This window comes from Mytilus galloprovincialis, chromosome 13 (assembly GCF_965363235.1).
Source record: "Mytilus galloprovincialis chromosome 13, xbMytGall1.hap1.1, whole genome shotgun sequence".
Taxonomy (NCBI): domain Eukaryota; kingdom Metazoa; phylum Mollusca; class Bivalvia; order Mytilida; family Mytilidae; genus Mytilus; species Mytilus galloprovincialis.
In genome coordinates this window covers 18544850-18605797 of record NC_134850.1, presented here as the reverse complement: position 1 = coordinate 18605797, position 60948 = coordinate 18544850, and the positions used below count along the sequence as shown (strand labels likewise).

At 31.7% G+C, this 60948-nt stretch overlaps 2 protein-coding genes across 2 annotated transcripts; one reads left to right on the top strand and one right to left on the bottom strand.

The window, feature by feature from the left end:
* Window positions 1-525: 525 nt before the first annotated feature.
* LOC143057307 (cationic amino acid transporter 2-like) lies at window positions 526-36205 on the bottom strand. Its single transcript, XM_076230605.1, has 15 exons — window positions 35940-36205; window positions 32632-32755; window positions 31229-31348; window positions 30371-30499; window positions 28538-28693; window positions 27450-27589; window positions 18027-18147; window positions 15079-15301; window positions 13722-13861; window positions 12509-12611; window positions 11610-11672; window positions 8670-8830; window positions 7843-8009; window positions 6937-7045; window positions 526-3753 (listed from the first exon to the last, which is right to left on the bottom strand). The coding sequence occupies exons 2-15, from the start codon at window positions 32738-32740 to the stop codon at window positions 3653-3655; spliced, it is 1842 nt and encodes a 613-aa protein (XP_076086720.1). The 5' UTR covers window positions 32741-32755; window positions 35940-36205; the 3' UTR covers window positions 526-3652.
* Window positions 36206-54392: 18187 nt separating this feature from the next.
* LOC143055913 (transmembrane emp24 domain-containing protein 6-like) lies at window positions 54393-58720 on the top strand. Its single transcript, XM_076228964.1, has 4 exons — window positions 54393-54648; window positions 55332-55449; window positions 57449-57600; window positions 58275-58720. The coding sequence occupies exons 1-4, from the start codon at window positions 54433-54435 to the stop codon at window positions 58506-58508; spliced, it is 720 nt and encodes a 239-aa protein (XP_076085079.1). The 5' UTR covers window positions 54393-54432; the 3' UTR covers window positions 58509-58720.
* The last annotated feature ends 2228 nt before the right edge of the window (window positions 58721-60948 follow it).

The window sequence follows — 60948 nt, the reverse complement described above, 5'->3', positions numbered from 1 at the left end:
GTACTGTTTGTTTAATTTTTTTAATTTTTTGCCATTTTTTGACATTTTCAAATGTCCCTTTGTTATCTTTCACCTCTTTTGTGTGATTTAATTCAAATTGTTTCATGTGAATCTATCACCATATTCTAATAATTTAATTTTGGATGTAACGCATCTTCTGATTGACTGGCGTTATTTTGTTATGAGCCCATAGACATAATTTAGTCGTGTGACTGTGAAGTCATCAACGTTTTTCATGGTTTTTTACGGTTTAAAATGGAATTTAGAATTAATTTTAAGAAATGACTGTAATATTTTTTCTGTCTATTCGAAATAACATAAAAAATGTGGTGCACACTGTTAAATAACCTGCTACGCGCATTATTCAATGTGCACCAAATTTTTAATGTTATTTCTTCATAGACAAAAAAAATATTACAGTCATTCCTTAATTGCTTTTTCATTTTTTTTTTTTATTAAACCTGATATATCTTGAATGCATGTTTATTCAATTGCATTCTCTCAATAAAATAATGAAGAACTAAATAGCAATTTAAAAAGATTTATTTAACAATGTTCTCATCACAGATATTCTTAAATAAATAATATATTTAAAATAGACTTTAAAAGGAAGCTTCTCTCTGGTGCACTATTGGTCTTGTATACATGCATTCTTAAAATTCATAAAATTAACCTTAAATCTTACATGTTTCTAAAAAAGTCTATTTGCATATTCAATTACTGATTTGGTTCTACTACATACTTTTAGCACAAGTTGTTTCCCTTTTCAAATTGTTGACTGGTTTTACACTTCAGGATGTACTTAGGTGAGGTTTTGGAATTTGTGTTGGATGTTCAGACTCATTGGTGTTTTTCCATTCGAAACGAGGTAAAATATTTTGCCCCATAACACGCATTTTTCTTTTCATATAAGACATAATAGCTCATGTAAGGTAATTTGCCAAAATTTAAGCAGATTCTTGATTTTTTTCTTTTGATTTGAGACCCAAATAATACCAATGCAAATATAAATTTAAGGTAAAAATCAGAGTTAGCCTTTTCCCGCCATATTTTAAAAATCAAATATCTCGAAAATGAGTTCCATGACCTATCAAAATATTTAGCTTATTTTTTTCCTTAACTTATGCTCTTCTCGTTTATAGTATCAATTTTAATTTCTTGATTTTATTAATTTCACCTAATTACATCCTTAACATAATGTGCTGCTGCCCATACAAAGCATGATAAGTTCAAAGTGATAGATAAGGTTTAAATTAATTTTCAAGAAGATTCGTAAAACTAAGATTATGCACAGATAAATTTTGGCATTTCCAGTAGCTCACCATTGTCAACAAAAATGTATGTCCCTCCTTAGGGAAGCATCTCTTTAAAAAATAAATTTCTTATTATACGGTCAATTACGGAACTGTTAAAAAGACTATTAATGTAAAGGTTTGGTCACCGTGTTTTATTTAGATTTATTTTTGTATCTCAAGTTTGTTATTTGTATGTATTAAAGACCACATGGACGCCAAAAGAGCACCTTCCTTTTAAATCAGTTTGTTTTCTATCTTAACAAAAGTATGAATAACAAGACTTCCATCATTGCATCTTGCCTTACATAATAAATAATACAATTTAATATCTGAAAAATTAACAAAGAAAAAATAACAGTATCATGATTTACTGTAAATTCAGAAGCTTTTGCATGAAATGATTATCATGATCACTGTGATTGCTGAATAACTGACAAAAATGAAAATTTTGCGAAATGCTTTCAAAATTTTAAATGAGATATCGAGTTCTTATTTTTGCGAAGAATATGCTGCTTAAAATTAAAAAAGATTGCAAAAGTTTCTGAATTTACAGTAAGAGCACCCAGTTCAATATTACATATAACTTGATAAGTTTAGTTTAAAATTATGAAGTTTTACAATAAAAATTAATTTACAAAATGATTAAGATTCATAATGACATGATTTTGTTGTTTCTTTATCCTAAAAATTAATATAACTAACTGGTTTTCAGATTCTCCATTTAAAATGTAAATAAGAGTAACAGGAGCATTTTTTAGGCTAAAATTAAATATCTGTAAATGAATAACTTTCTAATATCATCTTCATTTGAATAATAGTGTAATAAAATAAATTATATGTTCCCTCATTAGGGAAACAAATTCTACCATTTTATCCAGTAGATTATAATAGCTATCAATTTATCCTTCAGCTTGGACTGACATATTTGTCTATTAAACAGATTTGTATAACATATATATTGATAAACATGTAGACCCTGAAAGTTTTAAGAAGGCACTAAATCATCAGTCATATAAAAAATAAAATTTTGTGAAAATACAATTTGACAATCATCAGTGTTGTCCCTATAGTCTTTAATGTGATGCTGAATACAGGATTTCATGGTTTTGTTAGCATACAAGCTAGTATATATTTGTTGAGGGGCCAGCTAAAGGACGCCCCTGGGTGCGGGAATTTCTCGCTACATTGAAGACCTGTTGGTGACCTTCTGCTGTTGTTTTTTCTATGATCGGGTTGTTGTCTCTTTGACACATTCCCCATTTCCATTCTCAATTTTATTATAGGAAATTTTTTATTCTGTGAAAATTTATTTCGTGGTTAACCTTTACCAATGAATGCATGAAAATTGGTACTCCATGATTGATAATGAATCCATAGTATATTTGTTGGTTGGGGGCACTGATAGTTAACTCATTACTGATTATGATAATAGTAAATGTGCATGCATCCCTTTATCAGAAATACTTTATGCAAATGAAGGAATATATGTCCTTAAACAATAATATAACATCTGATATGCAAGATAAAGGAAATCATATGTGTTATGAATTCTTGTGCAAATATATGAATTATTAATTTAACAGATATGGAATTAAGTAGAGTCTACTATTAAAGCTCTTAAAAGTATTAAACAACATCATAGAACATTATAATTTATGACTATAGTTGCTGTCAGCTGAAATTCGTAGCGGTTATCAGTAAAAATAATCTAAACTATCAATCGTGTTCAGTCGAGATATAGTTTTTCACATTCCATTCATAAATCGCAAAAAGAAAAAACACTACTGACCTACCTATTAAGTGATTGCACTGTAATAATCCTGAACTTCACATTATTAGATGATTTTTACCGATAACCGCTACGAATTTCAGCTGACAGCGACTATATATACACTAAGAAATTTCTAGAACACAACTAACATGAAATAAAATGAAGAAATTGTGTACATTTATTTTTTGTGAATACTTGACTACATGAAATACTGCATTGAATTGCACAAACTAATTTACGAGCAAATTTAGATTTGTGGCTGTAAAATTTATGATTGATGTTGGCAAGTATTATTCAAAAACCTTTCATATTATTCTCCTCTATTGCAGGTCCAAATTTTGTCAAATCAAAACAGACATAAAAACAAATTAAATGTATGAGAAACAATAACAAAACATGATTAAATAAAATCTACAATAAAATTTGGCAGCATTATTGCATTATGTTCGCAATATTAATAACAGTCTTTTTTTAAATTATCAAATCTTATATTCAAAGAGATGATCATGATGCTATAAAAAAATACAATTTTAAAATCTGTATAAAAAATATACAATTTTGGCACAACCTTTATATTGTAAATGATTTAATCCTCATGATCAGATGTTTCTTCTAACAATGGAACACTCTGCCCACTTTTGCCTTCTGAACTGTTTCGTATTCCATATCCAAAATATATAGCAAAACCTATAAAAAGGGAAAAGAAAATAGGCATAAAAGATAATATCAATTAAATAGAGGAGGGTTGGGCACTCACAAACATTTTTAACTCTGTATGTGCCTATCCAAGTTAAGAGCCTGTAATTCAGTCTTTTTGGGTTCATTTCTGCCATATTTTTTGTGTGCATGTTTTTGCAGTTAATCTGCATTATGCGAGCACCCTAGATTTTTGGTCTACCCAATAAATGCTGAAATACTTGCCATTGTTATTATCTAGCTGGCTACTATGTTATATATAACTAATTGAACACTTTTTTAATACTTTTAATTCTGGATTACAAAAAACATGACTAGAAAAACCTTAAATGATCGTCGAATCACCCAAAACTTTTGAAGTTGCACATAGGAAGTAGTGCTCATTAGGAATTCTTATGTAGTTTATTATCGCCTGTGCTTTTGGCTAAGATGTCAAAAAACAATTGTATGAAATATTTAATCGCCGAAATTTTTTTAAGACAAGAAGTTTAGATTTCCCAAATGGCAAAAGTCGTAGGAATATTGTTTGTCGTCAATACGTAGTACAATTACGTCAGTAGTCTATTATATAATAAGTTCAACTGTTCATGCTGTTGGCGGCAATTTCAAATTAGAAGTCGAAATACGTATCTTTTCAATTTGGAGGCAGGGGTTCAAATTAGCGGTGGTCCGAGGTCCGCGACCTTCCACTTTTGACTTGGTTACTAGCCACGCCCGACGGGCCTTCCACTCTGAGACAACTATATCACAGTTATAGTAGTCTCAGTTCCACTTGAAAGAAAATAAAAAAATAGCTTTACAAACCTTTTCGCCAAAGTCTCAAAATAAACGATCTCAAAACTTATTTTAATCATTATTATTCATGACAGCGATGTCAATGTTGTTCAATCGCTAGCTATATACAGAAAACCGCCGACAAAAAATGTGTAAAGACGAGTAAAATCGTATCTGACTGACAAAAACAACATTATAACACAATGACCATGGCTGCCGTGAAAAGACAATTACAATTTTGGATCCGATTCCGGAAGCGGATAAGGGTAATTCCGGGTTTTTGGCGAATCCAGGCAGGTGACAAAATACATCTATGCATGGTAAATGAATATAAACACTAGAATTGAAAACCAAAAGATATATGTAAAAGAAAGAAAAAGCAGAAAATATTTTAAACAGAAACTCAAAATTACTTTTGACAAATTTTAATGTCAAAATCCAATACAATGTGACAGCTGGGAACAGTATATCTAAACAATATATATGTTTCTGGTCACAGTATAAATTTTCTTTATCAGTGATAAATGTTGATAATGCATGTAAGATGCTTTTAAAGTGTAAACATATTACTGCAATTTTGAAGGGGTATTTTTTTTCTCAATTTTGAAGGGTCAGTTAAAGTAGCTGAAAGATTCTCACTTTATTTTCACAAATAACTACCTGAATGTAAGCAAATCATATGATATATAGGTGGCGTCCTTTGGGCCACTCTACACCCTCCTGTTTGATAACTTTGAAACGGATGAGATCCCCACCTCTCAACCATATACATTCATGTATGGGACTATATATATAACTAATCAAATGAAATATAAGGGGAGTCCACGGGGTGACCCACCCCCTCCTGTTTGGGATTTTACGAAACGGTCGAGATCCCCACCCCTAAACAATAAATGGGTCAATATAACTAATTAAATGAAATATAGGGGGAGTCCCCCTACCCCCTTCTGTTTGAGAACTTGGAAACCGATGAGATCCCCACCCCTAAACCATATATATTCATGTATGGGACAATATAACAAATCATTTACATTTACTATGGGCAGGTCAGTCATACCTCACCTTTGATCCTTGTAGTAGTGAACATTTGTCTGATTTGTGTTGCATAACTATTGTACTAAAGAACACATACTCAGTTTTCTTTACAGGCAAACCAGTCCATTCATACTATTACATGTTCGTACTAAGTCAACACATACTACTAACAGTCAACTAAAACCAAAGTTAACTACCAACTAGAACAACTACAATCATTGCAAACTTGTACCACTGCAGACTCACCATAAAAATATACATTTATATATTCATTGCTATTGAAACCTTGATAACATATAAATTATTTGCCTTAATAATTAATTCATTAGATAAACATAAATGTACAATATATGAATGTTTAATGCCACATCAGAGGCGGATTTAGAGGAATTTTCAGTGCCCCCCCCCCCCCTTTCCATTTTTGAGAAAAAATTTGGTTGATTATATAGGGAATCACTGAAGCATGACTGGAGCAGGTCCCCTGTTAGGCAGGCAGTGGGCCCCCACTTATGAAAATTTCTGCGTTTGCCTGGTTTTTGGTTAACTGCCTCAGCGCTTACAGCGCTTTGATTTAACATTTAATTTTGATTGGGTTTTTTGTAACAGACTATACAGTATAGGTTTCGCTCATTTTAGAAGGCTGTATATTTGATTTCACACTTTTGTTTATAAAGTCTGTAAACTAAGCCTTCAATTTTTATTTGAATTTGTTACACATTTGAATTTGTGGTTCATCTGTACTAAAAAATCCCACAAAAATTGGTATCCAACAAATAATATTGAATCTACAGTATATATACTTTTTTTTCAACCTCTACTTTTTTTACAAACCCAGTATATATGGCAAATATGATCCTTTTAGTCAATTGATATGGATATGAAGTCCCCAATTATGGTAGAAAAATCAATAAAATTTTTTTTTTTTAAATCGGGAAAATTTCCCGAATTTTTCATTCTACTAATGAACTCAAAATGGTTAACTTTTTTTCAGATCTACTTCCTGTTCCGGTTTCCCCCCATTTGCACAGAAATTTACTTTCTTTTCCAGTCTTGTTTGCATGAGACTTTGTATAAAATATATATTTATCAGTCTAGTAAAATATAAGATTGGAACCCAATACAAATTCATTTTTAACAATTGTTTGATATGAAAAAAACATTACCTGTTGAAAGCGTTTCTTTTGTATACATTGAATATGACGTCATGACTTAAAAAACGTCACAGCTAAATTCCTAACAATAGAACCAAAATTGGGAACGCAATGGTGTTTCCGTTTCTTTTATTAACATGTTTGAATTAAAAAAAAAAATACATACAGACTTCGTCCCCATTCACAGGTTATGCCTGCCTCATATTAAACTCACCTACTGCCATCCATACGGCAAATCTTATCCATGTAGCTGTTGATAATTTCATCATCAAGTAGATGTTTATAAAAATACTAATCACAGGTAAAAATGGCAACAATGGAACCTGCACAAAAAAGGAATTTATTTTTAGATTGCAACTAGAAAGTACAAAGAATACCACATTGATACAACTGAATTTTTACTCAATTTGTATTTTCAGGAAGCTAAATTCCATGAATTGAAGAACCCACGAACATGTTACTTTTGTTGACAAACCATGAAAACTCATACCCATAAACAAAGTACTCACAGTATTTGACACATAAAATTATATAATTGTATGCAGTTTTTCATGAAATTGCAATACATCACTGTTTTTGTCCAGTCTTTTTTTTTTGTGCCTGTCCCAACTCAGGACCCTCTGTCCTTTTTAGTCTTGTAATTAATTTTGGAGTTTAGTATGACATCCATTTTCTTTGAACTAGTATTCATTATTGTTAAAGGGCCACCTGACACCTGCCTCTGTGTTCAAAGTTTTTTTTTCTGTGTTGAAGACCAATTGGTGGCCTTTGGCTGTTTCCTACTCCTCAGTTTGGATGTTGTTTCTAACACATTTCCCATTACCATTCTCAATTTTATTTAAAAATCCAAATAATCCATGAACACATCAATTTCTGAATTTACAGTTTTCTGTGGATTCAGTTATTTTCATGTAAGTATACCCATTTTAGTGCTTTTAGGAAAACTTGCATATTCATGGATATTTAATTTCTTGGTTTTGGCTAAGTCTGCATACATTCCTTTAGAAAATTTGCAATTCGTTTAATTTTCAAATTTGTGGTTCCCTTGTACCCACAAAATCCACGATAATTGGTATCCAACAAATATCAATGAATCCACAATTTTTGACAATTAATTTACCTTAAAATGTATAGGATCTTGGTTTTCTGGCTGGACCCATATAGAATACACCATTACAAATATAGCAATGGCAAATATTAAAGCTAAAACAATAGCCCATGGTTTACTGTCTGATATACTCTCCTCTGCTACCACCAAAATGAGACTTAAAATTACTATTAATAAAACTGAAAAAAAAAAATTAAATGAGAATAAATGGGGCTTAAAATTTCTTAATATATATTTGATTTGTTTTGGACTCCACATACCAGTACAATTTTTGTTTTCTGTTATTTCTCAGGCTATTGTTTTTCTATGAGGTATGGCTTCAAAGTTTATTATTTTGCTTTTATCAAATGTTTATAGCTTACTATACAATATGGGTGTTTAGATGCTCAACACTTAGGTCTTCGGTACATAGTTTTCTCATTGGAAATCTTGTTGTCTTTATATAAAAGCGTTTGATTTATAAATAATCAATCACTTAAGAATGTTCAAAGCATGTCTTTATACAAGAGTTCTCTAAATTAATAAGGAGCCTTGTAAATTCAGAAATTTGTGCATAATTTTTTTTTGGCAATTTTAAAATGACACAACTGCAAGATTTATTATAAGGATTTCAAGAAATGCTGCACAGAGAAATTGAAATAACAATTTTAACGTCAAGTTTTTTAATTTGACAATACTGCCACAGTTTTAGAAAAAAGTTGCAAAAGCTATTGCGTATTCCATGCATGACCTTATACAAGTGATTTGTAAGGGGATGGGACATGTTTCTATTGGATTTTTTATGTGTTTTATTTGAATAATTTCCAACAAACCTTTAACATTGCAATATATATATTTACCTATAATTGCTATATTATACTCTGTGATTTTTTCTGTTTCTATCGTTGGAGTCTTCTGATTTGCATCTCTTAGAAACATCTTTTTAATATAACTGCTAGTATTTTCTTTTTTCTTACTTGTGTTCCCTAATAAATGGCTTTTGGAGGAAGTATCATGTTGACTGAAATTATATCTCAAAATGTACAAATGTAAAAAATATGTGGACACAAAAAATTATCTTGCCATTTTATCTTTCCAGAAACAGAATATAAACAGTGTAAAGGTTTCTATTAATTTGACCATTTTAGTCTTAAATCAAAAGATACAGGGATGAATATATATTAAGTTGACTCTAATTGACATGTTTTGACCAACCTGGAAATTGATGTTTGAAGAATACATGTATGTCCAGTGTTTTAACTAATTGTTATTGCTACATGTCACCACCTGGTCTGCACGTAAATATGTTATATGTAACGTAGCGGTCAATTGAACAACCTTTTACAAGGTCATGATTTTCTTAATAGATATTCCCCTGTATTTATTTTATTCAATTAAATGGTGTCTTCCCGATTGTCCCACTTTTTGAAATTACAGGTAAAAAAGTAATGAAATTTTGTGGGACAATCGGGAATAAGTTTGTGGGACAATTGGGAAATTTAAATGTTGGACAATCGGGAATTGTTTTGATAGTGATTATTTTGTTTTTATAGTATGTAGCAGTTTGTTACAGGTTACTAATCAATGTAACTTGTAAAAAATATTGAGAAAGAAAAAAATGAACAAATAATATTTATATATTTTTTAAACGCATAGTTTAAAAATAGTTATTATTGACTTTGAACTAGCTGTCAGTATAATTGCGAGTACTCTTAGATCTGTACTTGCCTGTCCTAAGTCAGATGCCTGTAATTCAGTGGTTGTAGTTTGTTGCTGTGTTACATATTTGTTTTTCGTTCATTATTTGGTACATGAGTTAGGTCGTTAGCTTTTCTCGTTTAAATTGTTTTACATTTTTCATATTACTGCCTTTTAAAGCTTACAGTGGGGTATGGGCTTTGCTAATTATTGAAGGCCGTATAGCGACCTATAATTGTTTATTTCTGTGTCATTTGGTCTTCAGTGGAGAGTTGTCTCATTGGCAATCATACAACATCATTATGGAAAAGACAATAGGAATATTGGTAAAACAATCTCTAATAGTGATTATTTGAAAGGCAAATCTAGTAAAAATCTGGACAACAGCTTCGTTATCCATAACGAAAGTTGTTGATTCAGGTGAATCTAACATTGGATATTAGCAGTCTTCAAAAGCTCAGAGAATGTTGTAAAAATGTCCTCTGACTTCCCTAGTAAAATCGCAAAGGTACTAGTGGAAACATTTCTCAATCAACAATTTCGAACAGAGGCGGGAACATTTATATTGACTGTTAGATATACTGTTCCCAGATTGACGGTAGAATGTAAATGAGTAAGTTTATACCCGTTTAAATTGCATGAATTATTTCTGTATCTATTTTTAAAAAACTTCACAGAGAAAATATTATTAAAATTACGGTATTGTAATTACATTTGTTTTATAAATAACGTAACATTGTAGAAATCAGAGATATAATATTGGTTTTAAATTAAAAGTGTTTTTATCTAATGATTTAAAAAAACATATTTTTTTTTATACTTTTATAAATTAATATTTAGTTTATACTTCTATAACATTTAATATTTTGTACTTTTATATGTTCTATGGTCGGGTTGTTGTCTCTTTGACACATTCCCCATTTTCATTCTCAATCTTATACTTTTATAAAAGTAATATTTTATACTTTTATAAAAGAAATATTTAATGTGCAATAATAAATTCTTGTTTACTTAGCAAAACAAACAACAGTAACCTTGTTTATCTAAGAACATTTTACTTTATAAAATAATGTGGGACAATCAGAACTTTTCATGTGGGACAATCAGAACTCTAAAATTTAAAAAGTGGGACAATCGGGAATAAACCAATTAAATAAACATTTTGAGAATATATGATCATAAATATAAATATAAATAATATAGTTTAAGCCCATCACATTGTCACAGACATAAATGTCAAACTCAAAAGTAACATTTAAGATATACTGAACTTTCTGTCACAGTTGCATAGTTAAATTATAATGTCAATTTTTAAAATGTTAGATCTGATGTAAAATATTTATTTATCACTTAAAACAGATGGCTCATTTCAAAGCATAGACATTTTCACATATGAGGTTGAATTTTCAGAGTAAAATATGAGATTAAATTTTCTGTTTTTATGTAAACCCCCAAAAAGTCATTTATAATATAGCTTCTCAGCATGAAAAGTCAAATATTTGTTCCCAATGAAACTCAAATCATTGCACTAGAAAAACAATAGGTATGGTGTATCCAACCATGACACAATAGTGTATGTGCAGCTAAAAACACAACAAAAAGCAAAGGAACAGCACTTTTATTGCTGTTCCTCATCTCAAAGTCACAGTGAGGCATTCAAAATGGAGCCAAAAAACTCTTGCTTAATTAACTGCAAGTTCAAGACTGCCAGTAGCACCAGCTTAAGGAGGTAGACCTAGGTTAAGGGAAACAACTCTTAAAATCATCAGTACGTTTGTGTCAACCATTTTTAAAAATTTATTCTAAGCTTCTAGGTTACATAGATTATTTTCAATCTGTTTCAGGTAAATGCTTAAAATACATTGATGAACTTGACTTTTACAAACGTACTGATGATTTAAAGAGTTATCTCCCTGAACCAAGGTCTACCACCTTAATGGGAATTATTTGCAAAAAAAATAATTTGGATAGACTTTGTAAGATGAAACACCACCAAATAGGCCTGTAATATGTTGATGTTTTAATTTTACAAAGATTGCAAAAAAAATATAGCCCTTTCTAAAACGACCTCCTTTATACATTATGCATTAAATATGACTTACTCATCTCCATCTTCAATATAAACTTCAACTTTATGTTTGAATGAAAAACACTTTACTTTATATCTGAAACATATAAAAAACAAAATGATAAATATAAAGATTATCATAAATGAGTGAAATATATATCTTTAACATATTCTACTACATTTCCCGAAAAAGGTCTATCTTTAGTTTATTGTATTCATGTTTGTGTTTTTGATTCATTCATATTTGTTTGCCTATCTGAATGTACATATAATTTTGTAATCTTGAAAATGAATTTATATAAGAATATGTCTCTTTAAGATTCTTATCCCGTTTTTGCATTACCTTTTTCTTGTAGTTTTGCATAATTTTTTTTTTTTTTAATAAATATACTCTTTCTAAATTTCATGCAAATTACTGATGCAGTATGATTTGTCTCCCCTATTCAAAAAACCATTCATTAGAGATTTATTTCCAGTAAACAATTTATCAATAAAATGAGTAGAGAAATGAGACAAACATTTGTGGTATAGCTACAAACAAGGCTACTTATTAACATATATAAAAAGATTTGACAGTTAATTTTTATTTCAAATATTCATATTAAACATGTTGAAAAGCATATACCATAACTGACAATTTTTTAACAGCTAGTACAATTTATTTTGTTAAACATGTTAAACTGAGCTTGTAGTATTTCTAAATGATATAAACAATCTTTCATGTTTCCTATCCATGTTTAAAGTATTACATACTCTATAATGGTTTCATTTGATTTAAATTCTGCCCTATTTGTAATAATAAAGAGGAGATAATCAACCAATAAGAAATAAACAACATTTTATTCAAGAGATTATCTTTATATATCTCATTATTGAATAAAATGTGAATTGATTCTTAAACAATAAAAAAACATTAAACAGACCAGGTCATACCTTAAAATTAACACACAAACAGCTACTAGTGTATAAGCCAGTAGAGTTCCTATAGACATCATATCTACCAGTTCTTGTAAGTCAAATAACATTGCCATAACACCTGAAAATTAATTTGCAAAATAGATGAGCCATCACAATTTTTGAACAAGTCAATACAAAGTAAGGCATCAAAACAAAAAAATATTAAGATTCTATATGTATAACACAATTGCACAAGTTAAAGAGAGCTGTGGTGTAGTGGTTACTGCATCGGACTACTAACACAAAGGTTCCTGGTTCGATTCCCGTTTGGGATGAAAATTTCAGGAACTCAATTTTTGGCTCTCCCTTGACACCATCTGCGAGTATGGTCTTGAGGAAACAATGATAGTCCGTCGGAAGGGGACGATAAATTGCTGACCCATGTTAAGAGAGAGCCATATCTCTTGCACATTAAAGACACCCTTGTAGATTTCAAAAAAGAGTAGGCTAATGCCGCTACAAGGCAGCACTCGCATTCGCAAAGTGGAAAGGGATTAATATAAGTTGCAAAACTTGTTTCCAAATCCACTATAAATAAATATGTTTAAACTAAAAGCTAAAACACAGTTTTACATCTACAGGCATAACAATGAAATTAAAGTAGAAATAGGGAATGTGTCAAAGAAACAAAAACCCTAACAAAGAGCATACAACAGCCAAAAGCCACTAATGAAATCTTCAATGAGGGTTGATGGCTATGAAAATTTTAGTACATGTAGCATTTTATTGAATGAATTTTCAGGCCTAGACCATATTAATATGACAGAAATAGACCAAAATACTGAGCTTGATTTACAACATGCTATTTCCTGGCCATTCATAGGAAGACATTATAATCCCTCTACTCAGACAGGCAAGCAGCAAATACCAATTTTAAAGGTTTGACCCCGTCTGGGTTTGAATGCATAACTTGCATAAATATTTATTCATTTAATCACCTTTCGATGAGACCACTAAGATGGAATTTATAATGTCATATAATATCAAACAGAATTAACCCCACCACATTATGTATGTGCCTGTCCTAAATCAAGAACCTATAATTCAGAGGTTGTCCTTTGTTACTGTGTTACATATTTGGTTTTCATTCATTTTTTGTAAATAAATTAGGCCATAAGTTTTCTAGTTTGAATTGTTTTACATTCGACATTTCAGGGTTTTCATATCTTCATTTTATATTAAATCGTACCTGCCAGTAACCCTGAGATGAACGTGGCTATTAATGGAGTCTGAAATCTCTTGCTGACAGTAGATAAGAATCTGAATACTAATCCATCTGATGCCATGGCATATATCACTCTTGGTAATGGAAACATGGCTCCAAGTAAACTACAAAATAGATCTAAAGCTTAACAATGTTTGTTTAAAGGCATATGAAACTTCAAATTACGATATGTTTTCTGTATGCCGTGAACTCTGCGTGACCTTTCTCGTAAAAATCCTGTGATTGCAATAGGCATGGATGTTATACATGTACTCAATATCAATGCTTCTTTGTTGATTGTTTACTAAGGTGCCAATTGGTAAGCTACGGCTTCAAAACACGACAATTAATTAGCTGCCATATTTTCAAATCATAACAGACAAAGATAAAAAAAAAATTACGATTATATGATATGGATGTGTAAAAAATGATAAAATCATGCACAGAAAACAAGTTTATGATATTGTAAATTCAGAAATTATTGCATGCATTTATTATTGCAATTTTGTCATTTAAAACTTAAATGCAATTTAAATTTTTACGATTTTGAGAAAAGTCCTGCTTAATTCAGATAAAATATTACAAAATGCGAGTTTTAATTATTGCGTTTATAATTCTGTCGCATTATTCGCAAAAATAAAAACCTCGCAATAATTTCTGAACTTACAGTATATACATGCATTGGTTCAAGAATTGGATAACTATTATTTTTCACCATTCACTCCATTCATATGACTCTAATTGGACATGAGTATACAATTTGATGATATGATTTAAAATTGATATCATAAAAAAATTGTAAGTTTTCCTTGTAAATAGGCCAACTGAAATAACCCAGCCACAGTCTGTATGTGCCTGTCCCAAGTCAGAAGCCTGTATTCAGTGGTTGTCATTTATAATTTATTTTTTTCATTATTGTTTCGTACATAAATCAGATTTAGTTTCTCATTTAAATTGTTTTACATCTGTCATATGGAGCCTTTTATAGCTTTCTATGCAGTATGAGTTTTTCTCATTGTTGACAACCATACGTTGACCTATAGTTGTTAACTTATAATATTTTGTCTCTGATGGAGAGTTGTTTAACTGCATGGTAATCATACCACATCTCCTTAGGGCTGTTCCAGAAAATACTATATGTCTCCCCCAAGGGAAGGCAACTTTTTTTACAATTTTATATGGGTGGTTGTAATTGAAATACCAAAATGCAATAGGGATGTTGTTTTAATTTATTTTGTTTAGGTGGGGGGAGGGGTTAAAAAAACATCCATCCCTTGGGGGAAATACTATTTTCTGGAACAGCCCTTATTAGTATATTGTCTTCTGATAACTTTACACTTACCTTGTGGAAAGACCACAAACAGCACCAACAGCAATAACATATTTAGCCACATCCCATCCTACATCATGGAACACCTCCGGTAATGGTGCATCACTGTCAAGATCATAATAAGGCCACATCAAGGTCAATATTATAGACATTCCAGTATATGCCAGGAAAATAGTAAATAATGACACAACAATACTGATTGGTATAGCTTTTTGTGGATTCTTCGCTTCTTCTCCTGTAATTAGGAAAAAATGGGGAATGTGTCAATTGGAAAAAGATGATGCCCATACATGCATAAGTGTATACAGAGATATATATAACAGAAAACAAGAGTGCACACACTGAAATGTCTCGCCTTCTTTACTAATCATTGATATTATGTTGATAGTCCTAAGTATAAAGCTTTATTACAACTGTCACATAAACTTAACATTAACCAAGTAGCTAAACAAAGACCAATGAACCATGAAAATGAGGTCAAGGTCAGATGAACCATGCCAGGCAGACATGTACAGCTAACAAAGCTTCCATACAACAAATATAGTTGACCTATTACTTATTATAGTTTAAGAAAAATAGACCAAAACACAAAAACTTAACACTGTGCAATGAACCGTGCAATTGAGGTCATGGTCAAATAAATCTGCGGGACTGACATATAGATCATAATATATTTCCATACACCAAATATAGCTGACCTTTGGCATATAAAATTACATAAAAAGACCAAAACTTAAAAACTTAATTTTGACCACTGAACCATGAAAATGAGGTCAAGGTCAGATGACATCTGCCCGCTAGACATGTACACCTTACAATCATTCCATACAACAAATATAGTAGACCTATTGCATAAAGTATGAGAAAAACAGACCAAAACACAAAAACTTAACTATAACCACTGAACCATGAAAATGAGGTCAAGGTCAGATGACACCTGCCAGTTGGACATGTACACCTTCCAGTCCTTCTATACACCAAATATACTAGCCCTATTGCTTATAGTATCTGAGATATGGACTTGACCACCAAAACTTAACCTTGTTCACTGATCCATGAAATGAGGTCGAGGTCAAGTGAAAACTGTCTGACGGGCATGAGGACCTTGCAAGGTACGCACACACCAAATATAGTTATCCTATTACTTATAATAAGAGAGAATTCAACATTACAAAAATTCTGAACTTTTTTTTCAAGTGGTCACTGAACCATGAAAATGAGGTCAAGGACATTGGACATGTGACTGACGGAAACTTCGTAACATGAGGCATCTATATACAAAGTATGAAGCATCCAGGTCTTTCACCTTCTAAAATATAAACCTTTTAAGAAGTTAGCTAACGCCGCCGCCGTAGCCGCCGCCGTAGCCGCCGCCGGATCACTATCCCTATGTCGAGCTTTCTGCAACAAAAGTTGCAGGCTCGACAAAAATGACACTTCCCAAATTGGTATTGTATCTATGTTTTGTGGTAATAAGCATAATGTGTATAAGATTCATTACATTTGGTTGAGGCAAATTAATGTAAGTAAGAGAGTGGAAACCAAATAATTCAGCAATATTTCCATTCATGAAGGGGCATAACCCATGAAAGGTAAAAATGACACAGCCCAAATTCAAACCTGATTTGTTTTTTGGTAATAAGCATTGATTTTAAGTTACATAATAACATTTTGTTAAGGCAAACTATGTTAGAGAACAGAAACCAATTTTGGGACGTATGGACACACAAGGGTAACTGAATGCACCCCTTTGCTACAGCAGGGGCATAAAAACTCTGAGTCTCAATATAAAATAAGGAAATGTGGTATGATAAAAATGTCAAATCGGCTTTATTGTTGATGCCACTAGAAACAAATTATCTGCTTTCTCTTCCAAAGCACCATATCATACCCCTGGGGTATTTAGTTTTCAGTTTTGTCTTTAATATCAAAGGCTGACATTATTTTTTTTAATTTTTACCAAGGCTTATGGTATTGTTTTACTTTGAATTCTGGTTTAAAATAAATTTTCTGAAGTTCTGAACCCAGTCAAATTTTGTAATTAAACTAACAGTAAAATATATTGCAAACACAATATCAGGCTTTTCAAAAGTATACTGTGAAAGTACTTTTACTCGTCAGATACCAATTTTCGTTGTTTTCGTGGATAGCTTTATCAACGAATTAAAGTGTCCGACGAAATAAAACAACATTGTCCAAATTAAGACATCGAAAAATCTCCATAGGTAGGTTGTTTGACTACTGATATGATCTAGAGAATACATTAAACAATGTCAAATCTGAGAATACTTTAATAGCAGTCACTGAACTACAACCACATGCAGGATTATACCCATTTAATCTTGCATAACCTAGACTCTACAACGTTTGATCTTTTAATTCTCATAAAAATATTTTTGATAGATGAAAGTCAGATATCCGGTATTTATATGCTAGTATGATAAAGTGTTCATTTTATATCCTCATAGTTCTCGTACATATGGGAAATATTTATTGCATGCTGGGCTTGATTTTGATGAGAATTATTTGACAATTCAAGATACGTTTAAAGCATTTATTTAGGTTACTATTTTCTTAAGGTGACATGTTTATGGCCTAATTAACACCTTTGATGGTCTTTAATCTGTTGATCACTTTATCATGGGTTAATTAGTGTTATCACTACAATTTACACAGGGCAATGTTTACTTTGAAATTTCCTACAATCCAGACTATTTGTAACCTAGCTAGCTTTAACTTTAAATTTTTTTTTTTTAGAAAAGTAAAATCCACAAATTTAAAAACCCACGAATATGTAGATATTGCTCAAACCACGAAAATTGATACTGACGAATTAAAGTACTTTCACAGTACTTAACTTCCATATCAAATTAACTGGGAACAGCCTATACTTAACCTTGAGATTTTAAATGTCTTGTTGTGTAGATGTCAAATCGCAAAATTCATCCTTTTAAACTAACCTGTCGTTGCTATACAATCAAACCCAACAAAGGCATAAAAACAGGTAGCTGCCCCTGCCATCATTCCAGAGAACCCATAAGGCATAAATCCTCCTTTCCCATAAACTGTAGTGTTACCAATCTGCAAATATAGAGCAAAAACAGAGATATATATATGTAGGACTCATATCTATGGTGGGTTCCAGATCTATGGCAGATTCCTAATCTATGGTTAATATGACGCCATGTCATCCCAAATCTATGGCGGATTTTCTAGATTTCTAATCTATGGCAGATTTTTTAGATTCCTAATCTATGGCTGATTTTTTGTTAGAACTCTAATTTATGGCAACTTTTTAATTTCCCAATCTCTGGCAATTATTTTAGTTTTCTAATTATGGCGGGTTTTCTGCACAGGTCTAACAATTCAGTACATATCTGACTAATGATTTCGATGTTAAAATGTCCGTCCAAAGAAAGCAAAAGAGCTGCTTTAAAGTTTGTATATCTATTTGAGCGTTAGATGATATAAATATTTTGTAAATGATGACAATTTAAGTCCTGTAATGAACATTGACTCGCTTCAAACACGTGACTTTCAAAAAACAAATCCATAGTTCTCCAACAGTAAACAGACTCATTCGACATATTGATAGCCAAAAATAAAATTAATATCTATTAGAAATCTATGACATATTTATTTTTTCCGTATCTGAAAAAAGATTATTTGCCACAATAGTACTGGTAGTCCCTGTTACATAGCTGACAATATACTTTTCGTTATGTTACATATAAAATAAAATAGAAGAGAGATACAAAAAAATAACATGAAAACAGCAAAAAGCAAACCAAAATGCACAGTAACAACTTGTATAATTAAGGGTGAAGACAACATAAGGAACACCAGAAGAGAAAACATTAGGCCTGAAACAAACACAATTCTCAAATATTATTTGTTTATGGATAAGGGCCATTGCAAACTTGCTTAAATTCCATCTTTTTCTTTTCTATCTGTATTATGCATTGTATAACAAAACCGTCCCCCTTAGCGGCAGCTTCAACCCTACATGACGTTATTTAATTGTGACGGAAAATTGCGTAATTTCAAAATCTGCCATAGATTTGGAGAAAACAAAAACCTGCCATAGATTTGTTATTTGTTCGGCGTTTGTGACATCATATTTACCATAGATTAGGAATTTGCCATAGATCTGGAACCCGCCATAGATTTGAGTCCTACATATATAATAGTATTTCTAAAATGCCATTTAAGAGAATCCAAAAAGCTTTAAACATTCTCCTTTCCCATAAACTGTTGAGTTACCAATCTGCAAAGATAGGGCAAAACAGGGATATATTATAATAACTTATTTTAAGTTCAGCAACATGAACCCCACCAAAAACCCAATGTTATAAAATTAAGGGCTCAGTACAAAATTAATTACCTTATTTCTCCCTAATAAATCCTTTCTTCTAAATTAATCAATTATCCCCCCTTTAAATTTTTGCTACACTTTCTACTTTTTAAAAGTAAAAAATTTCTTTCAGACTTTCAATACGCTGATTACTTAGGTTCTAGCAAATACAGTTGTATTTTTAATTTTAAAATACAGCAAATCAAAATCCAGGTAAGTTGTTTGGTTTCTGGAACATAAGCTGCATATAACGTATAACTTTTATAATAAACATGCATCTGCAGTAGTTACTAGTAGGTCCAGACAGGACATAGAGTTGCAGATACTTAAAACTAAAATTCCTTGATGTATTCGGGTTTGTATTGTACTCAGAGTAGTCTCATTTTATGATGTAAACATGGCTAATAATACTTTTTAATTCCTTTTGATGAACAGTATTAAAAAGAAACAGACCAGTTAAACTTAAACATTTAGTTGACCCAAGGATTTGTACAGTGTCACTATAAAAATCCTTGGTTTACCTAAATGATCCTAAATGCTTCCTAAATTGGTTTTTTTTTTTTGCTTTTTTTTTGGTAGTTTTGTAATCATTCGGCTAAGAGTTATGACATTGCATGTTTAGTAATATGTAATAGCAATCATCAAAATGTATTAAAGGTAGATTTAAAAGGTTTAAGCCCCTAATGCAGCTTTATTTATGATATAAAATGCAGTACAATTTCGTCACATAAGGAATTATCTCCCCTGAATTTGTGTCATATTGTAATTTTTTTTTAAAAACAATGCTGTATTTTTCTGATAAAAAACATATTTTACAGAGTAAGAAAACATGTTTTAACATCTATGTTGACAGTTTGATATATATTTTTATAATAGATTATACTGCTTTTGTAAGTGATTTTATATAATTAAACCAGGGTGCATTATGCACTACAAGGTTTTAAGTCTACATTGAACATCCAATTAAATTAGATTGACCAAAAATCGCGCGGATTTACCAAATAGAAACATTTTTGACCTGTCAATAAAAAGACAGTACAGTTGAAAGTAAATAAAAGTAATTGACAACTAATGAGCTTGATGCTTTTTATTTTCTGAAACTTTGGTTTTAGTAAATGTGTCATTTGTGGTTTAGGGGCATCGTCACTTCCATTCAAATGTTGTCGAGTGAGTGGTAGGAAAACTATGGAAAACTATAATGTAGGTCTTTATTCTTTATTCAGCAAATTGAATTATCATAATTGACAATCAGCACTGCTGTCATTAGTAAATTGTGATTATATAAGTACCTACAGAACAACCATTATTTCTAGTTGATCTTGCACAATGACGATCACTAAGACGCTTAATGAACATTAATAGTGCAGGGGAACAGGCGATCCCCTCTATCTGGTAAAGGCATGCATAATTGACGAGATTTTTCCGGTGAAGGACAAACTCGAAAGTGGTCATTTGGAAACTTAAGATATTTTTAGCTGCACTGTACATGCAAAATCAGATGACTTTAAAAAAAGAGCCAAAATGGCAAATTTTCTTCTTTTCTTTTTATACATATTTTGATTTTATATTGTGACATGTCAAAATCAAATATGTTTAATTTTAAAACTTATCAAACTGAATCACTTGAGGATTTATTTCCATAAAAAGGAGTAGGTCCGGTAAGGGCCGATTTTGGCCTCAAATTTCAAGTTCATCTAACGAAAGATGTTGGACACTTTTTAAACACTAAAGTGTCTATTTCAATTGATTCAATTAGTTTATGTGAAAGATTTTAACTGATTTAGTCATTAAAAACGCTCCAATTCAAGCTTAAATATGAAAAATATATCAAATATGCCAAAAAAACGTCACTTTTCAGATGTTTTTTGTCAAAAATGAAAGTGGCCGCATCCGTGTTCATCCTCAACCTTTATATATGTAATGTATAATCATAAAATACAACTTACATTTCAATATTATGCATGAACACGAATGCGGCCACTTTCATTTAAGATGGAAACCGTCTAAAATTTAACTAAAATGCTTAAATTATGAAGATTTTAGCAATTTAGCATGACTTTGTGATGCTAGTATCCAATATATGTGCATTTTATTGTAAAAAACAGCCCATATTTATGTAGCAGAATCATTCTACTTTCCAGTAAATAGCTTAAAGATTACCTTTTCACAATTTTGTAAAACTGCTATATTTTGGGGCCAAAAAGGGGTCTTACTGAACCTACTCCTTTATAATAATTGTTAAATTATTTGTATTGAATAATGTTATTTCACAAAAAGCTTTGAAAATCAGGTAATACCATTTCTCTAACTTTTGCACTATTTTCACATTTCTTGATCAGTGTGAGAAAAATATTTCTCCTCACTTGTGAAAAATATGTTTTCGGCAAATGATTGGTCGACATTTTATTGTGACGTTAAATTTTCTTGGTTTCTTCTGAATTTTCCTGTTGTGAGGTCATGAAAAAAGGCGACCATGCCTGATGACGCCACATAAAAAGTACACAGCTTTGTTTAAATCTTTGGAAAAGAAGGATAAAAATCATTAGAAAAACAGATTCCACCACTATAACTCGTGTATTACGATATTTCTCCACTCTCAACAGTTAAATAATTTCTGATTAATTTCTGAAGTTGTCAGAAGAAAATTGAAAATAGAAAATTGCAGTATTATACAAAATCGACATTTCCTTATTTGTTTTATCATATTCCAGTGATATATTAATAGATTATTATTGGTCATCTCAATGAGATGGATTTTCTCGCTTGAGCTGGTACAGCAAAAGTGAGAAAAGCAATTGAGTCAAGATGGTAAATAATCTATTAATACATGTATATCATTCACTATATGTTACCTTGATAATATGACAACATTTTCAATTTCATTGACAATGGCATGTGCGCTCTTAGTTCTAGTGACAATTTTTCATATGGCTTGATCTTGTGTGCTGAGAAAGGAATTAAATTATCAGTCAGTAATTAAAAATTTTGAAGAATAGTGATAATAACTTTTATTGTGATCTCTGGTTTATTTAAATTTCGGGTGACAATTTTTTGCTATGAAATCAGGACAGAAAAATGCATTAGGAAATTCCTTATAAGTTTTTGTCTGTTCAGCTTCTCATTATAATGCATTTACTGCTGTGTGACATTAGTCATGATTTAAATAAACAGGCATTCTTAAAAACTTTAAATGGCCAGCTATTGTAAAGGATGTCGTTTCTCAACAAGTTTGACCAGACTTGATTAGTTTGACAAGAATAAACTACAAAGATATTTTTATGAAATAAAATCTTCATGAATATAGATTAAGGAGAATTAGATGTGAAATTTTGAACATGTATTTGCAAATCACAAACGAATTCCAGTGTGGTCACTATTTCAATCCATTAATATGGTGTTTTTTTCTAAAATTTATGATAAAATGGTAAGTTTTGAAGAGTTAAGACCTTAATCAATATCTGTGTCTCTCACCTGCATAATATCTACTCATTTTGTTTGATATATATATACTGTCTATACAAGACAGGCCAAAGATTTTTCTAGAAAAACCAAAGGGCTAAATAGCCCGCTTATTGTTGACTGTTTCATGGTTTTGAGAATTTAAGATCTATTGGTACAAAAACTCACAGGCTGGTTAAATTTTATAAAGCTATTTACAAAAGCAGTGTAATATTTTTCTGGAACATATCAAACTGTCCAAAATAGCTGTTAAAAGATGTTCTTTAATTCTATAACATTTACCTTTAATTTTTTAAAATATACAATTGCATTTATTTATAAATTATAAAAATACACCAATTCAGGGAAGATAACTCATTTTGCAAATTATTTCAATAAAAGATACAGATGAATGAATATGAAAGTCTTTATATATAGGAGGTTTATTGATTGGTCAGTATTATTATATTAGTCTATAGTAATCCTGTTACTGACAGTGTGAGATCCTCAAGGTCATTTAAAAAAAAACCTAGTAGTATAAATATTTGATCAATTTTTGTTTAGGGAATTATATTATAGAGGGTACCTTTATGACGAAAATTGGTGAATATTCTTGCCAAATAACTTTTACAGTAATTTTTGGTGCATGATGATAAAATGTACACTAATTTCTTTTAGAGGATGAAAGGTCCACTGATTCTGGACAAATTACATCATTTTTTTCCAAAAATAACGGTAGTGATAATTATTAGAGTCCTCAGATGAATCACGATAAGGATATTTACAAATCACGTTAAAATTTTTAACCAATTTTATGCTTACTGTAGCTGAATATAACTGTTTGACACCTGACGGTCAACAGCATGAAGGAAGCAATGTTTTAAGTAATCTATTCTAATGATAGATCCGTGTTTTACTCGCTTGGATACTAATAATTCAAAATAACTATATTTTTGTAATTATTTTCTATTCTCAAAACTACATCTATACATTTATACTACAAATCTACAACTCTCAGTTTAGGCTACACGTGCTGATCTTATCTATAAAGCCATGAATATTTATTAGCTATGTAGGCGTGTCAAAATCGTAGCATACGCGATAATGACCAGCCAGTATACACTGTAATGATTTCATTAACCAGTATTAAAAAGATAAACATAACACTAATTGGTGTTTTATATTTTACAGAAATATTTAATTCCAAAAAAAACCCATGTATCCATATATAAGAAGGGGAAGGAGAGGTAGTCAATCAAATATAAGATTTTAAGAAAATGAATAAAACAAGAGGCTCTCAAGAGCCTGAATCGCTCACCTGAATTTTTTTTGGTTTAATCTCTCATCAATGATTATTTTGGCTTTTCAATTTATTTAAATGTTCTTTGAATCGTCCTATTTTCTTCAAAAGCAAAAAAAAATCATTTTCTCCTATGTTCTATTTTAGCCATAGGAGCTATGTTTCTTGACATACAAGGAAATGAAATATAAAATTTATACTAGATACTCTGAAACTCTGAAACTCATTTAGCCTAAGTTTGGCTGAAATTGATACAGCAGTTTCATAAGAGAAGATTTTTTAAAGTAAGTCAACATGATGAACAAATTGTGAAAAAAGTCTTTAAAGGGCAATAACTCCTAAAGAGGTCAATTGACAATTTTGGTCAAATTGACTTATTTGTAGATCTTACTTTGCTGATCATATTTGCTGTTTACAGTTTATCTTTATCTATAATAATATTCAAGATAATGACCAAAAACTGCAAAATTTCCTTAAAATTACCAATTAAGTGGCAGCAACCCAACAATTGGATGTTTGATTCATCTGAAAATTTCAGGGCTGATAGATATTGACCTAATGAACATTTTTACTCCATGTCAGATTTGCTCTTAATGCTTTCGTTTTTGAGATATAAGCCAAAAACTGCATTTGACCCCTATGTTCTATTTTAAGTAACAGCGGCCATGTTTTTTGACGGATCAAAAATCAAAGCACACACTTTGTGCAGGATAATCTAAGGAACAACCATGCTAAGTTTTAACCAAATCCATTCAGTAGTTTCAGAGGAGAAGATTTTTTAAAGTTAGCAAATATGATGAACAAATTGTGAAAAATTGTCATTAAAGGACAATAACCCCTTAAGGGGTCAATTGACAATTTTGGTCATATTAACTTATTTGTAGATCTTACTTTGCTGATCTTTTTTGCTGTTTACAGTTTATCTTTATCTATAATAATATTCAAGATAATGACCAAAAACTGCAAAATTTCCTTAAAATTACCAATTAAGTGGCAGCAACCCAACAATTGGATGTTTGATTCATCTGAAAATTTCAGGGCTGATAGATATTGACCTAATGAACATTTTTACTCCATGTTAGATTTGCTCTTAATGCTTTCCTTTTTGAGATATAAGCCAAAAACTGCATTTGACCCCTATGTTCTATTTTAAGTAACGGCGGCCATGTTTTTTGACGGATCAAAAATCAAAGCACACACTTTGTGCAGGATAATCTAAGGAACAACCATGCTAAGTTTTAACCAAATCCATTCAGTAGTTTCAGAGGAGAAGATTTTTTAAAGTTAGCAAATATGATGAACAAATTGTGAAAAATTGTCATTAAAGGACAATAACCCCTTAAGGGGTCAATTGACAATTTTGGTCATATTAACTTATTTGTAGATCTTACTTTGATGATCTTTTTTGCTGTTTACAGTTTATCTTTATCTATAATAATATTCAAGATAATGACCAAAAACTGCAAAATTTCCTTAAAATTACCAATTAAGTGGCAGCAACCCAACAATGGTTTGTTTGATTCATCTGAAAATTTCAGGGCTGATAGATCTTGACCTAATGAACATTTTACCCCATGTCAGATTTGCTCTAAATGCTTTCGTTTTTGAGATATAAGCCAAAAACTGCATTTGACCCCTATGTTCTATTTTAAGTAACGGCGGCCATGTTTTTTGACGGATCAAAAATCGAAGCGCAATTTTGTGCAGGATATACTAAGGAACAATCATGTTAAGTTTCATTCAAATCCATTCAGTAGTTTCAGAGGAGAAGATGTTTGAAAAATTGTTAACGACGACAGACGACGACGACGACGACGACGACGTCGACGACGACGGACGCCAAGTGATGAGAAAAGCTCACATGGCCTTTTAGGCCAGGTGAGCTAATAATTTAGTTTTTATTAATTTTAGCACTGAATAAACAATGCATCTAAGAGGGCAGTTAGTCATGCCTGCCTTCACAGTCTCACTAGGCCTATGTCCAGCCTTCAGCTGGCCCCTTAAAAAATATGTATACTAGTACAGTGATAATGGACGTCATACTAAACTCCGAAATTATACACAAGAAACTAAAATTAAAAATCATACAAGATTAACAAAGGCCAGAGGCTCCTGACTTGGGACAGGCGCAAAATTGCGGCGGGGTTAAACATGTTTATGAGATCTCAACCCTCCCCCTATACCTCTAGCCAATGTAGAAAAGTAAATGCATAACAATACGCACATTAAAATTCAGTTCAAGAGAAGCATTACGCACATTAAAATTCAGTTCAAGAGAAGTCCGAGTCCGATGTCAGAAGATGTAACAAAAGAAAATAAATAAAATGACAATAATACATAAATAACAATAGACTACTAGCAGTTAACTGACATGCCAGCTCCAGACCTCAATTAAACTGATTGAAAGATTATGTCTTCATCATATGAATATCAGGCACAATCCCTCCCTTTAGGGGTTTAGTATCATACTATCATAAAATTCATGAGAAGAACATAACCCGTGTCATGCCAACAACTGTTTTTCAAATAAATGTGTTAACTCTATAAGCCTGCTAAAGAGTGGGGTTTTTTTTGGTTTTATTTTTTCGATTTTTTTTAAATTTGGATACTTTCACACTGGTTAAACATTGAATTAAATTTGGTCATTTTCAGTCATAACTGCCAACTTCTGAAAATCTCTACAAGAGCATGAGAAGCAAATGTCATAAGTGTCTGAATATCATATAGTTTAGATATATATTGTGCTGAAATGCAATTTAAACCCTCTTAACTTTCTGATTTTAAGTATTTAGTTAACTAAAGGAGGATTTCAAAATTCATTGAGCACATCTCATGGCTGAAATCCTAATAAATATTCGTATTGTGAGAAATTTAATTTTGTACCTAATTTGAATTTTAATGGTATTCTCATGTCTATTCGATATTGTTGTGAAACAAAATCCTGCATACAAGCAAAATAAAAAAATGGGCTCCCCATTGCAAATTTAGATACAGGGTTCACCTGTCAGCCTGTACCCTACAAATCCACGAAAATTGGTGCCCTCTTTAGTAAGGGCTGTTCCAAAAAAAATGTATTGGGGGGTTGGAAGACACTTTTTATTTGACTCCACCATGCATATATTTTTAATTAGACATTTCCTTTGAATGTTCAAGCAAGATAACCACCGCCCATAAAATTTTAATAAAATTGCCTTCCATTGTAATACCCCAACCCACCGCCATACAATTAATTTTAATTATGGAAAAGCCCTAAAAATGAATCCACAGTAAAATCAATAAATAAGACATTACCTCATTTCTGGTAAGACTCCAGTTATGTGTATCAGCCTTAAATGCTCCACAAACAATGACATAGATAACAACTAATAAATTTACTCCAGTAAATATGTTGTTGAATGTAGATGATTCTTTCACACCAATTGCTAAAATACCTGAAAAACATAACAAAACAAAATGCCTAAATTTATTGAGTTTTTTTCATCAATATACTTGATAAGATTTAAATCAGGAATACACCTTGTCCCTACATGTCCACCATGACTGGACATCACAAAAGTTCCCGTAAAATTTTGACGTCATAATAATAAATATCTGACACCATAAAGGAAAAGTGATTGTTGTATGACGTCAAAAGTTCAAGCGGGACAGATTTCCACCAAAGGTGTATAGATCCAGGATCTAAGAAGATGGTTTATCATTTTTATGTTTTCCTCCGTATCACCGTTTATTCATATTCTTAACAATTTATTTGGATTTTATCTAGATCTTCGGAAATTTAGATCTTAATGTCTCATGGTCTGAAACATGTCTATTGTTGAAGGTTAAATTTTGAATGGCTATTGTATTGTAGGGTTGTCTCATTATTGTTTCCTCATATATTCTTTCATTCATTCAGAAAATTTTTAAGCATGAAAGTTTTAGTCTTTTCAGGCATTAGAAATTCAAGATGGTCGCTATCAAAAATTGGAAGCTTCGATGTGATTATCAAATGATTTCTTTTTGAAACCTAGGGAAAGCATACAATTATAATTGTAATTAAAAATAATGTAATTAAACATTGTGTTCCTCATCAATAATGTCTAGATGTAGAAACCAATTGTTAGTACCAATCTTATATATCAAAATACTACCAAATTCCTTATTTTCAAAGTTAGCTTAAAACTTATAATGCTTAATGCATCATACTTACAGAAATGTTATGCCAAAAAATGCAGAAATGTGGATAGAAATGGAATTCAAAACTACATGGATACTAACAGAAATAAAATACCTATAGGCTGCACTCGCACCCGCAAAGTGGAAAGGGATTAATATAAGTTGCAAAACTTGTTTCCCAATCCACTATAAATAAATATGTTTAAACTAAATAAAATACCTACATGTTAGCAGTAAAGTAATACCAAAAGCAAAGAAATCAGGATAAGGTGACAGTCCTCCAACATTCATTGGCATGTTGTCCTCGAAGAAATGCTGTATGGTTTTGTTGATTAGGGAATCAAAGTAAGAACTCCATGCTCTGGCAACACTGGCTGTACCTATAAAAACATATTTGTTGGAAAAATGGAAAAACTAAACATTGAACAAACTCTATTGGTAGAATATGCATAGAAATACAATGTACTATGAAAAGAGGAATAGGGAGTCAAATGGATACTTCGTAGCAATCATAATTGACAAATGATTGAGTTTTACATCATAATATTTTAAAAAAAAATAATTTATAGCAAGAATATGGATCAATAGGACACCTGTTAGCATGGTCTTTTTTGCACTATAACATTTTGCCTTTCAGTGAACCTTGAAATCTAGGTCAAATCCATTATTTGGCATATATATTTTTTGTAACAGATTACTTAAGCTTCATAATGAACATTCCTGCTTAGGTTCAAGTTGGTGTGACCATTACTTTATCTAACCAATGGTTTGTTCTTTTAACATGATTGGTGAACTGTGAAATCAAGGTCAATACTAGGCTTATTTTGGATATATATTCATGTACATGTACATTTAAAAGTGTATCTATACTATTAAACGAGAAGACCTCATTTTGTGTGTCGCTTCTCTTCTTTCCACAATAAATTAATCAACACGCCTCTGTGTCCTATAGGTACAGTGCATAGTCGCATTTGTCATCCATTCATATGATTATTCAGATTGAGTTATTTTGGGAGAAAAACAAGAAAAAAGGCATCCGGATATTGTCCCGTCATTGGACAAAATTTTAAGTCAGATTAGACTTCCGGTTTGCGTTTTTCTGTATAATTTGAACATACATATACCACGAATAAGGAGTATTTTCAGAATTCTATATCTGTTATCATTTTCAAGTTTACTATCCACGGTGGTCACAGAGTTTATTAAATAGAGAGGGGTGTATACTATATCAATGACCACCATGGATCGATTAAAAAACTTAGAATTGAAAGTAAATACACTTATTTATATAGTAATGAATGTTCATAATATACAGATAAGCGCTAAAATTATTCATGTGAACTTTTGATACCTTTTCTGAAGTTCTCTAATCATTAAATCTTTTACAAAATTCATTGATTACCAAAAAAAAGAAGATGTGGTATGATTGCCATATTGACAACTCTCAACAAGAGACCAACATGACACAGAAATTAACAACTATAGGTCAACGTACGGCCTTCAACAACGAGCAAAGCCCATACCGCACATTCAGCTTTAATTTAAAAGGCCCCAAAATGAATGTAAAATAATTCAAACGAGAAAACTAGCGGCCTTATTTATGTACAAAAAATGAACGAAAAAACAAATATGTTACGTAACACATATATAAACAAACGACAACCACCGAATTACAGGCTCCTTACTTAAATGTTCATAACATACTAAATGTATGTTCATATTGAAATTGATAGAAAATCAAAAATTGGGAATTTTGAAAATAAAGGAGGAGGGATTAAAAAAAACATTTTCCTGTCCCCAATAACATACTTATACTTTTGCTGAAATTCTCAAGTCATTCAATATTTTACAAATTATTCAAACAACACTGTACATACTTTAAACTACGCTCTGAATGCCCGCGATTTCGCGGGTGTGTTCTAGTATATATAAAAATAAATATATTTTCTTAGTTTCAAGTTGATGTGACCACAATTCCATGAACAAGCATGAAAATAATTCTCTTTACCTTAGGATGTTAGGTATGATTAAAAATAATAAAATAAGCAATGGCATACCTATGACATATTCTAGTATAAGATTCCATCCAATGATAAAAGCAATGAACTCTCCAACTGTAACATAACTATATACATAGGCAGATCCTGTTTTAGGTACTCTTGCACCAAACTCAGCATAGCAAAGCCCTGAAAAGGAAAAATAAGGTACATATTTACTAGGGCTTTTAATATCATGGTTTAAACAATGTTAAATTACGTCCTTTTCTTGATTGTGATGCTGTGGATTCACATTGAGGGTGATGGTGTGGATTCACATTGAGGGTGGTGCTGTGGATTCACACTGAGGGTGATGCTGTGGATTCACATTGAGGGTGGTGCTGTGGATTCACATTGAGGGTGATGCTGTGGATTCACATTGAGGGTGATGCTGTGGATTCACATTGAGGGTGATGCTGTGGATTCACATTGAGGGTGGTGCTGTGGATTCACATTGAGGGTGATGCTGTGGATTTACATTGGGGATTCAGTCACATTGAGGGTGATGCTGTGGATTCACATTGAGGGTGATGCTAGCTAGCATTGCCTGCATGCAAGAGACACACAAGTAAGTTTTATCTAGAGCAAAAACCTTTCTTGTTTTGTTAGCCTCTTCTGACTTATCTAGCCAGTCATCATAAATTTTTTTCTTTTTTTTGTTTGATCAAATTTGAAATTTTGGGAAATCTGACCTACTTACTTCTTTTTTCCAAATTCTTCCGTTCAATATTCTACTATTTACAGTATCACTGGTCTAATTTGCATCATCAAAATTATATTACTTTTATTCATACTGCTACTTTCACTTGACTGGACATAAAAGGGACAGTCTCCCCTCGGACATAAAGCTTTCTTGAAAATAAATTTGTTCTCACTCACCTGCCAAAACTGATGCCACAGCAGCTATGAAAAATGACAAGACAACAGCAGGTCCTGCTTTCTCCTTGGCAACCTGTCCAGCAACAACATATATACCAGCTCCTAAGGTACTACCAATACCTATGTTAAGTAAAAATAAAAATACAATTTTAATCATACTTTTTCTTTCACATGTTATTTGATATATTATTATAATAATAATAAGTTCAGTTCATATTTTGTAAGATCTTGTATCATATCTAGCTTTATAGTAAACACTATTTTAAGATAATATTTTTTTTTTTTTCAATCAAACATTGGTCAGTTTCAGTTTCAAAATCCGGTGAAGGAGCAAAGGATTATGGGTTAGACATAATTTGACACTAAAACGAGAGTAACACAGTCCTAAAAAAAAATTTCAACAAATTTTGATTTTGTGTTGAAAATTCCTGTTGAAAAAATGGTAGTCACCTAGGACATTAATCATTGCTTGATATTATTTTCTTATGATTGGAAAAATGAGCAGAATTTAAATCACCACTAATATTCGAAACTCAGATCTTCCCTCAAATAAATATTTCAAGAAAATGAAAATCCTGAAAACGAATCACTGCAAAGATTGCTAGAAAGAAGTTAGTGTTAGTTTTGTACTTTTGTAGTGAAATCAGAAAATGGTCCAGAAAGAATCACATAATTATCTATTATATAAATTGCAACAACATTAGAGTGTAATAAAGTGTGTGTGAAAATAAGTTAGTTTACAGTATACAAATTAAGGGAACTATATATGAATAAAATGAGTTGCAGCTAAGCTTAGAACACAAACAATAAACGGTATATTACCAAAAGAAAAAGACAAACACTCTGTTGAAGTCCAGGTAACATGAAACAAAAAACACAAACAACAAAAGCTTAAATTCAGCATTAGAGTGGATTCCATTGAGTGTGTAGCAAAAGGTAATATCTTTGGTTAGCTTGCTTGTTAGCTGAACCGTGAAGTCATTATTAGGTCAGGTATACTACCCGCCTTTCGAAGTAGCATAGTCCAACATACAGATTAATAGGTTTTCTGTCGGACTAGTCTATTCTTAAAGTAGGGTAGTTTACCTAACTTAACAATGACTTCACAGTTCAGCTAACCAAAGATATTACCTTTTGCTACACACTCAATGGAATCTGCTGTAAATAACCTGGTCTATTAAAGACAATAAGTAAAATCAAGGACTCCAGTCATAAAACTTAACTTAGTACTGTTCAAAATCCTATATCCAGCATTTCAATTGATTGAAATCAGAGTCAAAATTTTTAAAACCACAAGTTCAGGTGCTGAAGAGAATTTAGCATCCACTGTTCTGTAATAGTGGTATGTATTGATAAACTACTCTTTACTGCATGTCATGCTTCATAGATTTCAGGATACTTACCTAAAGCTGTTAAATCAAATGTATTTAGAACTCTGTTTAACTTAGTATCTGTCACGTTTGATATGTCTATGTACTTCTTTCGTACCAGTTTCCCAATGAATCCACTCATGTTTCTTTATGAAAGCTGAAAAAAAATACAGATAACTCTTATATCTATCAAAATTAATAAAAAATCTTCATATAATTAATTTGTTGTTTAATGTGTACCAGTATTATTGCAGTCTTTGTGCTTGTTCACCAGGGCACTAACCCAGGCTTCAGGTTCATGTTTTTCTCTGACCGTTTATGGTGTTTTTAACATTTTCAAACTAAATCCATTGGATGTGAACTGATTGATTTTTAAGTCTTAATTAAAATACATAATTTCTTTTTATTGGTTTTGATCTCACTTTCAGTACCTACAAGTTCTCTGAGATTAGTACTTTGTTTTCCACTTCCTGTTCTATTTGTGTCTGTAGTATTAAATATTTTTGTTGTTTGGTTTGGGTTTTTTTTGTTGTTGTTTTCATTGTAAAATTAAACCTGGCCTGTACAAATTTGTACCACATGCCAATAAAAGCTACGATACATTGATTTAATTCCCCTTAGACTATACAAGATGAGAACTAATTAAACAGAGACCATCAAACATTCTCAAAAACAGAAATATAAAGATATAATTGGCACAAGAAAATAATTCACAAATAACCATACTAACATGACAGGTACATCATGTACATTGTACATTAACAAACCTTAATTTATTCTTTGATCTTCACAAAGATGCATCACATATATATAGTTTTAACCCAAAAATATTATAAAATATGTTCATAGTACCTGAATATATCCATAAATCAATAATTTGTGTCTCTCAAATGAAGTATATAGGCAATTAATTATAGTACGTACTCAATTAAAAGCAAGGTTTGTAGTTTGCTGATATAAGACGATCATAAACTAATTATGATAAGGTAATAAAATGTTACATACATACATAAATGCAACTTCTTATCTAGCCATATACATTTTTGTACTTTTTTAATCTTCATTATGAACAAAAACAGATACACGTAAGTAAAAGATCAGTAAAGTTCAAGTGATTTCCTTAGGTATGAAATATAAAAATTGCAGGCCCATAGTCAAGATGTTTCTAAATGGGTCGTATGAAGTTCCGACTACTTCAATATAGACATGTCTAACATCCCCCCCCCCCTTCCCCCTACATGTACAAACCAATGTGAATATGCATAAAAGTAGTACTACGCTGAGTTATTATCAATAGCCAGCTACCATTTTTCCATTTTACTTGACTTAAAATACGGTAATAAATAATGCAATGAGATCATCCAAACTGAAATTAAAAGGTTTATCAACAACAACAAAATTAAAAGAGAACCCTTCAGAATTTAATCAAATAAATAAAAAATATTTTCACTCTTTCAACATGTTCAACCTTTGTTTAATACGTACCACCATTGTTAGTTCAAATATATGTGAGTGTTTTTAAGTCTAGTGAGTTCCATGATATAATAGTCACACAGCAATTGGATTGTCAACCTCATGCATCCCCTACCTGAACTACATACAAGAATATATACCAAGTTCAAAACATTTTGTGACAAATATTCAAAATGGGTTCCTTTAAACAAAATTAAGCATCTCTGACTCTTGAATCTTCAGAGTTGTATGCAATGTATAAATTAAAAACTCTGACTCTACATCAATTCTAGTGTTATGGTAATATGTCCTACAGACATTATTTGTAGACATATTTCAGTCTTTTGACATCACTTTTACAAACATCATGAACATACATTTCTAATCCCCCATTTGAAATCAAGAGCACTTTTTCTCTTTTGGCTGTTAACCGCTTTGTTGTCTGTTTTTGTTAAACCAGTTAAACAGGTTTGATAAAGAATATGGTTAAATGAGAAAAATATGTTCTGGACTTAAAAATTGTAAATATTTATGGATTATAACTACTAGTGTAACCTGTCACATCATAACTTCTATCATGTCTATAGGGATGTTGTTTATAATATCTGTGACATGATTTTATAATTCTCATATTATTAAGTTAGTTTTTAAAATTACAAGTTGATATGTTACTGTATAATATGCTTTGATAATTTAATGATTGGTCAATCAATACATGATATATCAGTGAGTTGTTTAAAAGTGTGTCTTTTTAGGTACTTAAAAAAAAGTACATGATTTTGTCATTAGTCATGTTAGTTGTCATTATATTGGCTTTGAACTAGCTGTCAGGAACTGTGAATATGAAAAAGAAGATGTGGTATAATTGCCAATGAGACAACTCTCCACAAGAGATCAAAACGACACAGAAATTAACAGCTATAGGTCACCATACGGCCTTCAACAATGAGTAAAGCCCATACTGCATAGACAGCTTCATGTATGTATAATAGTAAAAAAATAACAATGTAAAACAATTCATTTTTCTACCTAATTTATAAACAAACAAGAAGGTGTACCAAGAACATGGATGCCCCATCCACACTATCATTTTCTATGTTCAGTGGATGGTGAAAGTGGGATAAAATCTAATTTGTCATTAAAATTAGAAAGATCATATCATAGAGAACCTGTTTAATAAGTTTAGAGTTGATTGGACTTCAACTTCATCAAAAACTACCTCGACCAAAAACTTTAACTTGAAGCAGGACAGACAGACAAACAGACAGACAAACAGACCGACATACCGACGAACACACAGACCATAAAACATAATGCCCATAAGTGGGGCATAAAAATTAATTTATAAACAAATATGTAACACATAATTTGACATAAACGAATGACAAATGAATGACAACCACTGAATTACAGGCTCAGTGAGAATACTCTCACTCTCTGTCAGACTATTGGTGTATTGGCATGAAACCAGATTAACTTTTGGCCAGATTGGTTTGGGACTGGAATAGCTGTGGAACCGTAACTCTTATAGTCTTTTTTATTTATTTTTTATTTTGCGGACTTCTGCAAATAGTCAAAAAATAACATAAGGACCTTATAAGAGCTACAGTTACGCAGCTAGGGCTGGAACAACCTGATATCCCTAGCTAGTACTCAAACAGTACATAGAGAATATTAGTAAGTTTATCTGTTTACAGCCGGTTTTAACAATGATTTACCCACCCTGGAACAGTATATGTCAATATACAGTGTATATGTTCCTGACCAACCTGAGAGGATTCTATATCCTGCCGATCGTGGATCAAGTGGGTTGTTATAGTATAATGACAAAGCATACAATATTTAACTAATAAAATGTAGTATGATAATCACAATCAGTTGTGTTTTACCTTGTTCTTGCAACTACTTTTTCTTGGAAGTGTTGTTTGTGTACTAACATCCGTGTTACTGAGTTGACAGATGGAGTTATACTTGTCAACACTCGTTAAACCTAGAAAAAGATTAGACGAAGAAACTTAAAAAAATAATTTCTGTTTATCTATCTTGATAGTAAATTGTGTTGTCATCTATCTAAAGCACGTGAATAAAGTAAAATCACACAACAATATTGCACTTTGGACGAGTTGGGAAGAAAAATCACGACAACAACCTTACTTCCGGTTGTTTTTGTTTATTAAACAGACGTACGCCAGTTCCTCCGTTCGATACCCATTTTGAGGAAGGTATTTATATTTGAGGAAACTATTATGATAGAACAGTTTTATTTTAACAATTTAACACCAAATTCGTAAATTAAAACATTATAAAAACCTATATCTGCTATAATTTTTTCAGAGGCGGATTTAGGGGAGACCAAAAGGTAGTACAGCGACAACTAAAAAGCCCCCCCTTTTGTTGAAAATTTTTGGTTGGTTATATAGGGAATCACTAAAGCGTGACGGGAGAGGGCCCCCTCTTAGGCAACCAGTGGGCCCCCACTTATGAAAATTTCTGGATCCGCCACTGTATTTAAAAGAAAAAATCTATATATACTTTTCTCCTTTACTTAATTCATGATGTACAGTTTATGGCTTTTAAATTTGACCCTGGTAAGATGAACAATTTTCTTTGTAAGAGTTATCTCCCTAATATTCACTGTTTATCAAATGTGTACATCTCCTTCATTACAAAAAAGTTATCAACAAAAGTCTTTTAACAAATTGTTCGATACATTCTCAGGAATTTTTGACTAACTTTGATTGAAGCGATTCGATGAAATTTTATATGAGCTATCTACCCTTACCAAATAAATTTGTTGTTATGTTTTTTTCAAATCATAAACCGTTAAACGTGTAACCCTGGGATCTTCTTATTTGAGGTCCCTAGGTCCTAACTTAATGAGGTCAAGGTCAAAAGTCAAGGTCAGGTTCTTAATTGTGACTTTTGTTTGTTTTTGCATTTTCTCCAACACTTTGAAACATACATATAAAAGAACAAATGCAAAATGTTTGCTTTATTGTTAGGGAGCTTCCATTTGATTTTTATGGGGGGCTAGGATGAAAAATTTTGTCCTGCATTTTTTTTAGCTGTAATCTCTGTCCTGCCTTTTTATTTTTCACTCTTTTCGGTCCTGCCTTTTTTTTTTTAGTTTATCCTAACTCTTTTTTACTTAATTGTCGTCCTGACTTTTTTTTTTTTGCAAGTGTCACATCCTGCCTTTATTTTTACTCAAAACTCCTGTCCTGCCTATTTTTTTCAAATTTCATCCTAGCCCCCCCATAAAAATCAAATGGTAGCTCCCTTATGAGGATATTTTACATTTAGTCTGATACAATTAATGGCATCTTATAGGAGTTAATGCCCCTGAAATGTTTTTATATAAGGTTATTTGAATATAACTTCAACTTGGTTCATTAAAAAGCCATATGACCTTTCACAAAAGGTAAGGTGACATATGACCTTGAAAATGACAACGGAAACGGAAGTACCCACTATTGCACTTTATTCATATAAATATTAAAGTACTCAGAATCCATATATATTTTGTAATATCATGAGATACATAAACTTATCACTTAAGACTAGAAATGACTTTCGATAAACCAGAAGTGGCAAATTATCTCCCGTTCTACACACAAAAGTATATAGAAACTATATATTTTTGAAATAAGTGTGAAAGAAGCTATCATATCTCCCTTATTTCATTCAAAATATATAGAAACCATTTACTATCCTATCAGTATAAGGAAACTTATGATTGAATGCCAATTTTAACATTGAGTAAACTGGAACTAGATTCTTTTCAATAGCTTTGATGTGGAAAGACCTTCAATTGTTCTCTGAACAATTGGTTTTTAATTTTATTTGCATGTCTTTAATCGCTTACATGAATTGTATACGCCTTATTATTTTTTCATTGGTAAAAGGCTATACATATATACAGAGCTTGTATTATAGGTTTATAATGTATCGAATTTTATTTTTCTCAACCTTTTGATGTTTTATAATCTCATGCACTTAATATAGTACTTATTGGTCATCCATAATGGCCGACTTGTTTTGTATTTCTATGAAGCAGAATTCCTACAAAACTTTTCAAAGATAAAAAAAACACATCTTGCCAAGAACTTTAATTACATGTTCATGACAATATATGTAATTGAACTTTTGGCTAAGTTTTCATTCATATCATTGAAAAGGGACATACCCAGCAGATTTGCGCTGCCACTGTCTCGGCCTTTTTTTTTAAAGCGTTTAATCTACAAAAATGATAAATCTACACTTTTCATGATACATGACTTGTGTGATCCATACTTTTGATTTGATAGTTTCTTTTTTCTTATCACGTTTGCTGGCATTTAAAAAAAAAAAGAAACAGGAAGGACAAGTTGTAAGAAATATATTTTTTTTTAAAGTATCGATTCTGAATTGTACTTTATTTTGAAATGACTGATATGTTGCCGTTTAGCTCAAAAACCCACATTTCAGGTAGAGCTTGCGTCTGACCAGAAGTTTTCATTTAATTTCACAGTCATGAAAAGGATGTCCGTCCACTAGATATTTCATCATCTTAATATTATGTCTTTGATCTGGTATACTGCAGTGAACTCGTTGAAGTTGACACTAAAAATACTACTGAAACTAGAAGCCTTAGGTATGTCTTTAAGTTTCATATATTCATTCTTCCCATTGTCATTTTCCAAGTTCTCGCAACCAGTATCGCTACGTTTGAAGTTCATTCAATCCCTACGTTTTTTACACTAAGTCTATATATTCAAAATGGAATAGCAAGACTTTAATATCTGTAAACAACTTCTGTCTTTTATTTTCATCTGAACAACAGTAATTTACAAATCTTTTTAAACATAATTGGACCACACGTTGATTGTTTTAAAACCACCATCAATGAATCTGCTGGTTTTGTGTGTGTGAGTTTTGAGACGCTCAGTCCTTATAGTTTTCTATGTTGTGAATTGAGGACTAATGTTTGTCTTTTCGTGGTCGTCGTCGTCGTCTTTGTTATGCCTTTTGTCCCCTTTTGTTACATGGTCTGTATGTCGTTGACACATATCTTTTATTGTCACTTTCCTATCTTATGTCTGTTTTTTTACAGCTGGCTATACCTAAGCTTGTTCATTCATAAATACACCGTATCGATTAATATAAATCTATTATACCAGAGAGGTTCGGGTGTAAATGTAAATAAAATCAATTTTGAAATATAAATAATATTTGGAATTCAACAAAAAAGGTAAGAATACAGGTATTTCCTCTGTCAAAATGTTTTTCTTTAAATTTTATTCGCTAAAATTAGCTATACAGCTGTCCAATTTACGTTGTTTTTTTTTTTTTTTTATTAAAAACGTTTTTTTTATTATTAAAAATCAAATGGAAACTTATTGCATAGCTCTGAAAAGCTTGTAAATAAAGCAAGGAAAGTGATGTTTGCCATTAAAACTTATACTGGTTCCTTAAATAATCTGCCAGTTAAAGTAGCTTGCAGTCTTTTTGATTCTATAGTTAAAACAATAGCCACTAATATAATTCAGAAATAACTTATATGGATACTTATGTTACAAAATTTAGAGCAGAAAAAAACGTGCAAATATTTCCAAAACAAATATAGACCCCCTTAATTTTACTGATAAAATTACATTTGTCTTTCTGTAAATATATCCTCGGAACAAGAAAATCGTCATCAAACATAGCTGTGAGAACAGAGCTAGGGAGATACCCACTAGAGATGCATATAAAAACTCAAAGTATACTTTACTTATCAAGATTACTAAATTCTGAAATTAATCCATTATTATACGAATCCTTTTTACTTTCTAAAAGTTTAGATAATTCAGGTTGCTATACCTGGTTTACACATGTAAAAAATATTTTGAAAGAGGTAAACATGGACGCATCCATTCTTGAGGCAAACAAAAGAAAAAATTACTCAAAGTTGTTAAAAAAAACCCTTAAAACATCAATTCTTAAATTTCTACACAAATATATATGAACAAAAATTTGAAAAAATAGATAAAAAAGTAAATTGTATTTATATAAAAGTTTAAAGCAAAATTTAGAAATGGAAAACTACTTAAACTGTAAATCTTTTGAAAAGAGAAGTAACATAACAAAAATGAGAATTAGCGATCATAATTTAATGATAGAAAAAGGAAGACATTTAAAAATACCTAGAGAAAAAAGACTATGCACATCCTGTAATACAATGGAGGATGAAGCCCATTTTATTTTATACTGCAAAAAAATTGCTAAACTAAGAGATAACTTTATAGGAAATGTAATTAAACATATGCCAGATTTTATGTCCTGGCAAGAAAATGAAAAAATTAAATATCTTCTTTGTCCATCAACCTCAAAAGAAGTAGAAAGCTTAGGGTCCTATTTTAAACAGGCATTAGAACTGAGGACAGGGGACTCTTGATTTATTTATAAAATATATTTATATATCATATAGATAGATTGTTTTGCTTTTTTGCTTTTTTTTTGTTTTCATGGTTTTGTTTGTTAAATGTATTTTGTGTATGTTTATATTATTAGTCACAAACTTATTGTTCAGAGTTTATTATGACAATAAATATTTGAATTGAATTGAATTAAAGATGACCATATTGAACGAGTTTTCTGCTCATCATTCAGCCCCGTCCTATACCTGTTGTTTGTTTACATTCTCCCTTTTGATTTCAATGATGGATGGTTGTCTTATTGGCAACCAAACGATTAGGGTGGGTTTTAACGACCTTGACTTCCTTTGAGGGTATTGGCAACCATATACCGCACATATTTATTAATATACATATATTGAATCTTACTTATATGAAAACTAAGTCATAGATTATGCAGGAACTTGGAAAAATTAATGAAAATCAACTTTTTACTTTCCACACATATATCTGCAATAATTTCCTGTTTCCTCTTCTTCTTCCGTGTATACGAAAAAAATCAGCATGTTGATAATTTGTCGGCGCATGCTTGATCACCGTGTTAATTCGTAACAAGTTTTTTTTAGGTTAGATTTTTAGATATTTACAGTTTATCTATAATTATATAATTTGTTAGATTATTCTGTAGACGTTCATTTCTGTTATCAGTATTGTATATAGATTACCTTTATGTTCTTATTATATATACTTTTGCACCAAATTATTCTCTATTCTTAAGGTTTTTTAAAACTTTAAGTAGGCTCTTTTTGTCATAATTCTCAGTTCTGAAAACCCAAATCCAAAAAAGTTGTGGCGCAAAACTGACGTTCTATATTATAACAAAACTATTTACGAAAAACAAATATAAAGACATAAACCAACGACTACCACTAAACTAAAAACAACTAACAACCGATATTACAAAATGAATTACAATGAAACCTGTGTAAACCGTTCCTCTTCGGGACAACTAATGTTTTTCGCTTTTGGCAGATGTTCGGTTTTATCATGTTCACAAAGAAACAAACAAATAAACAAAAAGTTTAATTGAAGTCTAGAGCTGGCATGTCAGTTAACTGCTAGTAGTCTGTTGTTATTTATGTATTATTTTCTTTGGTTACATCTTCTGACATCAGACTCGGACTTCTCTTGAACTGAATTTTAATGTGCGTATTGTTATGCGTTTGCTTTTCTACATTGGCTAGAGGTATAGGGGGAGGGTTGATATCTCACAAACATGTTTAACCCCGCCGCATTTTTGCGCCTGTCCCAAGTCAGGAGCCTCTGACCTTTGTTAGTCTTGTATTATTTTAATTTTAGTTTCTTGTGTACAATTTGGAAATTAGTATGGCGTTCATTATCACTGAACTAGTATATATTTGTTTAGGGGCCAGCTGAAGGACGCCTCCGGGTGCGAGAATTTTTCGCTACATTGAAGACCTGTTGGTGACCTTTTGCTGTTGTTTTTTTTCTATGGTCGGGTTGTTGTCTCTTTGGCACATTCCCCATTTCCATTCTCAATTTTAGATATCACAACAACAACAAAATTGATATGATTAATAACATGTTTGGTTTTCACAGGTTTCGGTTTATGCAGGATTCTGTTTAGCCAGATATTACTGTATTATCAATCTTATTTCAATGGTTTAGCATGCATACATGATCTTGTACCTTTCACTTTTACTACCATTTATACTATAAACTAGTGCATGTACTAAATGGACGACGTGGTGGGATTCAATCTTTTATTTCAAGTTTAATGAACCATACTTTGTGACCTATACTTGTTTAAATTTCTGTGTCATTTGTGCTCTAGTGGAGAGTTGTCTCATTGGCGATCATACCATATCTTCTTTTTTTTTTATTGGTATTATTTTTTTTACGTTTAAAGCACTTTTTTATGTTTATTCAATATTTTTTATTCACATTTGATAAAGAAAAGTTATAAATTTTGTCTACGCTGTGCATAAATATGAATAAAGGCTGGAATTGCGCAAACATTTATATTCAATATGAATATTCACGTTTTGTCTATTATGAGACATCGACTTGGTCAATAAAGGCAACAGTTGTATTTATACCGCTGTTCGAAGATCAAATATCGATGGACACAAAAAAAACAAATCCGGGTTACAGACTAAAACCGGAGAAACAAATCAACTTTAAGACGAAAATAACAAAACACTGAAGTGAACAAAAAACAAGCGACAAGGAAACACAGACAAATGTTCTCGATAGTCTCCTACTGGTTTCACTGTTTCATAGATATTTATGGATAAAGGTTGCCATACCAAGCTAAAATATCGCATCACATGACACCATTTTATCAAAAGGGATAAATAACTAAATCTTTTTACAAGATGAAATATCTGCAGTACCTCAGTTTGTTAACAGTCAATTAACAAAAAATACTCTCCTCTAAATAATGTTTTGCTTAGAGAAAATAATGTTGTTTTGAATTTGACTTATATTTTTTTTTTCGTATGGAACCTCTCTTTTATTTTATGAACTGTAGTTTAACAGTACATACGGTTAAAATTTCCATGTTTTGTGTTGAGCCACAAGTCGGAAACCAAAAACTGTTGAATTTTAATTTTGTTGTTGTAACTTCCATGGTTTTTGATTCCTTGTAACTTGACAATGAGCAACTATAGGTATAAACACCACCACATTGTGAAGGTGTTTGTCCCAAGTCAGGGTCCTGTATTTCAGTGGTTGTAGTTTGTTGCTGTATATCATGTTTGTTCATAAACGAGGTCTTTTGCTTTCTCGTTAAAATTGATTTACATTTGTCATTTCGGGGTCTTTATTGCTTGCTATATATATATGCGATATGAGGTTTGGTCATTGTTGAAGACCGTATGGTAGCTAGACCGAATAATCTTGTGTGGGTACATTTGTCATTTCATATTTTCTTTTCATAATTTGGCTATTTATTTATTTATTTTTTGTGTCCACACAAAAAAAATTAATAAGACACAAAAAAAAAAAAAAATAATAATAAATAGCAAAATGATGAAAAGAAAAAATGAAATGACAAATGTACCCACACAAGAGACAGATTATTCGGTCTAGCCTTATATGTGCTAACGTCTACGTCATTTTGTCTTTGGGGGAAAGTTGTCCTATTGCCAATTGTTCTACTTATTTCTATATTAGGTATATATGCCAATAAATAACAAACAATGTATGATTTTTCACGGATTTGTATGTTTTGATTAGACCACACTTGCGAAATGAAATACTCATGTCGATACGTTTCAAAATTAGTTTGCATAGTTTATTTACACGTGTATACACACATTTGCCATTTATTAACTCAAACTAGTACACACAGTCCTAATAGCTTTTGCTACTTGATCCTCGTTTCCTTTCAGCACCTCTCGAAATCGGCCTATATCGTATATTTCTATTATCACGGCGTCCATTATGTTTGACGTCATATTCGCCATCACGGCTATCTAATCTCCTCGGACTTTCTTTCTTATACTTCTCGTTTCCACCGGTACCATTATAGCCATTGTTCAGATAACTATCATAAGTATCGTACCCTGTAGCTTGAAACCGGATATTTTCACTGTCCCTGTTAAAACTGTTTTTGCTGTATTTACCATAACTGCTTTGGATCTGATTATCAATACTGCGCATGTCATAAATAGCATAACTGTTTAGTCCGAAATCCAAATTATCGTTTTTTCCAGACGTACCATAATTGTTTTGATTTTTACCTGTGTAACTGTCTTTGACAATGCTATATTCGTCATGTCTTTTTTTTATTTGAGCTGTCATATCCTTGACTGAAGCTTATATATCCCTTATTGTTGGAACCATCATCTCCCTGCCTGTAGCTGTCATAATCGACCTGACTAGAGCCCTTATAGCTCGGGTTATAGGTATCATATACTTGTGAACTGGGCCTTATATATTCGAGGCCGTAACTTTCGTATCCTTTATTAGGGGAATCATCATTTCCCTTAGGTTTGCTTTCATACACTTTTTGATTGTAACTGTTGTATTCGTTATTGCTAGTACTTTTGTATCCTTGATTGACTGGATCATATCCTTTCTTACTGGAAACTTCGTATCTTGATGGTTTGTTTTTGCTAGAGCTGACATATCCCTTTTTACTTGAAACTTCGTATCCTGTTGGTTTGTTTTTGCTAGAGCTGACATATCCTTTTTTACTTGAAACTTCATATCCTGTTGGTTCGTTTTTGCTAGAGCTGACATATCCTTTTTTACCGGAAACTTTGTATTCTGATGGTTTGGTTTTGCTAGAGCTGACGTATCCTTTGCTGGATTTATCAATCCCTTTCTTACTTGATACAGCATATCCCTGTTTGTTGCTTCCAAATGGTTTTTGGCTAGAGTCATATCGGACAAATTCGTCATCATATCCCTGCGTATTGCTTCCATATGCGTTATTGCTAGATGCGTCATAGCCCTGGTTGTTTTTATCATACACTTTACTGGAAACATCATACCCTTTACTGGAAACATCGTATCCTTTACTGGAAACATCGTATCCTTTACTGGAAACATCATATCCTTTACTATTGCTTTCATGTGTGTTCTTGCTAGACCCGTCGTATCCAAACATGATATCGTACCCCTGGTTATTACTAGAACCGGCATACTTTTGAATTGAGGTATCATACACTTTCTTACTAGACGTGTCATATCCCGGATTGTTGCTTCCATATGCGTTCTTGTTAGAACTGGGATATCCCTGACTTAAGGTGTCATATCCCTCTAGACTGGAATCAACATATACCTTCTTACTGGAAGCATCATATCCCTGATTGTTGCCCGCATATACTTTCTTGCTAGAACTGACATATCCCTTCTGACTGTCATATTGTTTAGAGTGTGTGTCATATCCTTTATTACTGGAAACATCATATTTCTGGGTGTTTCTAGAATTATCAAAGCTCGAAGGGTATGTACCATACCCTTTCTGACTCGATTTATCATATCCCGGATTGCTGTTCACATATACTATCCTGCTAGAACTGTCATATTGTATAGGGGATGTGTCATATTTTTTCTGACTGGAAACATCATATCCCTGATAGTTGCTTCCATATGCGATCTTGCTAGGCCTGTCATATCCCTTCTGACTTGAAACATCATATCCCTGATTTTTGCTTTCATATGCGATTTTGACAGGCCTGTCATATCCCTTCTGACTGGAAGCCTCATATCCCTGATTGTTGCTTTCATATGCGATCTTGGTAGGCATGTCGTATCCCTTCTGACTGGAAACCTCATATCTCTGTTTATTGCTTTCATATGCGATCTTGCTAGGCCTGTCATATCCCTTCTGACTGGAAACATCATATCCCTGTTTGTTGCTTTCATATGCGATCTTGCTAGGCCTGTCATATCCCTTCTGACTTGAAACATCATATCCCTGATTTTTGCTTTCATATGCGATTTTGACAGGCCTGTCATATCCCTTCTGACTGGAAACCTCATATCCCTGATTGTTGCTTTCATATGCGATCTTGGTAGGCCTGTCGTATCCCTTCTGACTGGAAACCTCATATCCCTGATTGTTGCTTTCATATGTGATCTTGGTAGGCCTGTCGTATCCCTTCTGACTGGAAACATCGTATCCCTGATTGTTGCTCACATATGGTATCTTGCTAGAACTATCGTATCCCTTACTCAAGGTGTCATATCCTTTCTGACTGTAATATTGTGTAGGATATGTGGCATAATCTTTATTACTAGAAGCATCATATTTCTGGTTGTTTATGGGATTATCATAACTCGCAGGGTAGGTACCATATCCTTTCTTATTAGAATCATCATATCCCTGATTGTTGTTATCATAAGCGATCTTGTTAGAACTGTCATATGTTTTAGTAAAGGTATCATGTCCTTTCTTACTGGAATCATCATATCCTTGATTATTGCTTCCATATGCGATCTTGCTTGAACTAACATATGATGGAGGGAAGGTAGCATACCCTTTCTTAAGAGGAACATCATATTCCTTATTGCTGCTACCATATGCAATCTTGCTAGAACTGTCATATGGTATGGTAAAGGTATCATTTCCTTTCTTACTGGAAACATCATATCCTTGATTATTGCTTCCATATGCGATCTTACTTGAACTGACATATGATGATGGGTAGGTATCATACCCCTTCTGACTTGAAACATCATATTCCTGATTGTTGCTACCATAAGCGATTTTGCTAGAACTGATATGTTTTGAAGGGTAGGTATCGTATCTTATCTTATTGGAAACATCGTATCCTTGGTTGTCTCTTCCATATTTGATATTGTTAGAACCCTCATATATTGGTCTGTAGGTCTCATATCCTTTACTGCTAGAGTCATCATATCCATAATTTAAGTTATCATATCCTTGCTGGTTAGTCCCATACTTATTCGTCTCGTAGCTATCATACCCAATTTTGTTTGGACCTTTAGATCCGGTAATACTCAATGATATGGGCTGGTAATTTTTAATTTGGACCTTATAATCATCATATCCAGTGGGCTTGTATCGGTCTTTTTTGGAACCGCGTTTGCTGGATGCTAGAAGTTTATGATTTTTTATGACATCTTCATATCCTGTGGCCCTAAACTTGATATTTCCCCATGATTGTTTGTTGAAGGTTTTACTGGTTTGCTTGTCTAAAGATGTAATACCTTAAAAAAAAAATAGTGAAAAAATCATATGACAATGAGTGCATTCATCATCAGCTGGCTAATGTTTTTTTAATATGCTTGATAATTCAAGTGTCTACATAAACTTAATTAAAAAAATGACAATTCAAAGCAAACCTATGTAACTACTGGATGGAGGATTTTTTTATTATTCAATTTATCAAAACCAATATTTTCAAACATAAAAAAAAATAAGTACGTCATTTTCGATATTTTGAAATTGTAATTCAACAAAACTATCATGTACCTTACGTTTCACGTTAGAAAGGGTGTGTCCGAATTTCTTGTTATATGAGAGGAATTGAATTTCGACTTATATATTAAGATAATATAATTTAAACTTTGTTTTCTATTCTCACAAAAAGTGTGCAATTTTGTTACTTTGAAAATAAGTAATTCTGTTTTTATATTTGTATTCCAGAATCACACAGTTTGCTTTTACCATAGTCGACACATTGTAAGACTAATGGTAATGGTAAGGGAATGCCCATTTAAGGTGGTACCTTACACTACATGGAGATAACTCTGTAAAATCAGCTAAACGTTTTAATTACGTTGCGTTGTTCAGGGAATATTAAGCTTCTCAATGATCAAAATTAGTATTTGTCACACTGCTATATAACCAGTGTAAATTTTCTGACAAAACAATTGGTTCAAAATTTTCAAAATTTTTTTTATTTTTGTTAAAGGGTCAAAGTAAATACTTTGTCAAAATTTTATCAAAATTAAACGAGCCAAATTAATTTTAGTGAAAGTGTTAGGTACCACCTTAACTCTAAAAGAGATAAGAAATGATTATGATTTGTATTGCCAAAAAAATGTTCTGATTTCAAACCTAGAAGAAAACATATTTTAATCGAGAAGGGGAAAAAACGTCAATTATAGTTTTTGCCAATAAATAAAATGTTAATTCTTAAACAACAGTTCGAGGCAAACAAATAAATAATGTGATGCTTGTGTGGTATGAAAAATAATTTCAAATGAAAACAATCATATCCTCACAACGCTCTAAAAGTTAAATTGCCGTTCCCGAAAACTCGTGTCAATAGTATGATTACAAAAGAACAAAAAGTAAATGTTTTGTTTGACGAGTACACGTCTGGATAGAAAACAATAAATCTTTAATTTGGTTTTGAACACTTGTGACCATATATACATGTATATTGAATAACAGACATAATTTTCGTTATTCTGATTTTTCGATAAATCTTCGAACCCCATCTAATTGGTAATTCTAAGTCTGTTCTTTCAATTATTTTTCCGGTTTATTGGTAAAATAATTGACAATAATTATCAAAAAAATATATTATATCTAAGAAAACGTTATTAAAGCAAGCATCATGGTTTATGCAAACTCCAATTTAATGAGAAATAACATACCAATGCAAAAACGAATCATTTTAACAATCTTTTTAGTTTTAACATTGTCTGACCCTTTTAAGACTTTAACCACTAAAAAGCTTACTGAACTGTATATGTAGTACTAATCGTTGAAGACTGGTGGATTGTTGTCTCATTGACAATCATACTACTTCTTGTGGTTTTTTTTTTTTTAATGCAAACAGTATTAAACGCCATGAAAGTACCTCTGTTTTCGATTACAGAGAACAACATCGTACTAAAGAAAGGAGAATTTTGTGTTTATGATAATTATTGATAAACGGGCAATTTATCTCTCATCAATTCAAAAGTAAACCAGTTTATATCTATAACAGTTATTTGATCTGAACAGTTCTTAATAGACTGAATATAAGATTAGTAAGTCATTTTAAGTCTTACCGACTTATTTTAGACTTATCTACTGCGGAAAATTCGGTATTGTTCAGACTATTCGCTTGCAGTCAACTAAGATCCTTCCATTCTATGTTCAGACTTTGCCGTTGTTGTTATTTACCTGTACATTTCAACATCGATATCACACTTGATTAACTGAAAGCTACTGAATAGTACTGAATTGACTGCAATGACGCAAAGACACCCGGAGAGCTGTCTGATTAACACTCATACCACATCTTCTTATATCCATGTAACAAAAATGAGCTTTAATGAAGAGTTTTAGTCGCAAAGTAAATTCAAGTTTTATTTCTGTCCCTATCAAATATGCCTTTATTTTCGAGCGTTAGTCCATGTTTTCCGACCATCATCCCAGACGGCATCTACTACAGCACTTATTTACCTGTTGTATACATTGTTAATTTGTTCTCGGTTGAACATGGCTGATATATTTGCTACTGGACGTTAAGCAACAAACACAATGAATAAACAATTCAAATATATAGTAGAATAATGAAAAAAAAAACAGTATTAATCTTACCTTGGACAAACAGTACTATGACAATTCCAAGGACTAACCCCTTCATGATTCTATGATGGTATGCTGACCAGTAGTCTATAAATTGTCCTTTATAGTGGTGGGTCGGGCATTCATATTGCACGTAGAGACATTTAATTAATTATGATCAATTTAATTTTTTTTTAAATTGTGCAAAACATTGTTTTACAAAGCTTAACAACATACTTTACGATGATTGAAAAGTCTTAAATTAAATTAAAAGTGTAAAACGATGCATTTTATGTAATTAATTAAACTTTATTGAGGCATCCTGCAGGATTAAACAAATTCATAACCTTGAAATTTCAAATGTTTCTACGTATTTATACATATGTTGCTTTCAAGTATTTTGGGTTAGTAACTTAGAACGTGTAACCTACACGTTCTGGATAAAAAACGTTTCGAACAATGAAATTTATAAGGGTAATTTTCATTGAACTAGAGTATTCGTTTCTATAATCAACCTTAAAAATCCCATAGAATAAAACTTAATAGGACTGATGAAATACCCAGGTTTTTGTTTGTTTGTTTGGTTATTTATTTTCAAGTTTTTTTGTTTTGTTTTGTTTTGTTTTTTTGGGGGGAAGGGGGGTTTACTCTCAACATTTCCACCGAACAGAAAAACACCGTACGAAAAGGTCAATCATAGACTAAGTACTCATTTTGCCATATTTTCTACTGGTGGACCATTAGTCCCCGAGAGTATCACCAGCCGAGTTAAGCTAGCATTTCTGTATATACTGGATAGAAAAGAAAAGACGAATTTTATCAACTATTTTCCTGTTACAAAGTGTTAGAAATTAATTTAAATTCAGGAATGCATCTTCCTCATGCAAAGCTATGAATCTTCACCTTGCGTTGGATATACTTTTTTTTTTTTTTTTTTACTTTTTTGTATTAAAGCTCTTTATCTTTTTAATAATCTTTTGATTTTCAAATATTTTGGCATTGAGCATCACTGAAGAGGCATTTATTGTCGAAATGTGCATCTGCAGAAAAAAATATACCAGTAATGTACATGTACCAATAATAATAAATAAAGGATTCAGTGACAAGTGCTGTTTTGATATTTGTGATGTGTGTTTGCCGTCTTTTGCACGTTTTCCTCCACATCTCTTTGTATTCATATTTTGTTTTATTTTTTTGTTTTTCTAAAGAATGTACAAGGCGGTTGGTGATCTGGTTAAATTTGCCGGAGTAGTTTTAGAGGAGATATTTTTGTTAAAGCTAACGGATGACGGTGGACGCCGGACGACAGACGATAGCTAATTTGATCTTACGAAACTATTCTGTCCAGACATGGCTACATATTTTACCATCCCGCACAATCAAACAGGCATCAAACTTTTGCAAGGGGTTTTACTGCCGGTCAGAAGGAACTGTTTCTATTCTCGGTCACACGTGGGACCCATTAAAAATTAGTATATATCATGATCCCGGTTGAACTCCTAGATCCCTCATTTTTGTAAATGTTCTGCGACTGAAATAAGTATATCAACTGAATCAAAATTAATACTTGTTTTGTGAAAACATGTAAAATATCTTACTTCACAAGTTAAAAATATTTTTTATCTGTTCCGATTATATCAGCTTTTCAACATTACTACATGTATAATATTTTATTTTGTTTTTTTAGAGCATCAGTGAAGAGAGTGCTGGTGTTTATTGTTGAAATGCGTATCTGATGCAGGAAAATTGAAGTTTAATGTGGTTTTTAAAATATGTGTCTCATCCATTTTCATGAAAAATTAAATTACATTCACATTAATTTTATCGATCACTAAATTGAAAAATAAACTTTACTCAACTTCTTAAAGAACTGATGATCTGCATTTGCACTTTAAATATTATGTTATAGTGGACATATGTATGCTTTATTTTTTAGCTGCTAAATATGCTTTGATTACTAATGCAAGCTTTTGAATCATGATTGATTTAACTTGTTACTGATCCGACACGTTCTTGTGATGTATTTAGTGCAACTGTACCCCTTATTATCTAAAATTATTGCGTCAAAGATCAAATGAACTTGGTGTATCGGAGAGAGGTCAAATGTCGTGTAAATACAAGATACGTTAAGTTAATATTGAAACATGGTGACTTTCTAGATTGTCTAGATTAAGGCCCACAATTTGAACAGTTGGATTGGATTTGGGGTTTATTATTAAAAATGTATGAATGCTAATAACACAAATGAATAATTTGTAAACAAAGAGTGAATAAGTACAGTAACTGATGAAAAAGTTGTTGAATCTATTCAAACTGATAAGACCCCAAAATTTGACCGGTTGTAAAAATATGTTTATCTGGACTTTTATCACACAGAAAATAATAACGACAAAATCCGCGCTTTTCATATATTTTTTTTCAAAGAAGTTTTATGTTAGGTTATTTAATGTATTATTTGCCATCGGATTTGGTCATTCGATTGTTAATGTCTGCAATAAAAATCGAAAATACAGTGAAATGCAGTGAAGTTTAGCATTTGATAGTTCATTGATAACATTCTGTCGTATCATAAACCAACAACTTGTAACGTCTCATTTCATTGGCCGAAAGATTCAAATACAACAACAATGTAGTCAGTGTGCACGTGAATTGACACAGGTGACCGACAATGGAATGTACTATGTTACTACGAACGTAAAATCAAGTATTTGTTTAATTTACCAACCTTTGGCCAAAAGAATTTAATAAATCTGTTGTTAACTTCAAATAGTGGGGTCGAAATATTATACTGATATTTTGTATTAAGTAATATTCTAAGTTCTTTATGCATGCAGCAACTCAATTATCGTGTACCGCATAATGAAAAATATAAGTATACAATAAAATGCATGTGCCGCTTTTATACGGATGAATATATTTTATACTGACGATAGGTTATAATCCTTACAATGTCGTAGTCACTTATAATAAGTATCTCATAATACTGATCCATTACAATAATTAATAATGATGGGTTGCACTGACATTCCTCTTTTATTATTTTCATGCTATAAAACATACACTCTGAACATACACACAGTAGCTAAGCGTACCATAAACGGAGGAAATTGTCCCCCAAAATAGAAACATAATAACTTTAATCGTATCATTTGTGATCATTTGTGCACCTGAATGAATTCAGTGAAGGCATGTTGTTGTAATAAATTAAAATGTTACATCGGCGAAGATTATTCAGTTCTTTTGCATGTGTTGAACAAAATAATAGATTAATACTTGTGAGAAATGGCGTAGTTTATTAGGAACAATTCTCGTTTTAATTGTTTTACATTGTCATTTCGGGGCCTTTTATGACTGACTTTGCGGTATGGGCTTTGCTCAATATTGAAAGCCGTACGGTGATCTATAGTTGTTAATTTCTGTGTTATTTTTGGTCTCTTGTGGAGAGTTGTCTCATTGGCAATCAAACCACATCTTCTTTTATATATGTATTTATAGTATACAAGGTATTATCCCGCAAATAGATTTGTCACTTTTTAAGAACACATCCGTAAAAAAACGGACGCCCACCGGACGGACGGGATCAGAAGGGCAATCATACCACATCTTCTTTTTTAAATACAAATGTACTGTTTTCGATTTTAAATGGATGAATATTTATTTTTTAAATTTTTTACTGTAAGAATACAGCTGCATAACATTGTTGAACTATACGCTAAAGTACATGTAGTATGTATTCGTATTCAAAATGAAATACAAAACGAAACATGTATGATAAACTGACAAATAAAATATCAAGAAATTAAGGATGACTAAATGCATGTACAAGAAGAAAATCACCTTTTTATCAAAACATTTTATGAATAAACACTTTTTTTTTTAAACTGATTGTTTCTATTTACATGTACATATTTACAATATACAATTTACATTCGTTTTTCAACCGAGAATAGCAAAACCTCATGAAGTATATCGTTGGAGTTTATAAACTACATTTAATTCCTCTGTGCCATGGTTTGCCATCTGCGTTTTTTTAACAAAGCATGGTTGGTTACATGTTATGAATTTACTTACAATTTCGGGAATTTTTTTCTCAAGTAAGCGGAATCAGAAATTCACTATCCTATGTCGAATACCTAAAACTTGTCAAAGAATATGAAAAGTGTTTGTAGAAAAGTATCTCAAGTACAACGCTAATTCATCGAGTCCAAGAGTGAAAGAAAAGGCAGGATGAGCAACTTGGGGGGGGGGAGTCAATGAAAAAAATATGTGGACTGAGGTTTTTTTATTTTTCATTTGACTTTTGATGTCGTCCCTTGATGAAGAGGACAAATTTGAATTGAATATTTCGATGTGAAAACTATTACTGAAGATTTTAAAGTTTAAAATTCTACTATCAATTGCCGAAAATTATAAAACCATTGAATTTCACATGCACATTTATAAAAGCTAGAACTGTGATTGCATAATCAAGAACACAATCATGTACGCAAATACGACGATGGAAGCTTTAAACATGTTAAACGACCTTGACCAGCTACGTGAATATTGGTCAGTCCAGTCAACGTTATAGTACGCGTGTTCTATTTTCGCAGGTGTGAGGTCGAATGTTTGAATTGACCAATGAAAACGATCGTTCCTTTACGAGTTAATCTAATAAAGTTTATTTGACTGATTACGTCGGACTACCTTTCGCTAAGCTTTGCCGCATATGAGTATATTAAGAAGTGAAATACATGTTTTTTTTTTATATAGAGCAAGTATCGATCGCAGCGGTTTTAAGTAACTGTTGAAGAATGGAAAATACAATAAATTTTAGTGAATTAAATTTCCGACGAACATATCAGTACAGCAGCTATGGGCTAATGCGACAAATTGTCGTAAATTAAGTTAATAATATCTCCATGTGAATTTTTACAAATGTCATCTATTGATTTTAGTTATAATACTTGTATAAATTATTATCTTTAGGCGAACTAAATACACGATTGATACGTGTACAATATGGGTCCTATCTATTGTGTCCTATTTACTTATTTGATTTTCTTGTTGCTTGTGTGTTTGGATGCCGAACAGATTTTAGACAAACAAAATGATGATTTCGACTTTGATGGACTACCAGGAGTGACGTATGAATTTAAAATAGAAGTTTATTCGGGACGAGAACAATGTTTTTACCAAAAAATTGCCAATGGAGCGACTTTGCATCTATCATTTGAGGTAAATCATGGCAGATAACGATACGTTAGTTGGTAGTTATGTCCATTATGCGTGCGTACGTACGCTATAATTTTAAAAGTTTCATGCGGCATAGAGTACACGTATACAAATACTGTTCGCATATTTAATTCACATTGTAACTACTGCAGAATATAAACAATTATACTGTTTAAAAACGACTCTTATTTTGCTAATTTCATATTGGTATCCGAATATAAATCGTACTTCAACTGCAACAACTTAGCAAAGTGAGAGAATTTACTAAATGCCTAATCGTATTTTATATGTAATTACACAAAACATAAATATCTTCATCATAATATTTTGTTTTTATTTGAAAACATTACAAGGTAAATTAGTTTATATCACCAATTTTACATTACAGATAAATCTAGCTGTATATTTTTACTGAACACTAAAATATATTTAACGCGAAATTGTAATTCGGGTAAATTTCACGTATCAAAAACGAAAGTTACAGAAATACACAGCGGACTTGAGTGAATCCGGTGAATTTCACGTACATGTAATGCAAAGTTTCGCGAATATAATCTACTTTTTCATTAATTTACATCTAAACAATAGCTTGGAAAAGTTATGAAGGACACATTCAAGTATAGAAAGGAGATTTTTTTCTGAATATAAAGTAATTAATCTGAAGTTACTTATTGTTCTTTAAACAGGTACTACGCGGATCAGACAGACTAGTTGATGTGTTAATATGGAACCCCAACAGGAATATTCTGGACTCCAAGTATTCCGTATCGCAGGGTTTATTTGAAAAAGTTTTAAGTGTTGAAGGTAAATAACTTTTTAAATTATTTAATTGTGTTTTTATGAAGCTTACCGTGTATGCGCCACTGAGACCCACGTGCAACGAATAAATTGGTTTTAAGATACTGTATGTAATTTCTCGACAGCAGTATTGAGGCCCTCAGTGGGATGTAATCACAGAATCACATAATCACATTTTTTTGGCCAAGATCATCAAATAATCATTATATTTTTAACAGGGTATTTGATCTAGTAATCAAATGAAGAAATAACATAAAAAATTTGGTGCACACTGAATAACGCGCGTAGCGGGTTATTTAACAGTGTGCACAACATTTTTTATGTTATTTCGAATAGACAGAAAAAATATTACAGTCATTTCTTATAATTTAATTCTACATTCCATTTCAAACCGTAGAAAACCATGAAAAAACGTTAATGACGTCACGGTCACATGACTAAATTATGTCTATGGGCTGATAAAAAATAACGTCAGCCAATCAGAAGACGCGTTACATCCAAAATTAAATTATTATAACATGTATAAAACGGATAGGTAATCACATAATCAAAAACACCACGAGGAGGCTTATTATTGATTAAAAAATACGGAGATACGATATCTATATATGAGACAACTATTAATTAACAAAGAAAAAAGATGTGAACAGTTACAGTATTACAAAAGTAAATTGAGTACAACAATGCTCGGATTTATACTACAACAATGATCGAAAATATAAAACCAGACAGATCCTGACTTTGAACCGATATGTGAAGCAGGCTTTTTAACTTTTCTCTTTAGATTTGCTTGCAATACTGAACCTTGATAAAATAATGAACATAAGAAGATCCGAAAAGGATTTCACAACCATATATCTAAAAACAAACTAACTAAAACATAACAAAAACAAAAAACTAAATGAGCATCACGAATCTTATAAAAATAATGACGAACTTAGGAAGTGGCAGCCGTTGTGAATGTACATGTTTCATGATATATTATATAAAAAAACAAGACAACCAAAACAAATAATAACAACGAGAGAATTAAAAGACAGAATAATAAAAATACATTTTGTAGTTACAAAAAGTTTATATTTGCTAATAATTACATAAGATGTATGTTTCATTATGATACTTTATTCTTATTGGCTAGCTGCACATCACATGTTATTCCGTAAGCAATTGCATTGCTCAATAAAACTTTTCATTCATGATAACACGTGGTCCCACAATAAAGTGCACAGGTGAATTAAATAAAACAATAATAAAATTCGTGTTTTCATGATCATTGCTAAAAAAATGTAATTATTAGAATTGAATTCTTCTTTTTGTAACTTCATAGAGTTGTAAAAGCGTTGACCGTGCGCACATTTTTAGTAAGCGCTTCATACAAAATGTACTTCGGTCAACGCTTTTACACCCCAATGAAGTTACAAAAAGAATCATTCGATTCTTAATTAAAGTATATATATTTCGTTTGGGGTTGTATCATATTTTTCCCCCGGTTTATATGATCCGTTCACTCTATATTGACTCTTAAAATTCAAAAGTCTATCTAAAATTGAGGGTACATTTTATGTGGCCTTCCAAATACCGTTTCGATCCCTAACATCACTGAAGAGACATTTATTGTCGAAATCCGGATCTGGTGTAAAAAAATATTAAAACCTTATGTTTGTGGCATAACATCGTGGCCACAAGTTAATTGTTTTCTATTTAGTATTACATTTATATTTATAACATTCATTTTGTTACATCTTGTGATCAATTTTATTTGGCATCGCCAATAGCAGTCAGCAGGGTTCAAGAACATCAGTTGTTCGACCTGTTAGTCAAATGTGTTTTGTTTAAATATGCTTCTTCACTTTTTTGGTCTTTTGGAAAATGTTGTTTGTGCTACATTTAGACCCTTCTACAACGAAATATGTTTACATGCACATGTATAAAAATTGCGGTTTTTATCCAACGCAATCATAGGTTTGAACGTAGTTTTCAATTTAGATTCGTTTATATATTACAGGTATATATACAATATGTATAGACAACGTTGCTAGCAAGTCCATGTTTGGCTCAAAATTGGTCTATTTCTACCTTGGGACATACTTAATGGCTGATTGGGATAAATACCTCCAGGAAATAGAAGGAGTCACCTCCACGGTTTCGAACTTTACTGCAAGTATTTATGATTACTTTCAATTATTTGCTCCTCAACTTCGACTTTATTTGATCCGAGCGTCACTTATGAGTCTTTTGTAGACGAAACGCGCGTGTTGCGTACAAAATTTCATTCCTGGTATCTATGATGAGTTGATTGCATTTTTTTTTAATAAGAAATAGAAAATAATACTTGTGTTTGTACCTTCAGAAAATAAAAACAGCAAAATTATAACGAAATAATGACACAAATAACCTTGTGAAAAATTTGCTTCTATCGGTACTAAGTTTTTGAAATTTGACATGATATGACACATAATGCTTTTTGTGTGGAACGAAATTCAGTGTAGTTTTATATGAATTTTACAGAAACACTAGCAGTCCTAGTCAATAAAGATTGGATTCAAACTCACAACTACAGCGTTGACAGGCTAGCGATACAGTATAGATATACTGTTTAGACAACTCGGCCACCGAGGTCTTTGTTTGTTTTACGAGAATCGGTTGTACGGCATAGAAGATTGAGACAAACAAAGAGGAATGGTCATTTTTGTTTACGCTAAATACATTTGTGAAAATGTTTGTTTTCCTTTTCCTCTTCCTCAAATATATTCTGTTTTCAAATGCGGTTAGTTAGTAATAACGAAAAAAAGGAACTTCAATTATTATATTTTTATTTTTTTTATTTTTAGAGGACAGTTTCTTCGGTCCAGAACTCAATAGAGGAAGTGAAAATACACCAAGCATATACCAGAATGAATTTAGTAAAAGACTTTTATCTCATCATAGGGAATAATGACTATGTAAAATGGTGGTCCATATTTCAAATATGTATCGTCATTTGTACTTCCGGTTTTCAGGTCTTCTGCTTGAGGAGACTTTTTAGAGTTCCGAATATTTCAGGGAAGTCAAAACCACGTGCTTAAACAGAAGAATTTTAATCTAAAACTCTAGATTGGTCAATTTGTTCGCCATGTTTTAAAAGGCACTTGAAAAAAAACCTGGATAAACATACTTTCTGGATCATTTCAGAATAACATATATTCGTGCAAGGAATCAAAGAAAGATGAAATCAACTTCCTAAGTTATGTTGATATTCATTTTTTACACATAAGTATAGTACAAAATGGAAGGTAAATAAAATGTTGAATTTGAATTTTTCTTCCAATTCTTTATTTTTGTATCTTCTCTGCTTGTGGCTATCAAAACATAGTTCACATTGTATAGTTGGGATTTATTTAGTTAAACATGTTATTTGATACAGTATAGTTTATTTTGCGTATACGAGATATATATTCTGCAATCTCTGCTAGTAATATAAGTATCAACAATACTCTTGCACTCTGTTAAGCCAGTGTACTTACAATCAAATCATACATTAACTAGGGGTTAACTAATAATTTTCTTTCAGCTTGTCAATTCTTTTTTTGATTTCATGTAATGCTATTATTAAAAATGATTTTAAAAGTGTTAAACATGTTGAATGCCAAAGTTTCTCAAGAGGTTAATCTAAATTATAGTCAAAGAAACAAGGTATTTCAATAGAGTAGTCCTAGTATAGATTTCTAGACATATTAAGTTATATTCATTTTAGTGTTAATAAAATTAGAAAATACGATGGGCGCACCAATATGATATGTGAAGTACAGTTTCTGCTTGTTTCAGTTAAGGAGAGTAAGTTAAGAGGGGTTACAGAAAACCCAAGTGAGTAAGCTCCTTAAAACCAGCTAAGTGTTTTACAAAAAAAAATATATAGATATCAAGCTTCTAAATGATCGAAAAACTACTTTATATCCATTAAAATTCCTGTAAATATCTTGTCAACTGGTCAAAGTTAACATTTTTTCTAAATTTTATGAAAACTAAACGAGCCGAATCTACTTTAGTCGAGGTGCTGAGTACCCCCTTTAGTTGAGTAAGCCATAGCACACTGGAAACAATGATAAGTTTTTTCTTTCACTAAAACAACTACGCGGATAATACATAAGGAACATTTAAATAAAGGCAATAGTAGTATATCGCTCTTAAAAAGTCATAAATCGATTGAGAGGAAAATCCGGGTTACAAACTAAAACAGAAGGAAGCTCATCAACTATAAGAGGAAAACAACGAAACAACACAAAACTGAAGTGCAACAACAAAAACAAAGAACCAATCAACAATGCAACATACATAGAAACAAAATATTAGATAACATTTGCCAATTTCATGACTTGGTGCATGATATTTTTAGAAAAAATGGTGGGTTGAACCTGGTTTTATGTCTAAGCCAAATCTCGCGCTTTATGGTAATGTTACATATACCGCTAAAATGATTTAAAACTCGATTAGAAACTAACAACACTAGGCAGAACAAATGGCTACAAAAATAACAAACTTACTAAACACCACACGAAAATAACCATAAATAGCCTATGGTATATATGAGGTGCCCATGAAAGGGGATAAGATTGGTTTAAAAAAATGGGGATCAAAATGTCAAGACAAGTCAAATTTGGAAGAAATGAAGATAGATATAAAAGCATAACAAGTTTGAGCTTTCTATGCTTTTGGGTACTCGCTGTATCCTACTTGTATGTAAGATGTGTTTGTTAAAGTATGGGAAATGAGTCATTGGTAATTATTGACGCAATATCTATTTGCATTTGGATATCCTTATACATGTTCTTTACACGGTCATTTTACTAACTTGTTATTAGATGAATCCTTAAAGTTCCAGACCATTCTTATGCTCAATTATATGTACCTGTGGTTTTGGTATGTTCTTATAACATGGACTTCGTGTATTCGGAAAAAATTCTATTCATTGATCGGGAGTAGGATCGAATTTTGAATACTCATACTGTTAAGTAGTCCATATTTAATATCTTCTTCTTCTATTCTGGACATGTACCCTTCCGGTGCACATGTGATCACCCCCAGTTTTTGATGGGGTTCGTGTTGCTTAGTCGTTAGTTTTCTATGTTGTGTATTGTGTTCTTTTATTTGTCTGTTTGTCTTTTTCTTATATAGCCACAGCGTTATCAGTTTATTTTGATCTATTATTTGACTGTCCCTCTGGTATCTTTCGCCCCTATCCCAATTCTATATCTCATTCCAGCCAACATGATTCTGTTCTACATCATTAGAAAACTAATGAGAACCGATATTTGTTACGAAGTAATTATAAGATGGCGTAAATATCGTATGCATCTAATAGCTCGGCATCGTGATGCGAGGCAAACATTGCATTAATGAGCTAAAGCTTCTAGAATATAGATATTTTAAAAGGCTGTACGTATGCTGTGAACCCCATATGTTCTGTTGCGAATCTTATCGCAGTTATAAACAAATCATGCTTCTCTATGACGTTTTGTTCATGTCATA

Coding starts and splice junctions, on each gene's coding strand:
- LOC143057307 (XM_076230605.1), bottom strand. CDS start 32,740: ATGAGTGGATTCATTGGGAAACTGGTACGAAAGAAGTACATAGACATA. Junction 31,349..32,631: donor ATTTGATTTAACAGCTTTAG/GTAAGTATCCTG, acceptor TACTTAACATAG/GTATTGGTAGTACCTTAGGA. Junction 30,500..31,228: donor TGTGGCATCAGTTTTGGCAG/GTGAGTGAGAAC, acceptor TTTCCTTTTCAG/GGCTTTGCTATGCTGAGTTT.
- LOC143055913 (XM_076228964.1), top strand. CDS start 54,433: ATGGGTCCTATCTATTGTGTCCTATTTACTTATTTGATTTTCTTGTTG. Junction 55,450..57,448: donor AAAAGTTTTAAGTGTTGAAG/GTAAATAACTTT, acceptor TATATATTACAG/GTATATATACAATATGTATA. Junction 57,601..58,274: donor CCACGGTTTCGAACTTTACT/GCAAGTATTTAT, acceptor TTTTATTTTTAG/AGGACAGTTTCTTCGGTCCA.